The sequence below is a fragment of the Chionomys nivalis genome, chromosome X, assembly GCF_950005125.1.
Source record: "Chionomys nivalis chromosome X, mChiNiv1.1, whole genome shotgun sequence".
Classification (NCBI taxonomy): domain Eukaryota; kingdom Metazoa; phylum Chordata; class Mammalia; order Rodentia; family Cricetidae; genus Chionomys; species Chionomys nivalis.
In genome coordinates, this window is record NC_080112.1 from 55,934,643 (window position 1) to 56,006,731 (window position 72,089).

Consider the following 72,089-nt stretch of genomic DNA (forward strand, 5'->3'; position numbering starts at 1 on the left):
TTTACAGTTTAGTGGATGAGCAGACTGACTTAGAATCAGTATTGCTTTCTAATCGTACAGTTAATTGACTCAGTGGTTCAGTCCTAATGAGACAGCTGAATGAGACAGCATATGCATACCCTGTATTTCAAGTGTAGAAGTTTTTGCAAATTTCTCTTAATTTTTGATTGTAACTAAAGATAACATTATCTCAACCGTTATTTCTATAGCATTAAACATGCAATAAATAATTTTCCTCCTGAGTTGTCTAAACTGAAACATTGTACTGATTCTCTCTCTCTCTCTCTCTCTCTCTCTCTCTCTCTCTCTCTCTCTCTCTCTCTCTGTCTCTCTCTCTCTCTCGTTAAACATGATATATACAATGAACAAAACAAATTTATTTTAAAAAATTATTTAATAGTTCTGCTATATTTAGAGAAGAAATGGAAACTGGCTGAACCTGTAAAAACATAATAGCATTTTATTTTGAAATATTTTGTATTTTTTAATTTTGAACTTGTAATCAAGTTACATATTCAAAACTGAAGTTGGAAAGAAGTGATCACTTGGTTTTAATGAAAACTGAGCAAAAGTATTGAATGGGTACACCCGATCAGACATGATATCCATGAGCTGGAAAGAAAGTTAAAAGGTGTTCAACCTGATCTACCATTAAAAAAATTCAAATCAAATCCACAATAAGGGACCATAGATCAACCATAATTACCGGAATGAAAAAAAAAAACATCTTTCTGAATGTGTAGAGCAACTGAAACACATGTGCATTGTAGGCTATAGTGTGACATGTCCCAACCATTTTAGAAAACTTGGAAGGTTTCCTACAGCGAACTTGTTGTTCTTTGAACTGACTTGGATTTGTTTCCCTGCTCTTACAAGGTACCTCACAATCATCCATAACTTCAGTTCTAGTTCAACTCCCTCTTCTGACCTCCATGGGCATCAGTTATGCATATAATATGTATACATACATACAGGCAACACACATGTGTACACAAATAAATAAATCTAAAATAAATATTATATGTGTTTATAACATTTGTCTTAAAATATCTTCTTATATTTGTTCCAAAATAACATGTGTATGTTTGGAGTTAGTTGGTAAATATATTGTGAAACAGTTATATAATAGAATAGTGCACACCACTGCTTTAATAACCTGTGTGTCTGTATATACATACACATGTATGTATGTATATGCACATATACACATACATTTAGAGAGATATTAGATTAATTGCACAAAATGGTACAGTCACAGATTAAGCATATTTATTTCAATTTTGTGTGTATGGATTATGCATGTGTGAGCAGGTGTCCTTGCCTGTGTGTGCATGTGTGTAGGCTAGAGGTTGACTTCTGCTGCTTTCCTCTACTGTTCACCTTATTTTTGTTTTGAAGACAGTATGGCTCACTGAACCCAGAGTTCACTGATTGTTAGGACTGGGTGTCCAGTGAGCTCTGGAAATACACTTGTTTTGACTCCCCTTAAGCACTGGGGTTAAAAAGACATGCTGTCAGACTTGGCTTTTAATGTAAATGCTGGGATCCAAATTCAGATCCTAATGCTTGTATCACCAAGTCATCTCTCCAAGTCATAATTCAATTTAAGTAAATCAAAAAAAGTATAAAAAACCTGACTTTCAGAAGTAAGGATGGTGCTTCCTATTTCAGTAGGTATAGTCCTGATGTCCTTACCATGGCTGGGATAAAGGTGAACTGGTATTGTTTCAGTATACATATATAACTTTTGCATATAAATTATGACTTTAACACAGTGACATCTTGAAATATTTTGATTTAAGATCTGAGGGCAGTAAGCTCTCTAGTACAGAGAATTTTTCAAAGCAATACTCAGCTTTCCAAAGCCAAAGAACATATTGTAATAGAATGTGACAAATATTGCTTTCTGTTGGAGCATCAAATATAATTCAAGATCCAGTCAGAGTTCAATGAACTGTGAGCAAGATTTCACAGGATTGTGGCAAAGTTGCTTCTAGAAACCCATAAGCACTAACTGAGCAATAAACCTGTGGATTTATGCTTATGGGTTTCTGGAAGCAACTTCATCACATACTAGAATGGTCCCCGTTAGACTGGTTTTGAAAAGCAAACCTTAAAGGGGGAAAGCAGGGGTTTGAAATGAAGCTTACTGAAATTGAGTTATCAGCTATTAAAAGGTCAGAACTTTGGAACTGACAGCGTTAGTAAAGTGAAATTTCCCACTGAAACGTAAAACTGAAGCCCCAACCTTGATGAGACTTTCAGTGGTACCCAAGACCACCCGATGATGTCTGAATTATTGGCAGGGACATTGCAACGCATGAACTATATCCCTTAGAGCTTTTCTCCTTTAGTATTCTCAGGGAGAAATGATGGCTTGTCTACTCCATATGTATGATGCTCAGCCAACCAGACCGAAAGCAAAAGGGAGGCTGTCAGGCTCACTGGGAAGCCGGAGCATATGTTGTTCTCATTTTCACTGTTTCCAGCATTGTGCTTCCCAGTGAATAAGCAGTCGGGGCAGAAATGTTGACAGAAACATGATTAAGTGGTCGAGAGTTTGCCAAGATTGGCAAAACAACACCACACTACGTCCAATATGGTAGTCACTGGCCACATGTGCCTATTTAAATGCAAATTACAATTTAAAAATTCATAGCCACTGTAGTATTATTTACATATTGGAGACCATATTAGATGGGTTACAGAATATTTTCATTCTGCAGAAATCTGTTTGATAACACAGCACTAGACTAGGGAGTCAAAATGTACATTGTAAATTTAATCCAGCCTATGTTTATAGATGATGCTCTATCACACCTGAGCTCATAGGTGTACATATCTCTTACTCATTTTGTATTGCAGTGAGTTTTGAGCAGTAGCAATGAAGACTACCTTTCAGCAAATCCTAAAATGGATATTGACACAAAATATTCCCTTACCTCTGCTTTAGATATTATTTATCTTTTACTTTTCTACACTTATTTTTTTATTTATTTATTTTTGAGACAGGGTCTCACTATGTAACCCTGACTGGCTTGGAACTTACTACCTAAATGAGGCTGAACTCAAAGAGATCCAACTGCCTCCGCCTCCTGAATCCTGATGTGAACCACCATGAGAAGCTATTATTTTTTATTTTTAAAGGCTCATGTGTGCGCAATGTGAGCATGCGTGCAAATGTCTACATAAGCCACAAGAGGGCACCAGAGACCGTGACCTCAAGCTACAGGTGTTTATGAAATGCCTAGAATTATGAAATGCCTGGGAATTAAACTCAATCTAATGAAAGAGTAGTACACACTTCCAGTAGCACTGAGCCATCATTTCCCCAGTCCCAGGAATTATTTTCCATCCTTCCTTCCTTTCTTCCTCCCTTTCTTCCTTCCTATCTGTCTCCTTCCCATCCTCCCTCCCTCCCTCCCTCCCTCCCTCCCCCTCTCTCCTTCATTTTTTTTTTTGGTTGTTTGTTTCTTTGGTTTTGAAATAGAGTCTCATTATGTAGCCCTGATTGTCCTGAAGCTTGCTATGTTGACCATGCTTACTCCTAGAGATCCACTTGCCTCTGTCTCCCAAGTGCTGGAATTGAAGACATGTGCCATCACACCCAGTTTTAGGCATTCTTGCCCATGACAATTCAGAATTTTTCCATGGAAATATCTAAGGACTTCATGGAAATATGATGGCATTAAATTACCTCACAAAAGATAAGGTACTACACAGACTATCCCTTCAGTCCCTACAGAATAACTGGAGTGTGAGGTGAGCCCATCATGGTAGCACACTGCTGTAAACCCAGCAGCAGGAGGATACAGCAGGAGGGTACAGCAGCAGGAGGGTACAGCCAGGAGCACTGAGGGTATGAGGCTAGCCTGAGGATGCAGTGAGATTCTTGAAAATATGAAAGAAATATAAATTAAGGTTTTAAAAATCTTTTTCTTTTATGATGAGGAAGTGACTGAGGGAATAAATTCAGTTTCATGGTTGTTTACCTACCTTATACTGAAGATCATATACATTGTGTAAGAAAAAAGAAATAATGCAGAAGCCTGGCTTGGGCAGGCTTCAGTGGAAGGTGAAGGGAATTCTTTATCTGGTGTTTTGAGGAGTATGCTAATGAGAGTGCTTAGGAGTTGGAGTCTCTAAAAGCATAAATATTTACCACTGAACATCCTGGAGACGAGGCCTTCCTTCATGTACTATGCTGGGGTGAACATGGTGCCCCTTCCATCCAGGGCGTGAAAAGAGTCTGAAGCTAAGAAGGACCTTAGTTTGGTTTCCCCAAGAATCAGATGCCAATACAAGGATTTCAGTGGAAATGATTGATCTAGAGAGGCTGAGAGTCATTGAATAGGAATGGAAGGTAACCAAGAAAGGCTGCATTAATAAGCATGTTGTCGTTTTGAGTGTCTGTGGCTGGTTCCCATTACAGATCTCTGAGAAGAGTATATCACTGGAGTTTCCAATTCAAAGGACAAGCAAGCAATGGTCTACCAACTCTTGTGTCCAATGATGGTGGTCTGTCTCACAGAAGTATCAATATCACACCACAACTACACTGCTATCAGTCTCCCATATGAAAATATCTCAGACCTGTCTGGTCAAAGGGTAAATGTATCTCTTTAGTTAGAGAAAGACTCCAGGTTGATATTCTTAGAAGCAAGCAGCAGGAAGAGCCTCTGGGCTGTCGAATGAGTCAGGCTCCCAGAAAGTAGCCAGAGTCATAACAATTCCTTAAAGTTCTGAAGATGCTGTCTGTGAGGCTACCTGTCTGACCTTAAGGTCACAATAGAAAAAAAAAGCTGGAAACTCTTTGCTGGCTACACTAGACAATTTTTGTTAGTAGAAGCTGGGTAAATTTATAGAGATAAGGGATTTATTTAGATTGCTGACCTGGAAATACAAATTTGTAAATGGTGATAGCTTTCTTTCTGGCAGATGTCCAAGACGGTATATGGCATCATGCGACAGCAGCCAGGGAGTTCTTGTGTGTGTTTATATCCTCTGAGATCTCTCTTTTCCCTTAGAATCTCACCATTGCTCAGTCATGGAGACTCTTCTGCTACGAGATCATCTCATCGTAATCAGCTTCCAAAGCCTTTTCCTTTAAATCACAATACTATCTTTGGTTTACCTCTTTTAATACCTCGCAGATGTGGCTAAGTCTAGCATATGAACCTTTGAGGAATACACTCCAACCATATCCTTTTGTCAATCTCTCTGTGCCAACCAAATTCTGGTCATAATGTGGGACATTGATAGATTTTTCATGTTAGGAACTGATCTGAAACCTTTGTTTTTGCTTATTAATTTTTTCAAAATTATTGAATTTAATGTGCTCATTGTTTCAGATATATTTTTCATCACTGTGAGAAAATACCTGATAAAAGCGATTCCAGGAATAGATGGTGTATTGTGGCTTACACACTGTGGGTACAGCTCATCATGCCTGGGAAGTCACGGTGGCAGGGGCACGAGGCAGCGGATCCCATTGGATTTGTAATAAGAAAGCAGCAAGCAATGAATGCTGCCGCTCAACTCATTTTCTCCTTTTCACTCAGCTGTGACTATGGCCTGTGGTTGGTGCTAGTCCCTGTTCAGAGTGAGTCTTCACTGTTCTCCTAAACCTTTCTGAAAACATCTTTAAACATATAAAAGTGTGTTTATACAGCTATTTTAGATCCGGTCATGTTGACAATCAATTATTAGCCATGGCATTTGTAAAATATGTTTCGAAGTGTATAAATGTAGTAGATCATACTATATTCAGTATTTGCAATATCAAAGGGATGTCATAGTACTTTTATTTTTCAAAATGCAAATTCAATCTGTCAGCAACATCAGATTTACTGTTTGTGTTCTAATCCTGTGTATTTTCCTGCAGGACTACTGCCTGCTAACGAATGGCTGGGACCACTCTAATTTCTCAGATGGAGCCTTTCTGAGTCGCATGTTTCTGCTGCTCCCTTTAGAAGACTTGGCTGTGTGCTGTGACTACATGGGTGGGCATGCTTTATAGCTTATATAACTAAGAACCCCAAGTCACCAGTCCCTTCCCCCTTTTCAGAAACTCAATTTTCTCAGGAATTGCTCCTCTTTTCTTCCAGACCAGTATAAAGCAGTCATATTTCGTTCAGGAATTTTTGAGCACAAAACATGGAATTTTTCTTCATACCTCAATCCTACTCTGTTACCAAGAGATCTACCCTAGAAAATGAGTGGCCTCCGTTGGGCCACTAGCAAATATGGCTGGTCTTGAAGAAGTAGCCACCTGGCATACACTTCTAACCATACTCTGTAACAATGGAAACCAATCCTTTCCTTAAAGATCTTAGAGACACATTTATTTTTTTAAAGAAGATTTATAGATTTAAATTTTTTGTCTGCTTATTTAAGTTTTATTTTTTACATCATTTTTCATTCTTTTCTCATCCTTACTGGCTCCCCTCCCTCTACTCCTTCCAGTCCCCACTGCACCATCCCTCTCTCCCAAACTCACCCTTTCATTTCCCTTCAGAGAGGATCTGGTCTCCCAGCAATAACAATCAAAGATGGCATAACAAGATATAGTAAGACTAGGCACAAACCCTCATGTCAGGGTTGCATGAAGCAACCCAGTAGGAGGAAAATGGTCCCAAGGCCAGGTGAAAGAGTAGAGACACCCCTACTCCCACTCTTAGGAGTTCCACAAGAAGAAAAATTTACACAGCTGTAATATGTATGCAGAGGACTTAAGTCAGTCTCAACTAGGCTCCCTAGTTGTCAGTTTAGTCTTTTTGAGCCCTACAACTCTTCCTCCCCTTCGTCTGGGGGCCAGCTCCTGGATCTCCAAGGGGTGGGGACCCAATGGAGTCCTCTAATTTGTGCTCTTTCTCTGTTTAATGTTTGGCTGTGGGTTTATGTATCTTCTCCCATCAGTTGTTGGGGAAAATCAATTGCGATAGTCAACCATCTATGACTATAGCAGAATATAATCAGGAATCATCTTTTTGATATTTCTCCTATCCTAGATCTCTGGACCACATGCCTCCAGTTCCCAGTCACCTAAACAGTGGCAAACATAGGCTCCCTTTCATGGTGTGGACCTCAGATTGGATCAATCATTGGTTAGCTCTTCCCACAAGTTGTGCCACCCCATTGCCCCAGTACATTTTGCAGGCAGGATAGATTGTAGACCGAAGGTCCCACCACTGAAAATTCCCTAGTTATAGAAGATGGCTGGTTCACACTCCATATCATCTGTTACCAGGAGTCCTAGATAGGATCATCCTCATAGAATCCTGGGTGTTTCTATTGCACTAGTTTTCCACATTGTTCCCCAAATGCCCTACAATTCCAGTCTCTCTCTCTCTCCCTGTACTCTCTCCCTCCATCCTCTCGCATGATTTCTCCTTTTCTTATTCTCACCTGCCACCAGTCCAGCAGCAAAATCTATTCTATTTCTCCTTCCCAGGGCTATCCATGTGCCCTACACCACCCCTTCAGCCCCCCTTGTTACTTAGCTTTTCTGTGTCTTTGGGTACCATTATTGTTACTTACTGAAAAGCTAATAATATTCACTACTGAGTACATATCATGTTTGTCTTTCTGGGTCTGGGTTACCTCACTCAGGGTGATTATTTTTCTAGTTCCATCCATTTGCCTGAAAAGTTCATGATGTAATTTTTAAACAGCTAAGTATTGTTCCACTGTGTACATGTGCCACATTTTCTTTATCCATTCTTCAGTTTAGGAACATCTAGGTTATTTCTGGTTTCTGGCTACTATGAATAAAGCTGCTATGAACATAGTTGAACAGTGTCCTTGTGGTACATTGGACCATCCTTTGGGTATATGCCCAAAAGTGGTATAATTGGGTCCTGGTGTAGGTTGATTCCCAATTTTCTTGGAAGCTGCCATATTGATTTCCAAGTAGCTGTACAAGTTTGCACTCCCCCCAGCAATGAAGGAGTATTCCCCTTGCTTTATATCCTTGCTAATATGAGCTGTCACTTGTGTTATTGATCTTAGCCATTCTGACACATGTAAGAAGAAATCTCAAAATAGTTTTGATTTGCATTTACCTGATGTAAAGGATGTTGAACGATTCTTTAAGTATTTTTCAGGCATTCTATTGAGAATCCTCTTTCTAGGTCAGTACTCCATTTTTAATTGGATTATTTAGTTTGTTTATATCTAGTTTCTTGATTTCTTTATTTATTTTGGATATTAGCCCTCTATCTCATGTAGAGTTTTTGAAGATCTTTTTCTATTGTCTAAACTGCCATTTAGCCCTATTGACAGTGTCTTTTGCCTTACAGAAGCTTTTAAGTTTCAGCAAATGCCATTTACTAATTGTCAAGGTGCTATTTGTAACATGCAGGGGCCCTGCATTTTGGGGTTTTTGTCCCACCCAGTACCCCACAACTGATTATCCCCAAAGAAAATCACACATAGGTCTCCATAAATTATAAGCTGACTGGCCCATTAGCTCCAACCTCTCACTTGCTAACTCTCAAATCTTAATTAACCCATTATTCTTATCTATGTTAGCCATGTGGCTCAGTACCTATTTTCAGTGGGGCAGATCACATCCTGCTGCTTTGGTGGTCTGGACAGGAGTGTGAGGAATCAACTTCCTCCTTCCCAGAATTCTCTTGTTCTCATTGCATCATTTCTACTTCCTGTCTGGTTTTCCCACCTATACTTCCTGCCTAGCCAATCAGCGTTTATTTAAAACATGATTGACAGAATACAGACAATTCTCCCATACCAAATCTTAGTGCCTGTGCTATTGCTGTTTTGTTCAGGAAGTTGTCTTCTATGGCAATTCATTCAAAACTATTTTCTACTTTCTCTTTTATCAGGTTTAGGGTATCTGGTTTTATGTTGAGATCTTTGAACGATATGGACTTGAGTTTTGGGTAGGGATTCCCTATCCATTTTTCTACGTGTGGACATCCAGTTAGAACAGGATCATTTTTGGAACATGTTTTCTTTTCCCGTTGTGCCTTTCTAGCTTCTTTGTAAATTTATATCTCAGTCTTTGATTTGATTCCATTGATCAATGTGTCCCTATTTATGCCAAAACCATGTGGTTTTTATTACTATAACCTTGTAGCATAGCTTGAAATAAGGGATGGTATTACATTTTTAATTAAACTAGAATTTTTATTATATCACTTTCCTCCTTTACATTTCGTCTTCCAGTTCTTCCTAGGCCTCCAACCTACAACTCCTCCTAAGCTCCCATACACTGAAGTTGATAGCCTCTATTTCTTTGATTTTTACTGCTACATACATTCATTAATATACACATATGCTTACAATCACATGTAAATATAACCTTTGAGTCCATTTTTGTTATATATATATATATATATATATATATATATATATATATATATCTTAAGGGCTAACCCTTTTGTATTGGGCAACCAATAAGAGGAAACCTGGAAGAGGTGAATTCTCCCTCTCCCACAGTCATTAGTTGCCTGTAGTTTTTTATCTAGGAGTGATACCCCATACAAATTACCCCTTCCCTGTAAACATATTCAGTGATATTGCCATTGTTCCAGTATTCCTGGTATAATGTCTCTTACAATCCTTTTAGTCCTTCCTTGTGATATTTTCTGAGCTATAGATACAGAAACTGCAAATATGGATGTATCCATTGAGTCTGGGCTAGCCTTGATCCATTGATCTGTATAATATCCAGTTGTGATTTTCTATAATGGTCTCCATTTGCTGTAAAAAGAAGCTTTTTGAAGAGAGACAGTAGCTTCATTTATTCTTGAGTACAGGGAAAGGATGTGGAATTGAATAAGGAATTATGCTGGTCTAGCAAAATGGCAGTGTAGTTTCTTTTATAATGTCCATGACTTCACTAGTCCTCGGAAGTTGACTAGGTTTCTAGTCTAGTACCAGGAATGATTTCATATTTCCAACCATAATTCTGTTGATAAAAAGATGAACAGTTCTAGCCCCCAAACATATAAGATAACATTATCTTATACAGTGCTTCATATTTAAATGAGTGATCTTTTTCATATGGTGATATTTCATTTTCAACTTCACATATAAAGCAAATATTATGTTGTAGGGATAAGCCCCACCCATTAGGGGGCGTGTTCGCCTCGGGCTAACGTTTACTGATAAATCTGCCAAGCGTGATCCCAGCAGCCCTTTTCTCTGCTTTCCTGTTCTCCGCGGGAACCTGTGGTCCTGTAAGTCTATTTCCCCATTAAAGCTGTATATATTTTTATAATCTGTCTGCATTCATTTACGTCATTACATTATGGCTGCAGTTTTACAGGCCAGAATGCAAAACTCAGAAATGACAATTGGCTTGAGATCTATTGGCCAGACTGGACTTCAAATTAGCACTGGTCCTGTGGGTCCATCCTGTCTATCATGTTGCTTTCTCCATGTAAAGAAAATTGTATTGTGTATTAGTTAGTGTCCTCCAGAGTGATTAAATATGTAGAAGAGATAATTAATTATAAGAAAGGATTTGTTGAGCTGATTTATATCAGATACTGAAAAGTTCTGTAATCGCTGTCTGTAGGCTGGAGACGCTAGGAAATCAGTAGTTAGTTACCCAGTCCAAGAAACTGAAAACCTCAAAACAAAAAGGGTCTAGGCTGCAGCTCTTGTCGGAGGTTGAAGACTTGAAACCTGCCAGTATAGATACTGTTACAACTGTGCATTCAAGGGTTGAAGTGTCTGGAGTCCAAAGACAGAAGCATGGGTGCACCTGTTCATATGTGTGGTGTGCATGCATGTTTCACTCGTCTGCTTTTTGTTCCATCCAGTCACCCAGCCTATTGGATAGTGCTCCCCACAATCAGGGTGCTTCTTCCCTCCTCAGTCTGCTTAATGTTATGCTAATCCCTTTTGGAAATAGACTCACAGATGTATCCTGCAATTCTCCTTAAACTCACCCTGAGCAAACCCAGGTACTTATGGTTCCTCTGATATTCATTCATGCCTGGTGAATTTAAACAAATGATAAGAAGAATAGCTTCAGAAGATTATGCTTTGAATTTGGCTTTGAACCATAGGCTGTTTAACTGCTGGAGACATATAGAGAAAGTAGGTGTGGAGCAACATGTGCATGGAAAAAGCAGAACACAGAATTTGTTAGGAGACTTTGAAACATACACTTTGCCGAGAACTCAGGCTACAGTATAGAAAGTGCAAAAGGTACCGGGCAGGGGTCATATTGAAAAGGTTTTGTCTATCAAGCTGGGGCTATTGATCTCCTGGATGTTTCTGAAAAGAGAAGGGATATTATTAAGCATGAAGTTATCTTTGAATATCCCTGTGGGCAAATTCACAGTGAAGTACTTTCTAGAGATTGAAAAGATATCATTTGGCCCTCTGGGAAGTAGCAGCAAGGTGTATGTGAGGGGAGGGAAGAGGCATAGGGGAGATTTAGTATAACTAAAAAGAAACCACAAAATCCAGCTGCTACTAATAATTGAATAATTACTCTTTTGATTTGCGTTGTTTTGGTGAGCCCCAGAATAGCAGTTTAGAGTGTTTAATTGGTTTACTTCTACTCAATTTTATTAAGCTGTCCTGGGCTCTTGAGTCGGCAACCTTGGCATTTTTTTTAAAGCTGAGCTTGCTTTCTCTAGAAGGCTTTCCTCTAGTTTATTCAGCTTAACTTCTCATATCTGATGCTGAACACTCAGCAGCTGCTGGGCATGCGGGAAAAAAAGACCGGAAAAAAAAAAGAGTCTCAGTAATTGTATCTGAAGTTTGCTGTTTTGCCTCAGAATATGTGCAGCTCAAAGAAAAGCAGTATGAACAAGTTTCCCTCTGCTGTTGAACAATATGCCCAATAATTAACTTGTTGTGAATGCCTGAGGGTATCATGATCTCCCACAGCATGGCATGATTAAAAAAAAAAAAAAAAGAAGTCAGGATCTCAGAGGAACTAACAAATGACTGTGTTTTATCACTGAGCAGCTGTGTGGTCAAGTGTGTAATAGCCATGATGATTGACAATAATATCCACCCCTTTCCAATATTTACTCCAAATCAGAAATGCCAACTACAATTATCCCTGCCATTGGCTAATGCTTAATATTAAATTTAATAATATGTAGTCAGGATAGAGGGGCTCTAGTCTGACTAATCATTGAAATGATTGTCTACTTAATGACTCCATTGTCAGTGATTGGTCATTCAGGCAAAATGTTGTGTGATGGGTAATTTTTTCCCATGTATTTTTGATGATGCATATTGTAAAAACAATGTTTCCGATGTGAGAATTTCTTATATGGATAGGTTACATCATGTTGAGTGTTTACTGTGCATTTTAACCTTAACTGATATTCAGAGCATAATAAATCACTCTCCCCAAATGAGTGGCTTTAAGCATTTGTAAAGATTGCCTATGATGTTCTTTAGATTTGAGCTAGGTGGCTTGACCTTGACTACCTCAGGTTTCTGAGGTTAGCAGGCTCTTATTTTATGACTGTTTTTTTCTAGACAGGGTTTCTCTGTGTAGTTTTGGAGCCTGTCCTGGTATCTGTAGACCAGGCTGGACTCAAACTCACAGAGATCTGCCTGTCTCCCAAGTGCTGGGATTAAAGGTGTGTGCTACCACCACCTGGTTTACTTTTATGATTCTTAATGTGAAATCATTTGAATTGCATGTGAGAATTACAGTGTCAGAGAATGACTTACCCACTTTGTGTGACCCACTGTGAGTTCTTCACTTTTAAACATTTTACCCGTTATTGTCATATACACTGAGCAATCTGTCATTATACTTCTTTCTTTCTTTTCCTGAACTTTGTGCACATTTAAATGCCAACACCTTTACTTAATTATCATAATCTCTATAATAATCTGCAAATAAATGTAGAAAAATTATATGAGATAAGGAAGACGTGGATAATTAGAAGTGCATGAATTGTATCAGGCATTTACTATGTGTAGCATTATTTTTGTATGTATGCATCTGTGTACCTGTAATTTTATTTAAACTTAACAATAAACCTTAAGAAGCAGCTATTTCCCTAATCTGCATATGAGAAACAAAGTCTCAGAATACGAAAACAGCATGGATGGGTGAAAGCTAAGATTTGAATCCAGACTCCATGCTGAAAATCTGTTCCTGTCAAGTCCATATTAATTTCACTTTTGGAGAAACAATATTAAAATTAGTAAGGAAAAACTTGTGTGGTGCCATGCTACTTTAATCCCAGCACTCAGGAAGTAGAGGCAGGTGTATCTCTGGAGTGCAATGCCAGCTTTTTCCACATCAGAAATCCAGGACAGACAAAACTACATCAGGAGATCCTGTCATACAAAAATGTAAGGGGCGGAGAGATGGCTCATTGGTTAACAGTGCACACACTGCTCTTGCAGAGGACTCTGGTTCAGTTCTCAGCACCCATGTTTTGTGGCTCACCTATATTTCCAGCTGTAGAAGAATGAATGATGTCTTCTGTACCGAGAGGACACCTGCACTTACATCTGGCCATATCTCCACACATGTACACACATACACACATGTAAATAATGTATGATTAAAATATTAAAACATAGTAATCCCTAGCATAAAGTTTTGCTCCCTCATTGGGAATTACCTCATCTATTAACATTTCAATTGATGCACACAGTGAGAGTCTTAGGGATTGGCTTTGTAATATAACTTGGAAAGCCAAGTTCATAGACATTGAAAAAAATTTTCCAAAGTAATATTGCAGGTAAATGGCAGAGTTAGAAGTAAGGTCACATCTTCCTGATGTTAAATACCATAGTTTTTAAATAATCTTTTTAAAATACTAACTAATTCATTTTTCAAATAGAATGCTGTGTTGTTAGCAATATGACTCAGTAGAGGTCTTGCCTATTATTCACAAGGCTCTTGGTTCTATACCAAGCTTTAACCCTAAGTAGGAAATAATGAAAATATCTTTGGGGATCATGGTGTTAGATATCACTAGTAATTATTTTTTATTCATTTAATAGGATATGTTGAACTAATAAGAAGAATAGATGAAACTGATCCTAGGAGAACCTATATGTAATGATAGTTTTCACACTGATATTCATCCTAGGAAAGTTTCGCATTCCAAAGACATTGCTAACTCTGGTTATCCAACTTTTAAAAAAATATGTCAATTCCCTTGAACTGGACTCTAAAGTCAGTTCTTAACCTCATACAGAGGGTAGTCTAACATCACATCCTACTGCTGGAAAGAGCTATCTTTCTTGGCAAATACATGCCATGGGTCACAGGCCTGACTAGACCACAGAGACCCTGCTTCACATAATCAAATTCCGTCAACTGAAGGTTCAGCCACAGGGAAGGAAATAGATTCTTGAAATCTTTAATTTACTATGAGTAAAAAAATGGTTTGAGGAATATTTAAGAACTTTTATTCTTTTTTTAAAAGCAAATGACAAAAAAATGTTAACGTATTTTAAACGTATTTTCGATGATCTACATAGAACAGACAGAGCATGATAAGGTACTAATTCATGTTTGTGAGCTAAATCATCTACACTGGATAGACAAAATGAGACGGGGGGGTACTGAATAAAGGGGTTTTTAAAACATTTTTAAAAAGCTTTGGTTACAGTTAAACGAAACTATAACAGGAAAAGTAGATTTTTTTATGTTAGTAATTAGTCCCTCTGTCATTTTCTTTAGTTTTGTTTTTTTTGCTTGGCTTTTGTAGTCCAAAGATAACAGAATAGAAAAAGAAACGCTGGGGCAACCTAAAGGTTGCTCTTCTGAATACCAGGGTTTATAGTTAGGTACTGTGGTTTTGCTAGCTTGTGAAACAATGTAACTCTTTGGATGAAACTATTAAAAACTGTGGGACTGGAGAGATTCTTCAGTGGTTAAGAGCACTGGGTCCTCTTGAAGAGAACCCTGGTTGGTTTGTTTGTTTGTTTGTTTGTTTATTTATTTATTTATTTATTAAGGATTTCTGCCTCCTCCCCACCACCGCCTCCCATTTCCCTCCCCCTCCCCCAATCAACTCCCCCTCCCTCATCAGCCCGAAGAGCAGTCAGGGTTCCCTGCCCTGTGGGAAGTCCAAGGACCACCCACTTCCATCCAGTTCTAGTAAGGTAAGCATCCAAACAGCCTAGGCTCCCACAAAGCCAGCACGTGCAGTAGGATGAAAACCCAGTGCCATTGTTCCTGACTTCTCAGCAGCCCTCAACACTATCCTGAGTGAGGTAAGCCAGACCCAAAAAGAGGAACATGGGATATACTCACTCATAATTGGTTTCTAGCCATAAATAAAGGACATTGAGCCTATAATTTGTGATCCTAGAGAAGCTAAATAAGAAGGTGAACCCAAAGAAAAACATATAGTTATCTTCCTGGATATTAACCTTCATCAGGCGATGAAAGGAGACAGAGACAGAGACCCACATTGGAGCACCGGACTGAAATCCCAAGGTCCAAATGAGAAGCAGAAGGAGAGAGAGCACGAGCAAGAAGCTCAGGACCGCGAGGGGTGCACCCACACACTGAGACAATGGGGATCTTCTATTGGGAACCCACCAAGGCCAGCTGGACTGGGTCTGAAAAAGCATGGGATAAAACCGGACTCGCTGAACATAGAGAACCCTGTTTTAATTCCTAGCACACAAAGCAGCTCACACCTGTCTGTGGCTCCAGTTCCAGGAGACCTGAAGATGTCTTCCTGCCCTTTAATGGCACCAAGAATGCAAGTGATGTAGCACCATTCCGCATAGCCAAACACCTCATAAACTCATGCTTATAAGATAATATTTGAACTAAAAGAATAAAGAATCACACAGAAACTCAGGTTCTGTGGCAGCCAAAATTTTCATACTTTTAAGGGAAAGAGGATAAAAAATACAAACTATGTATGACAATGCAACAATGAAGCCATTCATATATGGTGCTGGCTAGTTTTATGTCAACTTAACACAAGCTAGAATAAGTATGGAAGAGAGAACCTCAATAGAGTAAAGGCCACTACCACACAGGTCTGTTGGTAAGCCTGTGATAAATTTTTTTGATTGATGCTTAGGGAGATAGTAGGAAGTGCCACACCTGAGCTGGTGATCATTAGCATCCACCTATAACTCCAGATAATTCAATGCTCTCCTCTGAATTCCACAGCATCTGCACATCTACATAGTAATAAATGTATGCAGAACTGGTCCTAAAAGAATCCCTGCACAAATCTTCCTAATTTTATATTTTGTAGTCTTGGAAACAAAATTAACATACAAACTTTTTTTTTATACAATTGAAAGTGAAAGTTCCATTGCATATTATGGATTTGCTGTCTTAGACTGGTCAAATTCTGAAAGAGGAAAAGTCTTCAATTGGGTCAGAAATTTCATCAAAGAGATCAGAACTCTGGAATATCTCTCCCAATTGTGTGGAGAAAAAGAACATTCTATGGATCAGTATTAAAACCATTTTCTTCAGGCAGATCTCTGTGAGTTCGAGACCAGCCTAGTCTACAAGAGCTAGTTCCAGGACAGGCTCCAAAACCACAGAGAAACCCTGTCTCGAAAAAAAAATCCAAAATAAATAAATAAATAAATAAATAAATAAATAAATAAAAATAAAATAAAAAAAAACCATTTTCTTTGTAAACATCATCTTGAATAATCAGGCTAGGACCTAAATGATTTCAAATTCACCACTTCAAAAATTGGTACTAAAACCACAAATTTTATGCCAAAGTGAATCAGGAGAATTACTGGAAAGGCTGGCATGAAAATCCAGTGATTTGATGTCTGCTTTCAAACTGTTACTAATTAATCCTTACAGTGTAAAGTGTATGTTCTTATCATCTTTGCAATTTGTTCTCCCATAGAAGGAAGAGCAATCTAGTGGAAAGAACATTGGTTTCTTGGGCCAGTTCTATAATTATGTATCTAGAGAGTCGAAACTTGATATGATAACTTACAGCTGTGCCAAACTACCTGGGCCAGAAGTACATTTCAAAGATTTCCTTTTCCTGGCTTAGAATTGACCCCAAGAGAAAGTTACATGAGATTTAGAAGGGGAAAGTGAGCAGCCGACTTCTGCTAAGAAGGTCAGTGCCGGAAGAACTTTTTGTACAGTTATAGTACACATCCATTGCTTTCCTTATACTGGCTCCCTATGTTGGCATGAGGCACTCATTGTCCTGGCTCTCACTAGATCTTATTCTTTAGTTCCTCAGCAGGATTTACTTTTGGGCCAGACCTCTGTGCAGTTTTATAGAAAAATGATGTTAAAGTATTGGTACAATCATAATCATTATTTTTGAACTGGTAGAATGATTATTCATTGCATACATGGTTAAGTTATCTTCAACACAGTAATAATACTTACTGAGTACCTTCCATATGAATGATCCTGTGTTATAGTTACATATATTAGTCTCACTTAATTCTAACAATAACGTCTCATATTCCAGAACTTAATCTCTAATGCTATGTACAGGTAATATGCTAAAATGCATAATACCTGTCTTCAAGGAATTTAGCATGTAGTGTAAAACAGGTCTAGTATTAATGAATGCAGTTACATAATGTTATCATATTTTAGTGCATAGAAGAACACAAAAATCAGACACTGTATTGGAGGTGAACTATGAAAGAAAAGTTGGATCTACTTAGGAAAAATATACTAAGGATTACTTTGCAGGCAGATAAACACACACTGGGCAGAGACATGGGTGAATGATGCAGCAGACCACATTTGTTGGTGTGTAGAAATTGAATGGCCATAAAGAAATATCTGAGGATGTGGATAAACAAGGAAAATGAAATGCCAGAGAGGGAAGAAGTATTTAAATTACTTTGTTCTGGTCTTAGAATTATGAACATTGAGGCTGAAGAGATGATTCAGTTGTTAAGAAACCACTTGCTACTCCTGCAGAGGACCCAACTTTCATATCCAGCACCCATGTCAGGCAGTTCACAACCACTTATAACTAGCAGCCCACAGCTCCTACTACAGAATGGCCCCCAACGTGTGGACAACTATATTCACAGAAAGCCTGAGAAAACTTGGGAAAGAATAGAGTACAGCATGGCTTCTTGGTAGCAGCAATTTCTTGGGTCTGCTCTGCTTGCTAGAGAGGCTTCCTGACTCAGCTTTAGCTGCAAAACCCTGCAGCTCCTTAAGAGGTCCTGCCACAAAACACTTAACTGGTGTTGATAAAAAGCTGACTGAATGCTTGTTTGTTTTTGGCCAAAGCAGGAAAAAAAAGTTGTGCTGTTTTAAAATGCTGGCTTTCTGGGCCGTCCTGCCAGGGCAAACTCTGAATCAGGCAGGCAGTCTGAACAAGTTCGTCTGTGAGCAGAATGCTGCAGCTTACTTGCTGGCAGGGACTTTGAAATGCCACAGAGTTGTGGCAATAAAAATGACTCCAGTAATACCTCAGCCATGAGGCTGGAAAGCTAAGGAATGGGCTGGATCCAGCCACCAAAGCCATGGCTTTAGTCCTACCAATATTGCTTGGTAAATTAAAGACTCATGTGGTCACAAAAAGAGAGATATTCAGTAAAAGAAAGATTCAGAGTTGAAGAAAATATTTAAATTATTTACAGTGTGTTTAAAAATATATGCAGGCTAAAAGTTAAAGTTCTTAAAAGTGAAAAAAGAAAAAAGAAAGAGAGTAGTTGGGTGTGGTAATACACACCTTTAATCCCAAAACTTGGGAGGCAGAGGAAGATTGACCTCGGAGTTGAACTCTGTGACTTCAAGGTGTGGTAGCACACGCCTTTAATCCCAATACCTGGGAGGCAGAGACAAAAGGGTCTCTGAGAGTTCAAGGACAGTCTGGTCTACAGAGTTATTCCAGGACAAAGATATACAGAAAATCTGTCTCAAAAAATTAAAAGTAAAAATAAACGAAATAGAGTTAAAATAAAGCCGCACAAAGATGGAAAATACACAGAGAATCTTGATATTGTATGCTATTATGCTTTCTTTGAATTGTTTGAATGCTGAGGAAGAAACATCAGCTGCTAAAAGATACTTGTTTATAAATGCTGCTGAACTAATCCAACATAGATACTTGGAAAATACCTTGACTTCAGAATTTGGATCTAAGGATATGATACTTTGGAAAAGAGTTTCTTCTTTTATTTTCACAGAGGATGAAACCCTGTGGATTGTTTCTATCCCAATATGGTATGATAGACCACGGCCTCCTGAAAGGTTGCTGTGAACACCCTCAAAAAGTTGCTTTTCTCAACTGCAAACTGAGATGAAACTAGCAGAGAGGTTATCCCATAAAAGACCTAATTAACAACGCCCCCATTCAGCAGGAAGCAGTTTGGAGAGAAATAACTACGCCCATATTCCCAAATATTGTTTATAAATGTTCTTTTACATTTGAAGGGGAATACGATATAGGTATGAATAATTTGCATTGATATGGATTTTGCTTTAGTGATTTAAATTTAAGGTCAATTTTGTCATATGTATATGTATTTCTGATATTGATTAAGGTATTGTGATTGTGTAACTCATGTAAAAATGTTATGTATATAAGTTGTTAATGAATAGTTATCTATAATAGTCAAGTTTGTAGTCATGTTAAATTTTCTAGATGTACATAGATATATTTTAGATAGACATTCTTCATATCTTTCAAAGACTATGGAATATGCTATTTAATGTTTTAATAACTTAGGACTTTTCATGACAATGAGACACGTCTGCTCCTGGCAGCACCAATCTACTTCAAGAAGAAGATGGGCATCGAAGAGGATCCTTATGGAGTTTGATAGCCATTTGGGCAAGAAACTGCTCTTGCCTGAACTATTTTATAAAATGGACACAGAGAACCCACAGAAAGAGGACTGCTGAACTTGCCTAAAGGTGAGATGATCTTTCGGGGTTCCTGATTCATGAAGGAGTCTGAGAGACATTCTTCAGGACACAGCAGATAGTGACTGACTGCCTTTGAAATTTCCTGCTTCATGGAAATGTCTTTGGATACTATGGACCTGTAGGCCGAAGATGGATGCCCCAACGGTACAGAGGAACTTTGGGTGACTGTCCAGGCAGCGAGATGTCTCTGTGATTTCTAGAGTTTTGTAATTTGCTTACTTCTCATTTACTTAGGTAATATTATATCCTTCTGGAGTCTTTGATGGAGTTGAAGAATAGATAGATAGTTATAGTTTTCCTTAGTTATGATAAAGATAAAATAGATGTAAATATTGTAACTGTAATTCTTACTTGATAACTGTTTTGTTATATGTAATTTTGCTATGTCAAAGTTAAAGCCTTCCTTTTTTTTATTTAAACAGAAAAAGGGGAAATGATGGAGGAAGGTCATTGGTTAAATAATAAAGAAACTGCTTGGTCCTCATAGGTTAGAACATAGGTGGGTGGAGTAAACAGAACAGAATGCTGGGAGAAAGAGGAAGTGAGCTCAGATGCAGGGAAGATCCTCTCAGAGACAGATGCCATGCAGCTCATCACCAGGGCAGATGCGATGAAGCTCCGACCCAGGATGGATGTAGGCTAGAATCTTCCCGGTAAGTGCACCTTGGGGTGCTACACATATTATTAGAAATGGGCTAGTCCAGGTGCGAGAGTTAGCCGAGAAGAGGCTAGATATAATGGGCCAAGCAGTGTTTAAAAGAATATAGTTTGTGTGTTGTTATTTCAGGGCATAAGCTAGCCAGGTGACCAGTAGCTGGAGTGGCAGGAACACAGCCCGCACCTCCTACAACAGAATGGCCCCCAACGTGTGGACAACTATATCCACAGAAAGCCTAAGAAAGCTTGGGAAAGAATAGAGTACAGCATGGCTTCTTGGTAGCAGCAGTTTCTTGGGTCTGCTCTGCTTGCTAGAGGCAAGCAAGCGCTCTCATCTAAGAGAGGCTTCCTGACTCAGCTTTAGCTGCAAAATCCTGCAGCTCTTTTAAGAGGTCCTGCCACGGAACACTTAAATGGTGTTGATGAAAAGCTGAACGCATGCTTTTCAGTTTTCAGACGTAGCAGGAAAAAAAAGCTGTGCCATTTAAAAATGCCGGCTTTCTGGGCTGTCCTGCCAGGGCAAACTCTGTTTGAGGCAGGAGGGCCAACTACAAAGAGAGGACTTGAGTGTTGTCTGTTGCAGTTTGCTTGCCGGCAGGGACCTTGAAATGCCTAGAGTTGTAGTGATAAATGTGGCTACAGTCGGTACCTCCGCCAGGAGGTTGGAAAGCTAAGGAATGGGCTGGATTCAGCCGCCAAAGCCACGGCTTTAGTCCTACTGAGATTGCTTGGTAAATTAAAGACTCATGTGGTCAGAAAAGGAGAGAGAGATACAGTAAAGAGAGATTCAAAAACAATAACAAAAAGACCTTTAAATGATTTACAGTATGTTACAAATATATGTAGGCTAAAAGTTAAAGATCTTAAAGTAAAAAAAAAACAAACAAAAATAAGGAAGAAAGAGAGTAGTTGGGTGTGGTAGTACACACCTTTAATCCCTACACTTGGAAGGCAGAGGGAGTTTTACATCTGTGACTTCAAGGTATGGTAGCACACACCTTTAATCCCAATGCCTGGAAGGCAGAGACATAAGGATCTCTGAGAGTTCAAGGACAGTCTGGTCTACAGAGTTATTCCAGGACAAATATATACAGAGAATATAAAATAAAAGTAAAAATAAATGAAATAGAGGTTAAAAATAAAGCTGCACAAAGATGGAAAATACACAGAGAATCTTGATACTGTATGCTATTATGCTCTCTTTGAATTGTTTTAATGGTGAGGAAGGAGCAACATCTGCTAAAAGATATTTGTTTATAAATGCTGCTGAACTAATCCAAGACAGATATTTTGAAAATACCTTGACTTCAGAATTTGGATCTAAGGATATGATACTTTGGAAAAGAGTTTCTGCTTTTGTTTTCACAGAGGATGAGACACTGTGGATTGCTTTTATTCCAATATGGTATGATGGACCACGCCCTCCTGAAGGGTTGTTGTGAACACTTTCAAAAAAATCACTCAACTGCCGACTGACATGAATCTAGCACACAGGTTATACCTGATTAACAGTGCCCCATTCAGCAGGAAGCAGTTTGGAGAGAAATAACTGCGCCCATATTCCCAAATACTGTTTATAAATGTTCTTTTACATTTAAAGGGAGAGATGAACTAGATGTGAATAATTTGCATTGATATGAATCTTGGTTTACTGATATTAATTTTAAGGTCAATTTTATTATATGTATATGTATTTCTGACCTTGACTAAGGTATTGTGATTTTGTAGTTCATGTAAAAAATGTAATGTATATAGGTTGTTAATGGATGATTATCAATAATAGTCAAGCTTGTAGTCATGTTAGTTAGATTTTCTAGATGTACATAGATATATTTTAGATAGACTTTCTTCATATCTTTCAAAGATTATAAAATATGGCATTTAAGTGTTTTAATAACTTCTGGTTTTTCTGACAATGAAACACGTCTGCTCCTGGCAGTACCAATCTACTTCAAGAAGAAGATGGGCATCAAAGAGGATCCTTATGGAGTTTGATAGCCATTTGGGCAAGAAACTGTTCTTGCCTGGACTATTGCATAAACTGGACACAGAGAACCCTCAGAAAGAGGACTACTGAACTTGCCTAAAGGTGAGATGATCTTTCAGGGTTCCTGATTCATGAAGGAGTCTGCGAGACATTCTGCAGGACACAACAGATAGTGACTGAACTGACTTTGAAATTTCCTGCTTCATGGAAATGTCTTCTGGAAACTATGGGCCTGTAGACCGAAGATGGATGCCCCAACGGTACAGAGGAACTTTGGGTGACTGTCCAGGCGGTGAGATGTCTCTGTGATTTCTAGAGTTTTGTAAGTTGCTTACTTCTCATTTACTTAGGTAATATTATATCCTTCTGGAGTCTTTGATGGAGTTGAAGAATAGATAGATAGTTATAGTTTTCCTTAGTTATGATAAAGATAAAATAGATGTAAATATTGTAACTGTAATTCTTACTTGATAACTGTTTTGTTATATGTAATTTTGCTATGTTAAAGTTAAAGCCTTCCTTTTTTGTTTAAACAGAAAAAGGGAAAATGATGGAGGAAGGTCATTGGTTAAATAATAAAGAAACTGCTTGTCCCTCATAGGTTAGAACATAGGTGGGTGGAGTAAACAGAACAGAATGCTGGGAGGAAGAGGAAGTGAGCTCAGATGCCATTTCCTCTCCTCTCTGGGACAGACGCGATACCGCTCCTCTCCAGAGCAGAGGCAATGAAGCAAGCCACCAGGTCGGACATACTGAATTTTTCACGGTAAGACTGATGCTACACAGATTATTAGAGTTGGGTTGATCGGGATATGAGAATTAGCCTGTAAGGGCTAGAGTTAATGGGCCAAGCAGTGTTTAAATGAATACAATTTGTGTGTTGTTATTTCTGGTGTAAAGCTAGCCGTGCAGGAGCCAGGCAGGATGAAAAGCAGGCCCGCAGCTCCACACAACATTCAAGGGAATTTGACAATCTCTTTTGACCTCCCCATTCATTCACATACACTAACATATACATACATACAGACACTTGATAAAAATAAGTCTTACAGAATTATGAATCTTGTCATATTTCTATGTAGATCCATTAAAATGTTTCAGGGGAAATTGACTTGTTCAGGTGAAATTTTATAAGCCTCACAGTCAGTAGTCATAGCATAGTGAATATATTAGAGTTAGAATAGAGTAGATAGAGTAAAAGTACCATACTGGGATCAATGAATAAGGAAATGAAAGTGTATAATATTCCAAACCAAGACATGCTACTTGGAGAAGTAAATAAGAGAAGGCTTATTCCTTGTAATAGTTTGACCTTAACCCTGATGCAGCATGAATAAACCTTCCTTGCTTACTCTGAATCATAACTTGTAAAGCATCTATTTAAGAAAACCTACAAAACAAAAACCAAAAAAGAAACCTTGCCACTGTCAAAGCTGGTATAGTTCAAATGTGTGTTCCTTCCAAAATTCAGTTGTTAAAACTTAATTCCCAATTTGATGTTAATGAGGGAAGAGGTAGGAGATAGTTACATCATAGAGCTCCTCCTGACATGAATAGAAATAACATCCTTATAAAGGAGGCTATATAGCATTAATTTCTCATTTGCCTCTGTCTTCTATAAGGTGAAGAAACAATATTCTTCCTTTTCAAATGATTACATAAGTATTGCCATGGAGACAGAAAGCATCCCTTCCTTTACAAGTGGACATGCAATTTCCGTGATAGTGGAGTTTTCAACCTCTAGAACTGTAAGAAAATAATTTCTATTGTTTTATAAATTATTCAATCTCGGGCAATTGGCTATGGCTACAGAAATCTACCAACTAGAGTAATAATGACCTTGAACTTGGAGAGCTGCTATATGCATATGTATTTTTATTTAAAAATTCCCTTAGGACATTAAAGAGCTTACCTACCAAAGATTCAGACCTTAGAATAAAAAGGAAAAATGGGTTTGAGTAGGAAGACATAGCTTTGATTCCTGACTCAACTGTTCATTCGGTAGTAACATTAGTCAAAATATTTAACTGTGATGATTCTCAAGTGTCTAATCTATAAGAAGCTTACCAAATCAGAACCTGAATTATTATTAAAAGAATAAAATGAGGTACAAAATATATAAAATACTGGTCTTCTTTTCTTTCACACAATTGGTCCCTAATGAATATTAGTCCTCTTGTCTCTTATGTTCCTTTTACTCCTTAAAACTGCTGTGCTATTCATGTGTCAAATGATTCTCTCCTTCACTGTGGGGAAATACCTAAGTGAAAGAAGAGGAAAAACTCAAAAAGGACATGAAGAGATAACTTGGTGCTTAAGAACCCTTGCTGCTTGTGTGGAAAACCTGGTTTCCGGTCCTAGCACCTACATGGTGTGGTTCATAACCATCTACAACTCCAGTGCCAGGGCATCGGGTACCCTCTCCTGTCATCTGCAGGCACACATATAGTTCACCTGTATACAGGTAGGCAAGAAACTCACACATATAAGATAATGATTCTGCTGGCCTGGAACCAGGGCTGGACCACAGACTCAGAGGCCAGAGCAGCAGCAGCGAATATGGGGGTAGAGAGGCGAAGAGGAGTCAAAACCTGGTGAAGGCTTGGTTATTGCTGCTAGTATAGCTTCAACAGCAGGAATATGTAGGGTTTCCAGAATTAGGAATTGGGAAATGAGAGAAGGGAGAGGTCCATCTTATTCTAAATCTACCACCCCACTTGGCTAAATGAATCTCTTTTAAAAACTTAAAAGGAAGAAAGATTATTTGGCTTGCAATCTTGGTATTTCAGTCCACGGTTTCTTGACCTGATGATTTTAGGCTAGTGTTGAAGCGGACATCATGGTGGGGAGCATATGATAGAGGGGCTTCCTAAGCAGCCTGGCAGCTATGAAGTTGAGAGAAAGGGACAGTGCACAAAGTGGACTCACAACACTCACTTGCTCACAGTGATCTACTTGTCTTCATCATGGGTCCAACCTTCTAGTACTCAACCATCCACCAAAAGACCTTTAAATTAAGAACCCATGCGTGGACTTATCCAGTGATGTGTCAGAGCCATCATTATCTCGTAAATCTTGAACAGTGCTGCACTGAGGATTAAGCCTTCAACACAAGAGCTTTTGGAGGGTGTGATATTCAATTTCCAAAGAATAACAGGTCCCATATAACATATGTGATTACCCTGTATGTTAGCCTCAATGTATTTTTCATAAGTGCATATATATAAGTATATTATTACTTATTTCAGTTATAATAAGAATATGTGATTGTTCTGATATTCATGGAAAATAAGAATATAATTCCTATCTAACTTGAATAAAAATCCCACATGAGGAGTTATATCAATGCTGAATAGAAGCCAGAGAATAAAGACAGATTTTTAGCTAGGAATAATTTTGAATTTCAAAGTTAAAATCTCAGGATAATATGTGGAACATTCCATCTATATTTTAATTATAGGAATCATATTTAATCTTCTTTTCCTTGATATATTCTTATAATTTTAAAATCAGGAACTGTTTTTCAAAGTTATATTACAGCTCACTCTGCCCTTGATATAACAAATCCAAAATGCTTTTGGCCACACTTGTGGTCTCCAAGCTCCTCAGGACTAAAATTGACAGCTGAACTCTGCTCAAGGGAGCAATGCAGAGATTAATGCTACTTTGAATTTTTCCCACTCACAGCATTTCTATTAGACTCATAATAATTGACCCTTGTGTGTGGATCCTCCACTTGGGAATCACTACAGAATTAGTACCTCATAAAATGGCACCTGCTCAATTGTCCCTTCTCAAGTATGATAAAAAATACCTAAATTCATAAATGTGATAGAAAATGCTGCCATAATGATGATAATGATCTCCTTGGGTTCAGGGTTTTTTATCTGCTTCCCTATGAGTGTTTTTTCACATCATTCTTTTATTTCCTTAACTAAAAATATTTCAAAAGTTTGATGTAAAGCCATAAAATGAAGCCATTTGGTACCAAGTCAATCCTCCCTCTTAGCCCACTCTAGAGTGACTAGGTATTTTAATTAGTTTAAATCTAGTTTGTCCATGAGTAATTTTAATGAGTGCTTTTTGGCAATGCTGTTCTATACTGCTTTAAAATTGCATATGTTTATTCTAAGTTTTTCTTTCATCCCTTATGCAATTTGGTTGATTTTCAAATGAGAACAAGAGTGTCTTGGGGCCATTTTACTAAGTTACTCAATGAGTTTGGGTTGCTGAGGGAAAGTGCTGTAGCAAAAGGAATTGTTTACATTCAAAATATAATTGCTCATATAACAAATACTAGCAGTGGCACCGTGGGTCTAGCTTTTTTATATGGGTATTTTAACTTCATAATTTTTTTTCTGACAACGCTAAGAGAAAAATAGGTCAAGAGACATGTAGGTCATAGGACCTAGACAAGAATGCTTATAAGAGTCATATTTCTAATATCCACATGCTGAAAAACACCTAACTCTTCACCAACTACAGACTTGATAAATATATCACAGTATAATCAGATAATGGAATATTATAAAACCATAGCAAGTAGAAGTACTCACATATGCAAGGGCAGATCATGAATGGAGAGGTTCAACATCTAAAACCCAAAAGAGAAGTGTATTGATTTTTTTCACTCTCACAAGATTCAAATTCTGGAATACTAGTAGATGCTGTACAAAGTCAACATAGTAGCTAAACCTGAGCTGCAAAGGGGAAACACAAGGTTGATAATAGTATATACCTTTCATCTGTGTATGTGTGTGTATGCTCTATGGATGCAACGTGTGTGTGCAAGTGTGTGTGTGTGTGTGTGTGTGTGTACAGATGCATAGTGCAGGTGTACATGTGTGGAGGCCAGACATCTAGATTATGTATCTTTATCTGTCATTCTCCCCCCTTTTTTAGAGACAGGATCTCTCACTGAACCAGGTACTCACTGCCTGGCTGGCCAGTGAGTTCCAAGAGATCTGCCTGTCTGTGTCCTCAATCTCAACCCCTGGGGCTGAAGTTAGACTCACAGGACTATTTCCAGCTTTTATGTGAACGCTCGGGATCTGAACTGATATCATCAAGCTTATACACACACTAATTGCCTGATCCATTTTCACAGTCTCAATAATATGTATCTTTATATTAATATTTGCGATATATACATATATGTATATGTTCATTTCATGAACATTCATTGTCTATCTGTGTGCTTCACTGAATCCATATATATTTTCAGTAAATTTAAAATTGACAATGCAGAAGTTTTTTTTTTTTTATCCATTGGTTCAATTATTTCTTAGTCATGTTGAATATGAGAAACATATGGAATTTCTGGCTGAGAATAATGACTGACGAACATGAAAAGAGCTTTGGCTTGCATTTAGGTACCAGAAAACTCATCAGAAAGAGTATAAAAGTGAGTCTAGTCATAAAATTGAAAATACCACTGGCTCAATAAGCCAACAATTATATGTGAATTGCCAATTTTCTATTACCCAAAATAGGTACCTCCTATTGCTCGATGGCACAAATACGCATGTTAGGAAGGAATAAACTGTTGTCAGTTGGACAGGGACCTTTGAAAACATTACTTCAAAAACTGGTCTGCCATCTGGATAGGAGGTTTACAACCTCAACGCTGCATGAATGTCTATTAAAAGGACACATGAGTGAGAGACAATGAGGAAGAATAAATATGAACATTCTGTACTTACCTAGCCAAAACATGAGCCTCTCCAACAAGTCCAGACACCAGAATCCTTGTCAGCCCAATCGTGGAAAAGACCTAATGGAAACATATCCTGGAATGCAGCAAAGGAATATTGCTTGCTGCCCAAAGGATGTTGCTATTTCATATGAAAAGGAAAAAAAATCAGCCTGTTCTTAGCTAACCTGTTAAAGGGTTTTTCTTTATGGATTTAAAAATAAAACCTGAAGAATTCTTCTTGATTTTAAAATTGAATTTGAAAGATTCATTTGAAAGTTATGATTGTATCTACCAGTATGTGAAAGAAAAAAAGAGAAAATGTCATGATCTGAACAAGATATCCAATAATTATTTAAACATATGCTCCCCTCAGGGAATTCCACAATGGAGTGATACAAGTACAGTGCTCTGTAAGTAAGCCATACCTTTTTCTTACAGCATACTGGCTTTCCCATCACTCTTCTTGGTTCGGGAAATGTCATTTCAATATCTAACACTGCCTAAGTTTATCACAGGTATTGTTGACGCTTCTCTTGTAAACTCCCAGAGGTCATTTCCCAGGCAGCATTTCTTAGCAAATTCTTTTGTTTTCCCTATAAATAGTGCTCTTTTTTGGGAGTGTATGTTATTTTACCTTAAATGTCTACTAATCTTGTGATCAGCAAAGTGAAGGATCTTGTGGAAAGAACAGTAGCAAATAATACTTGGCATTCCTTTTTACATCACTTAATTTAAATGTTTAAAGAAGAGTGTAAAATGAAACTTCCCAATGTTACCATTTAATTTTTAAATATATAGGTATTCTTTGAGAATTTCTGATAAATATATATTATATTTTGATAATATTCACAACTCCTCTCATACATTCTCACCCTTTCTTCCTCCCACTTTCATGTTCACATTTTAAAAAACCCATTGATTCCAGTTAGTGCTGTTTATGTGGGTGTTGGTATATGGCCATAAACTATAGGCAACCTACCAGAAGCCACATCCCTGAAAAAAAAAAACTGTTGCTCCTTCCATCAGCCATCCACTGGTAATACCTCAGCTAGGGGAGAGGCTTCCAAAGTTTCTCCCCATCCATGCTGCTTTTTTAAAAATGCAATGCCACTTTTTCTGAAATGAAATTATTAGTGTCGTTGGCAAACTGTCCTAGTTTTCTTTCTATTACTATGATAAACATCTGTCCAAAAGCAAATTAATAAGGAAAGTTTCTTTGGCTTATACATTCTGATCACAGTCCATCACTGAAGGAATTCAAGACAGAAAAACAGGGCAAGGAGTTGGAGGCAGGAACAGAAGCAAAAGTCATGGAGAAACATGACTTACTAGCTTGCTCCACGTAGCTTTTTCACCTTGTTTTCTTAAAGCATCCAGGCCAACTTGACCAGAGATGGCACTGTCTATGGTGGGCTGGATCTTCTGACATCAAATTATTAATAAAGAAAATGTGCCACAGACATGCCCACAGACCAATCTGATGAAAACAATTTCTCAAGGAATTTCTGTCTTCTCAGAAGGTTGACAAACACTAACCAGCTCAGCAATCACTCCAGGATAAGATGCAAATAATTTATCCTAGACTTTCTTAGAAAAGTATATGGATGGTACCTGAATAATATTTGATATGCTCTTTATTTTGGAAACTTTCATATATTGTGAGGTTTTTATTGTTATGTCTTACTTCTATAAAAAGAGAACATTTTGGGAGTGGGATTAATTTCACTAAGGGATTTTCCTTCTTTTTAATTAAAATTTATATACAATATATTTGATGATATTCTTTCCTTTCTTCCAACTCTTCTCAGATCCTCTCAATCTCCCTATATACTCGACCTCATTTTTACTCTAAAACAAAACAAAAACAAACATCAAAACAAAAAACACAAAAATACCAAAACAAAAAGTGTAACACACACACAGAAAGACACACAAACCATGGAGACTCTTTTGTGTTACCCAGCTACTCTGCGGGATAGGGCCTTGCCTGTAATGAGCTGATATACATAGTGAGATTTCATTGGAGAAAACTGATTTTCCTTTACCAGCAGGCAGCAGTTGCACATAGTTTCTTGGTTAGAGGTGGGACATTGTATCCACTTCCTCTTCCCCATGTTATGATTTTTGTCTCCTTTGAACTTGTACAAGTCGTAATGCATACTGTCATAGTCTCTGTGAGTTGATGTTTGTATCAGCTCTGTTGTGTCTGAATGATACTGTGTCCTTGGAGTCATCCATCACCTCCAGTTCTCAACTCTCCTTTTCTGCAGAGATATGTCAACTGTGAGGGACTTGATAAAGACATTACATTTAGAACTGAGTACTCCAGAGGTGCTCACTCTGCACACCATTCAATTGTGATTCTGTGTTAATCACCATGAACTGTAAGAACAGGCTTCTTTGAGGAGTGTACAGTGACTCACTATGCACATAAAAATAATATTAGGACTCCTTTAGTAGAATAAAAGTACTAGGTTTTCCTCCAGAGCCCATGACATATCTAGTCTCAGGTTCTTGGCCACTTTATAAATGACAGATAAGGGTTCCACGATCACTTATTAAGAATTGAACATAGTATCATTATTATATAAATTTATTTATCATCCTCTAATTCTTTTGAGGATCTTTATGCCAGGCAATATTCAATTAAAATGAAACAGAAAGGAACAGCTTACATTCAAATGGAGGAAAATATATTTATAAGATAATCATGTCCAGAGATAAAGGTGTTATAACAAAGATATGCATAGAATTTAAAGGGAGATTGTGAGACGTTATCTCCATTGGTAGTAAATCCATTCAGGGAGAATCAGTGAGATAATATGGTTTAAATATCATTAAGATGACTTATTTGTTTCATATATTTAGGTCATATGTTTATTATTTTGTTACATATCTCCCTGATTATTTTGTGTGATATACTTACAGATAGAGCATATGTTTAATTCATGTTATATTTTCCAAATCCTAGAATGTCAATTAACATGCATTGGTTTATGGAAAAATGTCTTGAATAACTTAGGTGAATAAATGGAACACAAGCATATTTCTCTAGATCATATTAAAATAGTTAAAGATAGCTTAGAGGATTAGCCAGTAAAATTCACTAGGTTTTTTATTGTTTAAGAATACATTGTACAGATTATTATCCCCACCATGACCATCAGACATTTCAAGCTACAAATCCCCCACCCCCAAACTCGCCATCAACCCCCCTCCCAGCCCCACAACCTCAATGGAACTCTAAAACACAGCCGGTTACTACACAGAGAGGACCATGAGGTGAGTGACCAGCCTCCCAGCTAGATACCCCACTGTCTAGGCCTTCCATAGAGGGGTAAAACCCTGGGCACCTCTCCCACCTGCCTGAGCTTCTCTAGCCAGCCAGAAGGAGAGTTCCCTGCAGGTAGGCTGCTCCATTACACCCATCCAGACCATTGAACCCTGCAAGTTGCAAGTTCCACCCTGGCCACAAACCATTTTATCCTCCTGAAACCTCAGTGGAACTCTGAAACATAGTGGGCTACCACACAGAGAGGACCAAGAGGTAAGCTGCTCCAAAACCCTGATGAGAGACAGTGACAGTACAGAGGAGACCAAGGACAGTTTGCTGCAAGGGACAGACAGTCACTGCAAGGATTGGACCAAAATGTAAAGATACTGCGGCATCGACTGAAGGAAGAGATGGGTAGGCACCAATGCAAGAATTCACCCAACAACCTAAAAAGCAACATAGTAACACCAGAAGCTAGTGGACATATAACAAGAAGACTTGATCATCCAAACCCAGAAGAAGCAGAAGAAAACAATTTTAACTGTAACTTTATGAAGATGATAGAGACTTTTAAATAGGATATTAAAAAAAACCTTAATGAAATGGAGGAAAAGACAAACAAAAAATTGGAAGAAATTAATAAATCTCTGAAAGAAACCAAAGGAAAAAACAATCAAACAGGTGAAGCAAACAGTTTAAGACTTGAAGCCTGAAATAGAGACAATAAAGAAAACACAAACCAAGAAAATTCTGGATATGGAAAATCCGGGTAAATGAATGGGAACCACAGAGGCAAGCATAACCAACAGAATGGAAGAGATAATCTCAGGGGTTGAAGATACTATAGAGGAAATAAATTCATTGTTTAAAGTAAACATTAAATTAAAAAAAAATCTTAACATAAAACATCCAGGAAATCTGGGACATCATGAAAAGATCAAACCTAAGAATAATAGGAATAGAAGAAGGAGAAGAACTCCAGCTCAAAGGCACAGAAAATATATTCAACAAAATCATTGCTGGTGGGAATGCAAGCTGGTACAGTCCCTTTGGATGTCAGTGTGGTGATTTCTCAGAAAATTAGGAAACAACCTTACTCAAGACCCAGTAATACCACTTTTGGGTATATATCCAAAGGATGCTCAACCGTGCCACAAGGACATGTGCTCAGCTATGTTCATAGCAGCATTGTTTGTCATAGCCAGAACCTGGAAACAACCTAAATGCCCTTCAACTGAAGAATGGATAAGGAAAATATGGTATATTTACACAATGGAGTAATACACAACAGAAAAAAATAATGACATCTTGAATTTTGCAGACAAATGGATGGAGCTAGAAAACATCATTTTGAGTGAGGTAACCCAGCCCAGAAAGACAATTATCATAAATACTCACTCATAAGTGGTTTTTAAACATAGCGCAAAGAAAACCAGCACACAAATCACAATTCCAGAGAACCTAGACAACAATGAGGACCCTAAGAGAGACATACATAGATCTAATCTACATGGGTAGCAGAAAAAGACAAGATCTCCTGAGTAAATTGGGAGCATGGGGACCTTGGGGGAGAGTTAAAGGGGGAGGGGAGAGGCAGGAAGTGGAGCAGAGAAAAATGTAGAGCTCAATAAAAATCAATAATAAAAAAGCAAGCATGATTACTAACCACCTAAAATTTGCCCTTATACACACAGATAAATGTAGTTCTCACCCATCATTAAGGGAACTTCTCTTGCCACAGATGGAGACCATTCCAAAAATTATACCAATCAAAATGCAGAGTTGTGGAGCCCAGCCACAGAATACATCTACAAAGCACTCCCTGACCCAAGGCTCGGGGAACATTGTGGATTAGGGGATAGAAAATTGTAAGACCCAGAGAATCAGGGAGTTTGCTGTGATAGTGTGTCTTCTAGTAGTGTCAGAAGTGACACCCATAAAGTCTCACCAGTATGATTGCCTAAACAGGAACCAAACAAGAATGACACTAATAAACATGCCAAAGTGAATGGGAACAAGGCCATGAAGCTCGACCTTACAGATAGAACTATAGACAACTGAGGAGTGCTTATATTGGGAGAAATGGTGTTCCCAACACACCAATTGGTTATTCAATTATCAAATTGACAGTTCTCAAAACATGAATACAAGTAACATTATGCAGGTTCAGTGGGTTATATATGCAATAGCATTTAATGGAAAAAGAGGCCATGAATTTGAAAGAGAGCATGGAGGATGCATGGGTGGCTTCATAGAGAAGAAAGGGAAGAGATAAATTATTATTATTATTGTTATTACAAATTTTCACTTCCTCCCCTCTTTCCATTTCCCCCCCCTCCCCAAAGTCCTCTCCCCCTCCCTCTCCAGTCCAAGGAGCTGTCAGGGTTCCCTGCCCTGTGGGAAGTCCAAGGTCCTCCCCACTCCATCCAGGTCTAGGAAGGTGAGCTTCCAAACAGGCTAGACTCCCACAAAGTCATTACATGCAGTAGGATCAAAACCCAGTGCCATTGTCCTTGGCTTCTCTTCAGCCCTCATTGTCCGCCATGTTCAGAGAGTCTGGTTTTATCCCATGCTTTTTCAGTCCCAGTCCAGCTGGCCTTGGTGAACTCCCAATAGATCAGCCCCACTGTCTCAGTGGGTGGGAGCACCCCTCACGGCCCTGACTTCGTTGCTCATGTTCTCTCTCCTTCTGCTCCTCATTGGGACCTTGGGAGATCAGTCTAGTGCTGCAATGTGGGTCTCTGTCTCTATCTCCCTCTATTGCCAGATGAAGGTTCTATGGTGATATGCAAGATATTCATCAGTGTGGCTATAGTACAGGGCCAGTTCAGGAGCCCTCTCCTCTGCTGCTCAAGGAACAAGCTGGGGACATCTCCTTGAACACCTGGGAACCCCTCTAGAGTCCAGTGGAAGAGATAAATTTTATAATTACATTATAGACTCAAACATGCTATTTAAAAAGTGAAAAAAAAAGAGAGAAAGACTTCACCATGTCAAACTCACTCAACTGAACAAATTTATTTTACCAAGATTATATCTAGTGAAGTGATCTGGTCCTTATTTAGTAGTGAAAGGAGATGGGCAGAAATATGTAAACAATGTCCACTATTTCCCCAGCATTTCTGACATCTTATAGACAGATAGGAGGAAATTTTTCTAAGACCACAAACCTCTTAAAACTACATCACTCAATATGATGACACATGCTTTTAATCTCATAATATGGGAGGCAGAGACAGGTTTTTCACTGTGATTTCTTGATCCATTGGCTCTGTATAGTGAGTTATGATCAAGCAGGAAGACCCTGGCTAAAACAAAACAAAGCCTACTTAACTCCATTTATGTTATTGGTAACATGTATAGAAATGGAGAGGAGGATCAGGGCTGTGGTGGCACATGCCCTTAATCCCAGCACTCAGGGGCAGGGGCAGAGGCAGGTGGAACTCTGTGAGTTCAAAGCCAATCTGGCAGCCTGGTCTACAGAGCTAGTTCCAGGACAGGTTCCAAAGCTACAGAGAAACCATGTCTTGAAAAATCAGAGAAAGACACACACACACACACACACACACACACAGAGAGAGAGAGAGAGAGAGAGAGAGAGAGAGAGAGAGAGAGAGAGAGAGAGAGGAGGAGGAGGAGGAGGAGGAGGAGGAGGAGGAGGAGGAGGAGGAGGAGGAGGAGGAGGAAATCTTGCTTTATAAAATTTAGGGTTTCAAAGGCAAATATATTTTCTCTTGAGTTAGTCTTCGACTGATAACATTCTCTACTTCATCTGCCATATTTTAACGGGCATATTTTGTAAGTATCATGTAAGGACAAATTAGTATGGCTAGTTTGTGAGGCTCATGGGGTTAGGATCAGTATATTAGAGTCATATTTACTTCACTGAAGTCATCATTTCTTTCTCATGTCTCATTTATATATGTAGGAGGTTCAGGTTTGGGAAAGCACTGTGGAAAAACTAGTTAATAATGAAGCAAGGTTTTACACTAGGTGTTTCATCTCTAAGTCTGTCTTCTGAGATGTCGTTCATTATGTTAGATGTCCCTCCCCCCTGCTTCTTGCTTCTCTAATTGCTTCACAAACACTTTTGTGGTTTTAAGAAAAATCGATTATAACAGTTCTCCAGTGTTTCTGTTTTCTGCTTTATCTGGAGAGAAGCTGATTAGTTAAGATTTGAGAAAAGCAAGTTCAACATTCATCTTCTAACTTTAATATAGTTATTCACATTGCTAAAGAAAAGTAGATGAAAAGCAATTTTAGGAAACATAAAATTATTTTTGCTACAATACGTTATTTTTTTAAATTAAGTCATGGAGACCCAAGCATACAGTAAATATATCCATGATAATGATTACTGAAGATAATTAGTTTTCATGTATAATGAAATTTTATGAAATTTGACAACTCAGTGATCATTCCTTAACATCAGTTCTCTAATCAGATAAGAAAATACATGCTACATAAGATATTGACTGCCACAGGTGATTAAATTCAGTAAACTCACTGACTATAATAGAAAGCCACAGCAAATTAAAGTAGTCACGTTTAATTCTTTTCTTTAAAAATTACTCTAAAAATAGAAACACTATCTCAGTAAATAGTTTATACCTGCTGGACTCTGATCAGGAACTTCATGATGCAGGAAGTCATTTCATCTTTGTTTCTTTGAGAACAGCCAAATCATAATTTCAAACAGTATGTTTTTTGCCAGTTGAAAAACTGAAGAACGTTTTTTGCTCTGACTATAGATTGTTTTTGTTCTATTATGAGATCCAGTCTGCTGCTGTTTGCTCATTATTTGTGTGTGATTGGTACTTCTATACAGTTGCTATGTGTGCACACATTTTGAGAAAGGCGCAATTCTTAGATATCAACTTGACAATGAAAGCCTATCATGATGGCCTCTTTTCTTTTTTCTCATCAATATCTGCAGGATATAATGGAAAAGAACAATTATGTTCTGAAAGGTATTTGTTTATAGCCTCATCATGACACATTTTATGAAAATAAGCATGATACAGGTTATACAAATACTATTTACCATATGTCCTAATTATAGTTTTAAAAGAAACATTTATTTAGTTCAGTGGATATGAATTAAATTTATGAAGGCTTTTGATTCAGTCTTTATATAAACAACAAGAAGAATATATTAACATAATTTTTAATAGTTTATGAAAAATAAAATTTTTTTATTTTTTAATTTTCGAGACAGGGTTTCTCCGTAGCTTTTTTGGTTCCTGTCCTGGAACTAGCTCTTGTAGACCAGGCTGGCCTCGAACTCACAGAGATCCACCTGCCTCTGCCTCCCGAGTGCTGGGATTAAAGGCGTGCGCCACCACCGCCCAGAATAAAAGTAATTTTTGATTACTATTTCAGAATACTTTATTTTGTGGGTTTTATTCTTATGAATTGTAAAATTCTGTGAAACTAGTTACCAGGTCAAGAAGACTAATATGCTCTTCTGCTTGCTCCCCTGACTTGGCCACCATTGCCATTTTTCTCTGGCATCTGACACTTTTACCGGCAGAAGCTGCCCTCCTGTTTCTTTTCCATCACAAACCCTTGTTCTTCTCCAAAACAACTGTTCTGGCTTCCACTATTTTGGTTCAGTTTTGTCAACTGTAGCATTTATATTAATGTAATTGTACAATGTGTTCCCTTAGTATTATTTCACACATCATCAGGAACAGGAGATGCATAGGGTTTCATGAATTAATGCAGTACTAGTTTTTATTGTGTGCATGAATTTGTCATTGTATATTTATCCACTTTTCTACTCTCAACAGGCATATTATGCATATGGCTACTATGAAATTTCTTCTGCATTCCTTTTGGTGAAAATGTGGATGTGCCTTTCTGCTGAATGTTTGCCTTGGAGTAGAATCTCGGCCCAAAGAATATACATTAATAATTCAACCATTACTTGTGAGGAAACTGAATCTTAAAGAAATTAAGCAAATAGCCCAAGATCACACAACTAGTAAGTAATGGAAAGAAGAGTACAATGAAATTTTAATTTTAAAATAGTCTCCTGAATATTTTGGACCTTACCCATAGAAAAATATAATAGTAAACTTTTTTTGGTTGTAGTAGGTTGCTTCCTACATAACATTTTCTAAAATGTAGTCCAGTTTTTGCCTTTTACTTTTAAATGTAGCAAGTAATGAATCATTATGACAATTAATCAATACAAAAGACACAGATAAATGTTTGGGTAGTGTTTAATTTTTTAGGACAAATACTTTCTACAGCTTCATTTACACTACAATGAGGAATTTCTGTGTGAAGACACAGATCTTGGAAGATATTTCAATCTCTGTAGCTACAGCGATCTATTCTCATACATATGCACATACTATGAAGTAACATGTGCCAATTAGCACTGTCAATTTCTAAGCAATATATACTAATAGTAACTAAATAAACTATTTTCTTATTTTAATACAAAAGCTACCAAATTGTCTGAGTGATTAAATTGACAGTGAAGCACTGAAATTTGACCAGTTTAGTCATATAACATTTTAACGGATTTTCCTTGAAATACTTGTTTGCTGCCTGCTATATGACTGGCACCATATCAAATTCAAACATACCAAAGCTCAATCATTTTATTTAATCAATCAAAAAACTTTATTGAGGGAGTCATTTGCGAAGGCTATTATGCTAAAACAATGGAAGGTGTACTAGCTAGAAGTAGCAGATTTGAATAATAAAAGCTCAGAGTAATAGGCTGGAGTGTTGTGAAATAGGTAGACAGACTCCAAAACAACTGGGTTAATCAAAAGAAGGCTAAACAAGCTTTATGAATAGCCTGACACATGCCCAGTTAACAAGTGGGAAAAAAATGATGACCAGAAGTTGGCTCCCTGTAAGAATGCTTTCTATCTCTGATTTCCCTAGTCTGCAACAATTTTCTTTGCTCTCATTTCCCATAGCCCTTGGATTCTGTGCCACATAACTCAAGGTAGTTTTGCACTGCTTGCTAATTATGTTGAGGTTCCTGATTCCTTAAATAGATCATTATCTCCTTGAGGACAGAAAACATACCATAGTTTTTTCAAAAAAGTATTTTTCGGTATCTTGCACTGTGCTGTGACTCATTTACTGACTATCAGAGTTATGAGTTGGTCTTTAAAAATGTAGCTTCCTTCCCATGGAAATAAGCCTGCTTGAGTTTCACTCTCCCAAGGCTATCACAATGAAGAAGCTGTGTTGTAAATATGGGGACACATAAAAGATTTTCATTCCAGCCATCTTCAAACTGTGTTATAGTTAGTGACCAAAGTGGCTTTGGGGTCCATTTTACAAGGATGGGTAGTGAGCCTCACTTAGATGCAATAAGTTATCTCATATGCTTGACTTTAATATATTTTTCACTAATATATATTTTAACTAAAAGGGAGCTGAGCTATAATATGCAAACAGCGGGGATTTTCTGATAGTGTTATCAATTAAGCACACAACTTCTAAATGATTAAAAAAAGAAAAACACAAGCCATCTATTGTAAATAATATATAAAACTGAACTATAATGACCCTGTGGAGGATTGAATCTGCAGATTTAGTGTGTACCAGCATTTTATTTCATTGATACTTATTTTTTTAAGATAGGGTATCTTATAAAACATAGAAGTCATTGGCTAGACAAGCAGGTTGGTAAGACCCTGAGATATTACTGTTTCTCTTTCCCAGTACTGCGAGTACAAGTGTATGTTGTCATTTGTAGCACGAATTCTAATTGGTCTTATTAATAAAAACCCAGAGTCAGATAATAGGGGGTGAAAGTTGGGAGATCAGCCTAGTAGTGCCGTCAGTCACCAGAGAGAACTCCACCAAATCCTCAGACTGAAGGGGTGATCCTGTCTCTACTAATCGTCAGACTCCATGCTCAAACTGCATCTCCAGACTGCATCCTCAGACTACCTCTGACTTCCCATCTCCTTATATTCCTCTCTCTGCCCAGCCATATCCCTTCCTGTCTCATCTCCCTAGTACTGGGTTTAAAGGCATGTGACTCCCAAGTGCTGGGATTATAGGTGTGAGCCACCACTGCCAGGCTCTCTTTTTCTTTCAGACTGGATCAATCTCCTATAGCCCAGGGTGGCCTTGAACTCAAGGAGATCAGTCTGTCTCTGCCTCCTGAGTGCTGGGATTAAAGGTGTGTGCCACCACTGCCTGGCCTCTATGACTAACTACTGGCTTAGCTCTGCACTCTGATCTTTAGACAAACTTTATTTGTTAGATTACAAACAAACTATCACTACAGTCATTACCAGTTTATACAGTAACTAGAGATCTGAACTGAGGTCCTCACATTTTGTAGTAACATTTACCAACTGAGTTACCACTCCAGCCCAGACAAAAGTTTTAATCAGCACAGGCAACTCTAGAATGTATTACAAATAGTCAATCTTTTAAAATAAGTAAGTCACCAGGCCATATCCACAATGTGATTTTACAATATGGCATTCAGAAAACGTCACCTTCAGCAGCATCAACATTGGTTCAGTTCCTCACATCATTAGCCACCTTTGAGCTGTTATACCAAGCCATGTTCTAGCTTCATTATTTAATGAAACAGAAAATAAGAAAATGGACTGGATTTTTTAGTTTCTGTCTAATGTATCTGAAACAGAACATGTAAAAAATCAGTTGCATTTAGGGTTCATGAATATTGTATAGAATATTTTCATGTATTTTATGGTTCTTAAGAACGATCAATTTTATATATTTTGTTGACAATGTAATTTTAATTCCTTAGTTTCATAGACCTAACAGACTAGAAGTTGTTTTGTCAGCCTAGTATCTTTAAAGTTATTGTTTTCAGAGCTTTATATATTTCTCAGATAGGAAAGCTTAGATAGATTGAACTTCAATTTCCTGACTTGACAGTAAGTAGTTAGGGAAAGTAAAGGGAAACTAAAAAATCCATTTTATTATTTTCTATTTCATAACAGAAAGTATCCTTTATAAAAGAGTTCTTCATGAAGTTTCTGTACCTCTAGTTGTATACATTGATCCAAAAATGCAACACTGGCGTAATAATGAAATCTTGTCTTTTATTGAATAGTGAAGCACATCTCTATTATCATAATTATTACCATTTATTCAGAAACATATATGCCAAATTTTTCATAAGGTAAACTGTCTTTGGCAAGCATTGATGGAGTTGTGTAGCTATTATTATGAAATAATATATCCTTCAGACACACACACAAAGATGTCATATATCAATAAGTTTGTAAAGAGAAGCTGTCTGCTTCCTTTAGGATAAGCAAAGGGCAACATTTGCCAAATCAGTGTGAACATCAAGCTAAAAAATAAATGTTTGTTTTAAATAGAGATGTCCAATATTTTTAGAATCACCTTTGACTTACACCAAATTATTCATCAGATAAAGTATCCAACCCATCCTTGAGTTGGTGTAGTGCTTCCATTGAATATGTCTTACCCTTCCAAACAGACTTCAGAAATGTGTTTTTTCCCTGTTTTTGTCAGTCTCTCTCAGATTGAGAGGTTTTAACACCTTCAATTTTCAGTAATTAACTAACTCCTACTACAAGACAGAACATCATTACAAAGAATTAAAGATTACATTTAAAAAAAAGCAAATGAAGCCAGTTGGTGATGAAATATGCTTTTAATCATTGAATCCCAGTACTCAGGAGGCAGAGGCAGGTGGATATCTGTGAATCTGAGGCCAGCCTGCTGTAAAAAGTGAATTCCAGAACAACAAGAGATGTTACACAAAGAAGCCCTCTCTTGAAAAAGTAAAACAAAAAAGAAGAAAGAAGTAAAGAAAGGAAGAAAGACAGAAAGAAAGAAAGAAAGAAAGAAAGAAAGAAAGAAAGAAAGAAACAATGAAAACACATAGTTCCCAATATTAGTGAGGAAAAAATGCTGGTTTTAGTTCATGGAGATATTTAAAGCTATTATTTGGAGAAGAAACTTTTCATTACAAAGGTACCATGAACATCAAGCAAATCCTGCAAAGGTTATGCTTTTTCAGTTGACGTACTTAGCAAAGAATTTTTTTCAGGTCCTTAATACTTTTCCAACATTAAACTCTCACATATGCACCAAATTCAGTCACAGGGAGCAGGAGATACTTAAGCTGACACGTCTGTCTGTTTATCTATAATTTTGCATATCTGTCTGAATTCATCCCTTTCAAAATGTTTCCAATAGAAGGAAGATATCCACTTAGAAAGTTTTAACAACCCCAAAGGGAAGACATAAGAAACACAAAGGACAGCACAATCAGTAAATTTATAGGTGAGAGGAGGAGAGTTCTTATCAGTTGTCTCTGCATGAGGCAAGTTTATAAACTAATTTTATGGAGAAGTGAGTTTTGAATTTTATTGATTTATTTTCTTATATTTTTATTAGTTCATTGAGAACTTCATACAACTTGTTTTGATCATATTTGTCCCTTCTTCCAACTCCTCACAGATCTACCATTCTTTACCCTCCATCTTTGTGATCCTAGTTTTTATAACTTAAATTAACCCATATTTTAAAATATATGTTCTTTTAAGTGGTTCAGTTACCTTTGCTCTGTATTTCCCATCCTGTTTCCCCTTCCTGTGACTGGTGACCCTGCCTTTCTTTTTCCCCAAGACCTCTCAGTCCCTAGCTAGAAGTCCTGCCTAACTTTTCTGCCTAACTATTGGCAATTCAAGTCTTTATTAAACCAATTGTAGTAACATATCTTCAAACAGTGTAAAAGAATATTCTTTAACACATGTCTAAGGGACGTTTCCTTGATTAATGATTGAGGTGGAGAGCCACAAGCCACTGTGGGAAGTACTACTTCCGGATAGGTGGTCCAGAATGATGATAAACTGTGATCAGGACATGTAAGTCCAAATAAACCCTTACTTCCTCAAGTTGCTTTTGGTCATAATGTTTGCCGCAGCAATAGAAAGCAGATTAAAACACTCACTAAACATAATCTGTGTTGCCCTTATAAAATGAAGTTGCCCTATAATAGGGTAATTAGAGCTCTATAAACACCATAGGCTAACAAATAAGAAGATCAGAAATAAGTTATCTCTTTTGCAGTGTTTGGACCTAGAGATCCCATAACCTCTCTCCTCCCGCCAAATGCTATGGGCTATGCTATTGCCCTTGATTACCCTCCAGAACTTAATAGTAAGATTATTTCTGAAGATATCACATACTTGAGTCAGTGAGCCTGGAGAAATATCAGAGAGAAGAAATTCAATTGAAAGACTATCCAGATTTTACATATAGTCTGTCCATAGCATTGGATGGGCTACAGATGTGCAAGGCATGTCCAAATGCCCCAACAAAGGTAGTAAAAACATATTTCATCTTCTTCATATGAATGATAGTTTGAAATTTTAGTTCATCCAAGATAACTGCCTACTAAAATTAATACACAATCACCTCAGAATAAGAAGTTTATACATATTAATATCACTATTGTTATCATCACTATCACTTGATTCAGGCAGGTATTCTCTGCATTATTCATTAAGACATGCACAAATATTTGGTACTTATCATTAGTCTGGCATTCTTTTTAACATTTTGTTATCAAAGACACTTTTTACATCTTCATGGGGAAGTGTAACATGATTGCATTCAAATCATATCTGGTCAAATGCCTGATAGATTCCTAGATGAATTCAGGGAATCTATCCAGATAAAAAAGGTGATTTCAGTCTAAGCAATTGAATATGTCTCTCAAAAACAATCTGTGGGCTTCTATGACAGCAAATATTGGTATTTTAGTAATTCCTACTTATCACCCTCCTTAAAGCTACAAGACATTTTTTCTGCTTTTTGTGTGCTCCACTTGTATCATTCTTTGTTGGTAGCAATAGAAGCACTTTGCCATGTCCCCCAAAATAGCAAGGTAAGTAATCCAGAAATATCTGTGCTGGTGAAATATAGAGAATTGAACACACACATACACACACAAGTGTGAACTCTTGTAAAAAATGTGTTTTAAGACAGAAATCAAACATCACTTATGCAGAGACCTATGAAGAACATCAACCTAATGACTGATTATGCATTGCAAATTCCACTTGCAATGTTGAATCAAAGGTTTTCTCAGTTTTAAAATTCCTATGAAAGCTCAAATGAGCCCAAATAGTCATACAAATCCTGAGCAAATGGAACGATGCTGGAGGTATCCCTATACCTGATTTCAAATTATGCTTCAGAACCATAGTAGGAAAGCAAGCATTGTACTGGCATAATATTATTTTTTTAAATGATGAATTAGAATGGAAAACTTTGAAATAAACTTATAGTTTATGGTCACCTGGCTTTTTAAAATATGCTCCAGATACACAATAGAGAAAATACAACCTTTTCAACAAATAGTGCTGGAAAAACTGAATATCTACAGGTAGACTAATGAAACTAACACTCTCTGCCATTATATACAAAATTCAACTACAAGTTCACCATAGACATTACTGTAAGACCTAAGTCTGAAACTTTTCAAACAAAGGATTGAGAATTTTTTCAAAATATGGACATAAGCAAGGACTTTTGGAAAATGAACCCCAAAATTGATGGATGGGATTTCATTAAAGTATGAAGCTTTTGCACAGCAAGGAAACTATCAGTAGTGTGAAGAGACAGCTTACAAAATGGGAGAAAACTTTTATGAGCTATACATCAGGCAAGAAATTAACATCAAAATCGTGTTTAATAAATAATTCATTTATTTTTATTTTATGTGCATTGGTGTCTTGCCTGCATGTATGTCTGTGTGAGTGTGTCAGATCCCCTGGAACTGGAGATACAAACAGTTGTGAATTGCAATGTGGGTGCTGGGAGTTGAACCCAGCTACCCTGGAAGAGCATTTAGTGCTCTTACCTGCTAAGCCATCTCTTCAGCCCAACATCTAGACCCTTAAAATAACAAAATGTTAAAATTTTTATTTACTAAATACATTAATGATTTAAATAGGTACCTTTCAAATGAAGAACTGTAAATGCCTGAAAAGGCATTCAATATCTTTATCCATCAAGGGAATGCATCGTAAAGTTGCTTTAGACTTCATCTCATCCTAATCTCAACTGCTATCAATAAACCAAACAGCAACACATGCTGGAGAAAGTATAATGAAACAGTTACCCTTATACTGTTGACTGCAGTTTCTGTCCTACCAGGTTCTGCAGCCATTCAGTTCCAAAGAATCACACAGAGGTCTACATTAATCATAAACTGATTGGCCTAAGTAGTTCAGTGTAACATGAACGGACTGGCTTGTTTGTTGTTGGGGTTTTTGTCCTACTCAGTACCCCACAACTGTTTAACCCCATAGAAAATCACACTTAGGTCTCCATAGATTATAAGCTGATTGGCCCATTAGCTCTAGCCTCTCACTGGCTAACTCTCGCATCTTGATTAACCCAATTTTCTGATCTATGTTAGCCATGTGGCTCAGTACCTTTTTTCAGTGGGGCAGATCACATCCTGCTGTTTCAGTGATCTGGGCAGGAGTGGGAGTAATAAACTTCCTTTTCCCCAGAATTCTCCTGTTCTCATTACATCATTTCTACTTCCTCTCTGGTTTTCCCTCCTATATTTCCGCCTGGCCAATCAGCTTTTATTTATAACATGATTGACAGAATACAGACAATTCTCCCACACCAGTTCAGGGTTCTTATTAACTCTTATAACTTATATTAGCATATAATTCTTGTCTTTGTTAACCATGTGGCTTGGCACTTTTTTTCAGCAAGGCAGTCACATCTTACTTGTTTTGTGTCTGGCCTCCTCCGTGTCTGGTTGACGACTGCAGACTGAATCTTTCCTCTTCCCAGAATTCTCGTTGCCTTGCCTATACTTCCTGCCTAGTTATGGGCCAATCAGCGTTTTATGAAAATACAATTGACAGGGTATAGACCATTGTCCCACAGCATTATACACTGCTGGTAAGAATACAAACGTGTACAGTCAAATGGGATCAGGATGGAAGCACCTTAGAAAACAGCAAATAACAGTAATAAAATCCTGCTATATCACTTCTGGCTACATACCTGTAGTCTAAGTCAGAATACCATAGAGACACTTCCACATCATTGTTTATTGCACTATTGACAATACCCAAGGTATGGAAATAGCCTCGATACTCATCAAAAGATAAACAGAGGACTTGTGGCTCAGGTAGATGAAAGGCAACTACAGGGTAGCCTGGTTACTCATGGCCCAACTTGCCTGAAGCACCCACAGACCCACCTGATGCCATGCAACTCAAACATCTGTAAAACACCCAAGGGGCAGTCCAAGCTGCCTAAAGCATCCATAGGCTGGCCTAGTACTGCAAGTTGGTTGCCATTATGATGAGGAAGAGGGTATGGTAGGTAAAGGGAAGAAAAAGAGAAGCAGGATGGTTTGTGTGTTGTGGTAACAGGCAGTTCTGAAGAACTGAAAGTCTTGAAGAATGGGCTAATTTTGGTGGGCTGCTTACCAATCCAAGACCAGGGTATCCAAGCCAGGGCAACTGCTTAGGGGCATATCTGGGTACATAGGCCTACCACAGCTGGAGTCTATGCTGACATCCATGATCCATGTTGACACCAAGACCACGAGTTTCCCTGTGTCTGGACTGACACCTGTGACCATTTTGGTTCCTGAGGAAGGACTGTGCCACTTCCAGAGCCATGTTGATTTGAGTAGCCTATGCTGCCACTGGGAGACAGAATGAAATCTTGGCCCAGGCTGCTGCTAGGGTCATATCTGTGTCCATGGCCCTACCACAGCTAGGGTCTCTGTTGTTATCCATGACTCCTGATACCGCCAAAGGTCATGAAAATACCTGGGGTCTGGGCCATCACCTGAAGCCAGGTGGGGGTCAGGGTGCAGATATAGTCATATAGATCTTAGTGATCTTTACTGCCAAAAGGTGCCATGGTGACATCCAGGCTAGGGATGCAGCTGAGTCCCATGCCAGGGTTTGTGGACCTACTGCAGCCAGAGTCTGTGTTGATATCTGTAGCTCCTGATACCATCGAAGGCTATGCTGATACTAGGTGTCTGAGCCACCACTTGGGACTATGTTGGTGTCTGAGGGTCTCACTGCTAAGGAAAACATCCCAATCTGACTATGCTGCCACCTGGGGCCATGGTGTCTTTTGGGCCAGGGCTACTGCTGAAGACTATGTCTGAGTTCATGGCCCTATTTCACCCAGGGTCTGTGTTGGTGTCCATGGCTCCTGAAATCATCAAAAGCAATGCTGATGCCAGGGGCATTGGCTTCCACCTGGGACAGTGTTGATGCCTGAGGACCATGGTACCTCTGGGGCAATGCCTACCTGAGTGGCCCATGCTGTGTACCTCGGGCCATAGTGACATCCAAGTCTGGGCTACTATTGAGAACCATGTCTGTGTCCATGATACTCCCTCAGCCAGGTTCTTTTTTGACTCCCATGGCCCATGGTACCATCAAAGGCCACACAGATGTCCTGGATCTGGACTGCGACTTGTGGCCATGATGATATCTGAGGGTTGTGCTACCACTGGGTCCATACTGACATGGGGGGGGCTATACTGCCACATGAGACCATGGTGACAGTCAAGTAGGGGTTCTACCAAAAGCCATGTCTAGTACCATGGCCCAGAATCAGCCAGGGTCTGTGTTGATATCCATGACTCATGTTGCCACCAGGGGTTGAATGGATGCCTGGGGTCTAGACAGCTACAGGTGACCATGCTGGTTTCTGAGGACTTTGCTGCTGCCAGGGCCATACTGATCTGGGTGGCCTGTGATGTCCCCAGAGTCATAATGATGTCTAGATCTGAGCTGCTACACAGGTCATGCCTGGATTTGTTTTAATGCTGCAGCTGGGATCGGTGATGATGTTCATGGCCTATGTTAGCATAGGGGTAATAGGAACCATGCAGGTTGAAATCCAAGGGCCATGCTGAGGAAGCCCTACTACTCACTGACCCTGGGATATCTGACATTGCCCCTTGCTGGACACTGTCACAGGAGAGCTGGTCCTGTTTCCCATGGGAGAGTTGACCCCAGCTCTTGGGAGAGATGGCCCCACCCTTCACAAGTAAGAGAGAGCTGGACCTGATGGCATTGACCTGGGACAACTGGTTCTGTCCTTCACCTGAGGGGGAAGTTCCAGTGGCCCAGATCAACCAGTTCAGCTACCACCAAGACCCATATTCTGGGCCTTGGGCTTGGCCCTCCCTAAAATCTATCCCATTTATTACTGGCTAGAGTGAGTGAAGGAATGGTCCCATTGAGCAACTGCTGGATCTCCGTATCTCGGGGCAACAGAAGGATATTCGAGAGAAGTTTTGGTAAGGGTCCAGTAATGACAGTGTGCCAGCAACCTTGAACCAGACCAATGAGTCATTACAAAGAGCATTTGTGGGTGGGACTAATTAGAGAAAAGAGTATCCTGCGTGACACACTGTAGCTCTCAATGCCACTAGGATGAATGAAGAGATGGAAAGACAGCAGGGCAAGGTGTTTTTTGTTTGCTTGTTTATTTGTTTTGCTTTTAATTAATTTGGGAGCAATGCTGCAGGGGTGAAGGACAGATATAGAGGGACTATAAGATGAGCAGGACAGGGGTATGTGATGTGAAATTCCCAAAGAATAAATAATGAATTATGTTTTTAAAAAGATAAACAGAAATTACAATAATTTGCAGTAAATAGATGCAGCAGAATAATGCAGGGATGGAGGTCTGGGATAAATTCAGGATTATTCAATGCAGTGCCCTCACGATGTAGAAATGAATCAATGGATGCTGCTGTTGATCCAGCTGTTGTCAGCTCTTTGTTTACAAAGGAGATGAGGAAGGTCTAGAGAAGGTCACCAACCTCTGGCTTCTGCAAGCCCTTCACAGTCCAAGAGAAAACGTGGACCATTTCCCATGGGTTCTATCGGGTCATGTCTCTCCAGAGAAGACCACGCCCATTGTGCCAATCTGCCCTATACTATTGAGTATCAGACCAAATTCTCACAACAGAAAATGATCATATTAACTTACATAAATCAGACTTAAAATAGTGAATATGATATTTGCTTTAATATGCAGATAAAGGGCGCATATATATATAATCATATATATATATTGATATAATTTATGTGTGTGTATATATAAAAGAAAAGTAGAATTGATGCTCTGGGAAAAGGAAGAGATTAATACAGGATAGGTGACAAGAGAATAGGAAAGATATTAGGAGTATGTATGTTCAAAGTATATAATGACATACCTGAGTGAAATATATTTATGAAATTTATTTTTATATACAGTGGGTATATCCCAAAGTTTAAGAAAAGTCAGATTGATGGATCAAAAACAGAAGATTTCTGATGTGGGATTCCCCTCTACATGCTGTGAATAACATTGGTGAATAAAAAAATCAACTGCCTTGGCCTGTTGATAGGGCAAAGTAGAGCTAGGCAGGGAAAACTAAACTGAATGCTGGGAGAAAGGAGGTGCAGTCAGGGAGAAGCCATGTAGCCCTGCAGGAGACAGATGCTGGTACTTTACCCAGTAAGCCACAACCTCGTGGGAATACATAGATTAATAGAAATAGGCTAAATTGAAATGTAAGAGCTATCCAATAAGAAACTATAGCTAATGGGCCAAGAAGTGATTTAATAAATACAGTTTCTGTGTGGTTATTTTGGGTCTGAGCTTCTGGGCAGCCGGGAAACAAACAAGTGACCTCCTCCAACAGAATTCTTGGGAAATATATTCTTTTTTTTTTTTTTGTGGGATTCATTGACAGCTGGAATCAGTACTGATGTAATCAGTTGCAGACTTGCAATATAGTATAAATGCCACTAAGCTGCTGAAGGTCATTATAGGCACCTTGTGTACAAGGAATGCTGCAATTCTGGCAACTTTTTGCTGACAGCATGTGGTGAGTGGAACGTAGGATTAGTTCTTTGACTTGAATAGCCAGCAATATTATAGAGGATTGATACTTATACAGCTACATGGGACATTGACTGATGAAACTGCATGTAGAACAAGTCAGTAGAAAATCTGAGATATCTTTATCCAGGCTTTGACCAGTCTAGTTGGAAATCATCCTGCACTTGGTTTAACACTGACTCTAGTTACTATCTCTCAAAATTAGCAGAGCTTCATGGTTTATGGGTTACTCTAAATTCAGGGTCAACAAACTTTTTGTGTAGCAATAGATAGTAAATATTTTAGAATTTGTGAGTTACTATCTTTTTTTTCTTTATTTTATTTTTTTAATTAAAATTTCCGCCTCCTCCCTGTTTCCCATTTCCCTCCCCCTCCTCCCACACATCGCCCCCTCCACCCACTCCTCTCCCCCTCTCCCAACTCCTCTCCTCCTCCCCCCACTCCTCTCCCCCTCCCCCACTCCATTCCCCCTCCCTCTAGGTACTGAAGAGCAGTCCAAATTCCCTGCCCTGCAGGAAGTCCAAGGTCCTCCCACTTTTATCTAGGTCCAGGAAGGTGAGCATCCAAACAGGCTAGGCTCCCACAAAGCCAGTTCATGTATTAGGATTGAAACCTTGTGCCATTGTCCTTGGCTTCTCATCAGCCTTCATTGTCGGCCATGTTCAGAGAGTCCGGTTTCATCCCATGCTTATTCAGTCCCAGTCCAGCTGGCCTTGGTGAGCTTCCAATAGATCAGTTCCACTGTCACAGTGGGTGGGTGCACCCCTCGTGGTCCTGACTTCCTTGCTCATGTTGTCCCTCCTTCTGCTCCTCATTTGGACCTTAAGAGCTCAGTCAGTTGCTCCAAATTGAGTCTCTGTCTCTATCTCGATCCATCGCCAGATGAAGGTTCTAAGGTGATATGCAAGATATTCATTAGTATGGCTATAGGATAGGGTCATTTCAGGTTCCCTCTCCTCAGTTGCCCAAGGTACTAGCTGGGGACATCCCCCTGGACACCTGCAAGCCCCCCTAGAGTCAAGTCTCTTGCCAACCCTAAGATGGCTCCCTTAATTAGGATATATATTTCTCTGCTCCCGTATCCACCCTTCCTATATCCCAACCATCCCACTCCCCCAAGCTCCCCCCATCCTCCCCTTCTCACTTTTCTCTCCCCATTTCCCCTTACTCCCATCCCAACCCACCCCCAAGTTCCCAATTTTTGCCTGGCAATCTTGTCTACTTCCAATATCCAGGAGGATGATTATTTGTTTTTCTTTGGGTTCACCTTCTTATTTAGATTCTCTAAGATCACAAATTGTAGGCTCAATGCCCTTTATTTATGGCTAGAAACCAATTATGAGTGAGTATATCCCATGTTCATCGTTTTGGGTCTGGGATACCTCACTCAGGATAGTGTTTTCTATTTCTATCCATTTGCATGCAAAATTCACGATGTCATTGTTTTTTACCACTGAGTAGTACTCTAATGTGTATATATTCCACACTTTCTTCATCCATTCTTCCATTGAAGGGCATCTAGGTTGTTTCCAGGTTCTGGCTATTACAAACAATGCTGCTATGAACACAGTTGAACTAATGCTTTTGCCATATGATAGGGCATGTCTTGGGTATATTCCCAAGAGTGGTATTACTGGATCTTGGGGTAGGTTGATCCCAAATTTCCTGAGAAATCGCCACACTGATTTCCAAAGTGGTTGCACAAGTTTGCATTCCCACCAGTAATGGATGAGTGTGCCCTTTCCTACACAACCTTTCCAGCAAAGGCTATCATTGGTGTTTTTTATTTTAGCCATTCTGACAGGTGTAAGATGGTATCTCAAAGTTGTTTTAATTTGCATTTCCCTTATCACTAAGGAGGTTGAGCATGACCTTAAGTGTCTTTTGGCCATTTGTATTTCTTCTGTTGAGAATTCTCTGTTCAGTTCAGTGCCCCATTTTTAATTGGGTTAATTAACATTTAAAATCTAGTTTCTTGAGTTCTTTATATATTTTGGAGATCAGACCTTTGTCTGTTGCAGGGTTGGTGAAGATCTTCTACCAGTCAGTGGGTTGCCTTTCCTTGTTTTTATTTTTAAAATCTTTTAAAAATGTAAAAAGAAAACGTTATTAGTTATAAAACAAACTCTGACTAGATTTAGCCCCAGGCCCTAGTTTGACACCTTCTTTACTAAATCATTGAAAAAACAGGGATGTGGAGATTAAATGTACAATACGCTATGAGTAGAGTTGAACATACAAACATGCTAAGGCCATGAAATTGTTCCATGTTTTCATGCAAAAATAAAATCTTCCTATGTAGAGGCTTCACTGATATGTTTTGACAATTCTTCACAACAGTGAGAAATGGATCTCAACAAATACAGGTTTGTAGACTATTATAATGTAACAGCATATTTAATAAAACATAGCTGAGGAAATTTTCATTTTTTTCTTTTTCAATTGGAAAAAATATACATTTTTCTTTTTTACTTTACATCATAGTATCTGTTTCATTTGAAATGCAAACCTATTCACAACTTGTCATGCTATTACCATTAGCAACATAGACGTTGCTATTTTCAAATCTTACACTAAGTATTACAGTATCAAGATTCTTTCTATACATCCTTACCTACTAGTGTTTGACATCAAGCATACTGTGTGTTTTCTAGATATTTTTACATTAACAGGAAAACTATAAAATACATGCTTGAAAAGTTGTGTCAAGACATAACTATTGTCATAACTCAAAATGAACTAAACACAAAATCTACATTAATCACAATAAAAATAATAAAAATAAAATAAGAGATTTTTCTTGGTGTCTAAATGTGTAATTTGATCAAAGAAAAGGAATGGAATTTTCAGAGGAGAAGATGTCTGTAAAATTGGAGTTTAACTGTGAACTTTTTATTTTATGAATCATTTTTGGCTGTATCTTGACTATATAATGTGGTTGAGCTTTTCTGCCTCTGGGCTTTATTTATTTATTTATTATCACTCTACTGAAGGGCCAATGGATTCTCACCATGCATTTTTAATACTATGGCTGAGGCATTTTCACATTCAGTACTATAATAAACATTTTATTATTGAACTCAGTATGTTCTTTCCTCTAAAGGTACCTGAAGTTATGTGTCACTAGGAATAAGAATATACTCTTTGTGGTTCAGAAAGTTTTATTTACTACAGTACAAGATACCAGCTTTATAAAATAACCTATCATATAAGACATTGACAGCAAAAGTCAATATGCACTCATACATTTGTGTTCTGTAATTTTTGTGCTGTTATTCACAGTTGGGACAGTTGGAATATAATAACTATCATATGGTTTTCTTTAATCAACACATCATTCTATTTATGCTTCAAAGGAAACTATAGGGTTGGTAAATGAAAGAAATAGGATATAGTGAAATGTCAACTGTTCTATTGTCATTTTCCCATAGCTTTGCCCCAATGACAATGTAACAATTGTTTCTTTCTATAGTCAGTGAATACATTTCTTTCTTTCTTTCTTCATTTCTTTCTAAGGCTATACAGGGATAATGATTGCAATGTGTTCTTATTTCTTTCTAACACTTATTCAAAAATATCTGTTCCAGGATTATAAGATCTTACATAGTTTATACTTCTAAGTTGCATTAATACCTATTCTAGGTTTAGGGGTATAGTTTGATGGTAAAGTACTTTGCTTAGTGTGCCTGGAGTTCAACCTTCAGTGTGTATGTGTGTATGTGAGTATGTGCACATGCATAAGCTTAGGATATCATATAGAGATTGTATGTACTTAAAAGACAAATTAAATATACATCGTAGCTGAATATTCAGGAGATCATTCTATTTCCCATCTATCTGATTTCTTTCCAAAAGCAATATGAGTTTGTTCCTGCGTCCATTTAGGTTCCACATCTTCAAACTCTTCAGACTTAAACAGTCATAGGTCATAGAAAATGTTTCTTTCTAGTATTGCAGATCTTTATAACATGTAACTATACCAGTGATTCTCAACCTTCCTAATGCTGCAGTTCTTTAATGCAGTTCCCCATGTTGTGTTGAACACCCAGCATAACATTAATTCATTGCTACTTAATAACTGTAATTTTGCAGCTGTTATGAATACAAATATCTGACATGCAGATATTTGACATGCAACCCTTGTGAAAGGGTCATTCAACTGCCAAAGGATCACAGCCAACAGGTAGAGAACCATTGAACTAAACTAAGAAAATTCTTATTTTCTTTATATACCCAATAAAGAATAAAGAGCAACTTACCGGAAAACATTATCCACCACACTTACCCTAAAACATTTCTTCCTCTTTGTTAGTATAGTTGTTTCATTTACCACTGGATCCTCTATGTATATTCTGCATTTATTAGTCTGACTCATGTATTTTCCTTTCCCAGGGTGCTTTTTCTCCAGCACATATTCCAGTGCTTCAGAGTCTTATTCCATGTTCAATTAATTCATTTAAAATCTACTGACATCAGACAGCGAACATTGCATATTTTTCATCAAGAATTTACCTAGTGACCACCAAAGACATATCATTTTCTTCTGTACTTATTTTATTATGGTATAGTAGGCTACCTAAGGCCATTTTCATGCAAGCATAGAATGTACTTTGAGCACATCCTCCTGATACCTGCTACACTCTCCTTGCTTGCCCACTCTTGTTAGTTCCCCTTTTCTCCATCAACAGTTTCATTTCTACTTTCTTTTCTTTTTTCTTTTTTGGTTTTTCAAGACAGTGTTTCTCTGTGTAGCTTTGGAGCCTGTCCAGGAACTCGCTCTGTAGCCAAGGCTAGCCTCGAACTCACAGAGATCCACCTGCCTCTGCTTCCCGAGTGCTGGGAATAAAGGTGTGCGTCACCACCACCGCCACTGCCCAGCTTCATTCCTACTTCCATAGCATCTGTAAACATATTTTATGCATTGTCGTAATTACTGCTCTATTGTTGTGAAGAGACACCATGACCAAGGCAATGCATATCAAAGAAAGCATTTAACTGGGCACTTGCTTATGGTTTCAGAGGGTTGGTCTATTATCATTATAGTGGAAAGTAGACAGGCATGACACGGGAGTAGTAGTTGAGAGCTTTTTATCTTGATCCACAGGCAGCAGGCAGAGAGAAGTGATGTGGGTTTTTGAAACCTCAAAACCCACCCTAGTGACACCATCTACTGCAACAAGGACACACTCCCAATCCTTCTAATCTTTCTCAAATTATTCACCAATTAAGGAGCAAGCATTCAAACATAGGAGCCTATGAGGGATATTTTCAAACAAATAGATGTATCTATATAAAATCTATTACCTACTAGTGAAAGAAAAGCTCTAGTTCTCTTTCTGACACTAACTTTATCTAATCTCCATTTGTCTTCAATCTCCTGCAAACAAGCATTTTATTTCACAATGGCTAGAATCTCAGATAGATGATTTGAATGGCTAGAGTGGTCTGGAATAGATCAGTTGGGTTCTTGTACCTTAGGTATTATCTCTGATTATCAAATGTGTTTCTTGTTCTCCATAATGCATCTGCGGAAGCAGAATCCGTAGTGTGACTTCATTATTCATATGCCTGATGTCTGCAATTGGGATGAGTGGAATACTGAAGATGACTGAACATCTTTCTACATGGCTAATAGAACGTTGTTGAAAGCATGAAAGTCTCAGGGTGCTCAGACTTATTTCAAGATTGTAACCTTCTTCCAGAGCACTAAATGAAATAGCAAATATATGCTGTCAAAATCATGTATGTTTCTAAAACACGTGGTCTTTTCCTGGGCACATCTCATTAACTAGCTCATACTGGCATTGAACTCTTTGCAAACAGGCACAGTTTGAATCTGCAATCCTGACAGCCTCTGGAGCATTTTGGTATTCACGCCTACTCTACCAGCCTGGGTTGACTATGTTCCTAAAATAAATATGAATCATTACTAAAAAATTAGAGACATTTCAATAGAAAAACAAGTGAGAAAAATGAATAGCTCATAAACCAGGATTATGTATTAAACAGTAATCTTATAAAAGAAAAAAGAAGATACAGATACTCATGGAGGTGAGGAGGGGAGAAAAAGATAAGCTGCTGTTTTCAGTTTTGATTTTCCACTGCTCAGGCACTTTCGGTTTTCATGAAGCCAGGCTGCATCTTGAAAATATGTATTGTTTTTGTGATTCTCCACATAACCCTGATTGTTTCGCTTCTCTGGGCTAACTAAATCTGGCAAGCAGCAGGGCCTGGAAAGAAAGCAAGGAGGAGGCTTCTGTTACTGCCTGGCTTTGTCTTATTTCATATTGTATTACATATACAAAAATAGCTTTGGCTTCTTAGTATGTGTTCATCAATTCAATAGTAAATTTGGGGGTTTATTTCTGAAAGCTGCAGTGTGTTTACTCACAGACTTTCGAAAACATATATCTTACATGCAAGAATTAAACTGCTGGTAGATTCTATCTTAGCTGATTCCAGCTGAGGACTGTGAAAACCACATTCTTCCCAAGCCACTGAAAACATGTTGCAATATTTCATCAGATCGATTTTCTTTCACTGAAAGAAATTCACTGCTCACTGTATTTAATTTCCAAATACAAAATTATGCAATATGCCTAATATCAGCTCTGGATCATCAAATGACAAACAAAACAAAAAAATATCTTTTTACCCCTATTTTACTTTTTTTAAAAAAAGTTATTAATGAAAATAAATGAAACTGAAACATAAGAAATAAAACATGCTGGGGACATCTCCTTGGACACCTGGGAACCCCTCCAGAGTCAAGGCTCTTGCCAACATTAAAATGGCTCCCTTAATTAAAATATCTACTTCCCTGCTCCCTTCTCCATCCCAATCAGCTTGTTCCTTGGGCAGCAGAGGAGAGGGTGCCTGAACTGGCCTTATCCTATAACCGCACTGATGAAGATCTTTCATATCACCATAGAACCTTCATCTGGCGATAGATGGAGATAGAGACAGAGACCCACATTGGAGCACTGGACTGAGCTCCCAAGGTCCATATGAAGAGCAGAAGGAGGAAGAACATGAGCAAGGAAGGCAGGACTGCGAGGGGTGTGTCCACCCACTGTGATGGTGGAGCTGATCTAATGGGAACTCACCAAGGCCAGTTGGACTGGAACTGATGGAGCATGTGATCAAACCAGACTCTCTGAATGTGGCTGATGGTGGAGGCTGACGGAGAAGCCAAGGACAATGGCGCTGGGTTTTGATTCTACTGCATGGACGGGCTTTGTGGGAGCCTAGTCTGTTTGGATGCTTACCTTCCTGGACCTGGGGAAAACAGAGAGGACCTTGGATTTTCTATAGGGTAGGGAATCCTGACTGCTCCTTGGACTGGAGAGGGAGGGGGAGGGGAGAGGGAAGTGCGAGCAGGGAAGGAGGTGGAAATTTTCAATAAAAAATAAATTTATAAAAAAAGAAATAAAACATGCTTTTTTTTCAAAGAAAAATTGTGCTTTGCATCTTAGTTATACTAAATTACTAAATACAAAAAAAGAACACTTAGTTGCCCATCATGGTCTATTTCATCTAATGTGTTTCTTGGTTTAGCCCCAAAAGGAAAGACTTTTCAATGTAAAAGTTAGACTGGTAAAAGTACCAGCCTTTTGATTAGAGAGTCCAAACTGTAATGACAAACTACTAGAGATGACTATTTCTATATAAAAATATATTTCCAAACCAATGTTTGGTGAATACACACACAGACACAGAGTACACACACACACATTTCTTAACAGTAAAGTTATAATGCTTCCACAAATGGCCTTAATAACAATTATTTCATTTGGATTTGTTATTTTAAACAGCTGTTTAATTAATTATTTTAACTAGTTATACCACCTTAAATAATTGAGACACAAAGTTCTCCCCAATGTTGTCAAATGTTTTTGGCCTCTGAATAAGACTGCAGATTCAAGAGCATGAGCTTTGAGCAACTGAGTTTAAATTCCAAGTCAGTCATGTTGGGTGATGAAGTTATTTTTCCTTTGCATACCAGTTTTCTCACATATAAGCTGAAGGAAAGGATAATTCTTATGTATACACATTTTTCTGATAGTCTCATATACAGTGTGTGCTCAGTAAGTATTATTATATATTTCAATATTTTAATTTGTTACTATGAAGAATTGATTCATTGTGATAGTGAGACCTATCTAACACAGTGAGGCTAAAACAGTAATTTAATGAAACATGAATTTCTAGGGTAGAAAAGGGTTGCAGAATATCAGAGCTTTGGAGGTTTAACCTACTTGAAAGCTAGCGTGCTGGCTAGTTTTCTATCAACTTGACACCAGGTAAAGTTATCTGAGAAAGGGAAAACTTGATTATGAAAATGCTTCCAGAAGATCAGCTATTTGCAAGCCTATAGGGCATTCTTTTAATTAGTGATTGATAGAGGAGGGCCCAGCCCATTGGGGGTGGTGCTACCTCTGGGCCAGTGGCCCTGGGTACTATCAGTAAGCTGAACAAACCATGAGGCACAAGCCAGCAAGCAGCATTCATCCATGGCTTTTCCATCAGCTCCTGCCTCCAGGTTCATGCCCTGTTGGAGTTCCTTTCCTGTCTCTCTTTAATGATGAATAGTCATGAGGTACTGTAAACCTTATAATCCATTTCCTCCCCAAATTGCTTTGATCTTTGTGTTTTATCACAGCAATAGTAACTCTAACTAGGACAGCTAGCACAGTAATTGCTAGTTTGTTTTCATGGACATTGATGTTAACAAGTTTCTGAATCAGATGAAAATGACTTTGTTACTTATACAAAGCAAGTTTTATGAACATTATGTCTGCAATAAAGGTCTTTGCCATTTTAAGACTCCTGTAAACAAGATTGTGTATTCGAGATGGATGTGCCACATATAGTGGGTTTGTGACAGAAAAATTAAAACTTATACTTAGCTATTATCTTTCCTAAGCTGGCCTCAAAGTGTTGAATTCAAGAAATCATGATCCATACCTCAGTCTCCTATAGAGTTAGGAGTATAGGTAAGACATTGCTGCACTTGTCTTTCTCTTCATTCTTCTTAACCATGAATGAATAACTCTTCTCCCCTAGCAGGTATTGCCATTTTTATTGTTCAAGGTCTTTTGACATATAAATTTGTTTTAAAACAGATTCCAGAACAAAATATATTAGTGTCTCTACTGAGAATATGTACAGAATGTGAAAGAAACTAAAAATATCTCTGAAATAAGAGAATTATAATTTGAGAAGGAATACAGTAAAGAGGAGGAGATAAAATGGAATGGTGAAGAGCAAGTTCTTTCCTTATCTTTTTGTTAAAAATGAACATATTCATGAAAACAATTTCCATGCCAACACAGTCAGCCATGTATACTCTTCTTTCAGTGTTTTCTTTGATATTGCTTTGTTCAATCTGATATTGTACCCAGGGATGTAGCTCCATGGTAGTATGGTTGCCTATCATGAATGAGGCTTTGGTTCATATCCAGCACAAAAACAAACAGAAAAATCTTTAGTCTGTAAATCATTATGTGATTTACATACCATTGCATGTATTTTTGTTCATTTTAATTGGTATGCAATGTAGCATTATGTGACATCACTGCAATTTAGTTACTTGACAAACTATCAATATATACATATATATATGTATATATATGTGTATATATATATATATATATATATATATATATATATATATATATATATATATATATTCTGCCACTGGCTTATTACAAATCTTTCCACTATGAAGCCTTTAATACATCCATTTCAGTAAATTAATTAATATGCATTTTTTCTATTGGGTATTGCTGTGGTATGAATATCTTGCTCTCATCCTCCAGTTGTTATTCTTCCTCTCAGGCCTGAGGAAGTTTACTTGTACCTCTACCATGTGGGAAGACAAGAAGTTACATTTGTGAACAAGAAAACAAGATCTTGTTAGATACCAAATATGCTAACACCTTAACCGTGGCCTTCTAAACCTCTAGAAATGGAGGAAGAAATGTCTGTTATTTATAAGTCACTTTGTTTGTGGTGTTTTGTCATAGCTGTCTAAAAGAGTGTCAAAAATATGAAGAGAACTTCTGGGCTTAAAAAATAATTTTCAAATGGCTAAAATGTGCTAATACCAAATTCTGATTTAAAATGACAATTTCTCTAGACTGTATTATTAATCTCCAAAGAATACATCCGCATCAGTTTTTTTTTTGATTTTTTTTTTCTTGCTGATTTTTTTTATTAATTAATTAATTTAATTATTAAAGATTTCTGCCTCTTCCCCGCCACCACCTCCCATTCCCTCCCCCTCCCCCAATCAAGTCTTCCTTCCTCCTCAGCCCAAAGAGTAAGCAGGTTTCTCTGCCCTGTGGGAGGTCCAAGGACCACCCACCTCCATCCAGGTCTATTAAGGTGAGCATCCAAACTATCTGGGCTCCCACAAAGCCATTACATGGAATAGGATCAAGAACCCATTGCCATTGTTCTTCAGTTCTCAGTAGTCCTCATTGTCCATTATGTTCAGCGAGACCGGTTTTGTCCCATGCTTTTTCAGTCCCCGGCCAGCTGGCCTTGGTGAGTTGAGTTCCCGATAGATCATCCCCATTGCCTCAGTGTGTGGGTGCACCCCTCGCGGTCCTGAGTTCCTTGCTCGTGCTCACTCTCCTTCTGCTCCTCCTTTGGATCGTGAGACTTCAGTCCAGTGCTCCATTGTTGGTCTCTGTCTCTGTCTTCTTTCATCGCCTGATGAAGGTTAATATTCAGGGGGATGCTTATATGTTTTTCTTTGGGTTCACCTTCTTATTTAGCTTCTCTAGAGTCACTAATTATAGTCTCAATGTCCTTTATTTATGGCTAGAAACCAAATATGAGTGAGTACATCCCATGTTCCTCTTTTTGGGTCTGGCTTACCTCACTCAGGATAGTGTTTTCAATTTCCGTCCATTTGTATGCAAAATTCAAGAAGTCATTGTTTTTTACTGCTGAGTAGTACTCTAATATGTATATATTCCATACTTTCTTCATCCATTCTTCCATTGAAGGACATCTAGGTTGTTTCCAGGTTTCTTCACAGATCTGGAGAAGACAATAATCAACTTTATATGGAAAAACAAAAAACCCAGGATAGCCAAAACAATCTTATACAATAAAGGATTGTCTGGAGGCATTACCATCCCTGACTTCAAACTCTATTACAGAGCTACAGTACTGAAAACGGCTTGGTACTGGCATAAAAACAGAGAAGTTGACCAATGGAATAGAATAGAAGACCCTGACTTTAACCCACAAACCTATGAACACCTGATTTTCGATAAAGGAGCTAAAAGTATACAATGGAAAAAAGAGAGCATCTTCAACAAATTGTGCTGGCAAAACTGGAAGTCAATCTATAGAAGAATGAAAATAGATCCATATATATCACCATGCACAAAACTCAAGTCCAAATGGATTAAAGACCTCAATATCAGTCCAAACACACTGAATCTGATAGAAGAGAAAGTGGGAAGTACTCTACAACACATGGGCACAGGAGAACACTTCCTACGTACAACCCCAGCAGCACAAACACTAAGGACATCATTGAATAAATGGGACCTCCTGAGACTGAGAAGCTTCTGTAAAGCAAAGGACACTGTCACTAAGACAGAAAGGCAACCCACTGACTGGGAGAAGATCTTCACCAACCCCGCAACTGACAAAGGTCTGATATCCAAAATATACAAAGAACTCAAGAAATTAGACCGTAAAAGGTTAATCAATCCAATTATAAAATGGGGCACTGAGCTGAACAGAGACTTTTCAACAGAAGAAGTTCAAATGGCCAAAAGTCACTTAAGATCATGCTCAACTTCCTTAGCAATCAGGGAAATGCAAATCAAGACAACATTAAGATACCATCTTACACCGGTCAGAATGGATAAAATCAAAAACACCAATGATAGCCTCTGCTGGAGAGGTTGTGGAGAAAGAGGCACTCTCATCCATTGCTGGTGGGAATGCAAACTTGTGCAACCACTTTGGAAAGCAGTGTGGCGGTTTCTCAGGAAAGTCGGGTTCAACCTACCTCTTGACCCAGCAATACCACTATTGGGAATATACCCAAGAGATGCCCAAACATACAACAAAAGTATATGCTCAACTATGTTCATAGCAGCATTGTTTGTAATTGCCATCCGCATCAGTTTTAAGCAACATGGCACTCTGTGGTTGTGATTAAAATAGCATAGTGTTTAGAGCCATCTAAATTAGACAGTTTTATCTGCCTGTATATGAGGTTTATATTAAAGACATATTCACATTAAGACACCAGCACTTTCATAAAGCTTTTACTGGGAAACAAAGAGGGCAGGTCAGATCTGAGGTTTTTGTAATATACAAAGAAGCAGACAAAACAGAAATGAAGAAAATACCTGTGACAGGAAGTTCCCATCATGCTGGAAGAGGAGCATTAGGAAAAGTCAGTATGAATCTTTTGTATACATTTGGAATATGCAGTTGATTTTGTAAGCAAATAAAATTGTGTGAAAAGAGTTAGTTGACTGTTTAGATTCATGAAAGCAAGGAAACACAGCAAGTTAAAGCATTAATCCATAAAAGCAATACCCCCCCAAATAAAATTCTATTTGGCAGACTGCAGAGAAATCAGGAAGATTTAGAAGTTTAGAAATCAGGAAGAGTTAGAACCAAATCTAGCACTGCACAGAGACATGAAAAGCAAATGAGAAAGCCATAAAAAGTAGAAACCAGGCCAGGTCTCTAAGGAGAATGCTTCAAAAAAATCCCAAGCTACACACATTACTTTATAGGACAAATTCAGGAAACTGGAATCTGAAGCAGTAAAGTCATGCCATTTGCAAAAGATGCTGAAAAGTTTTAAGATGATATTTCATAAGTATACTAGTAGTGAACCCAATCTGGTCTCCCTCTAGAAAAAGATTAGGGGAGAAAAGTGGTAAGTGACTAATTAATACCCAGAGCAAATGGATCACATTGATGGAATTGAGTGGAGAATCTAAAAAACTATTCATTTGTTAGTTTCTTTCCTAAGTTTTAATATTTGCTCAATACCACATCATACTTTGTTCCATATTTGGAAAAAAGACATGAAGGAAAAATCTCACTAGAAGCAGTGGTAGTCACTTTGGAATGTTAGGTGAGTGTTCTTTGCAGCAGAAACTTGTAAATGAGTTGGTGCAGAAGAGGACATAGTCAAGTCATGTGACCAGTCATCTAGTATCATACAAAAGACTATTGAATTAGAAAGTGAGATTTTTTTCAGTGCAGACTCAGTGGGAACTCTTAAAGAATCACACACTTATTTATATATAATTGTAGATACAAGTTTCTGTCCCACCTGGTCCTGCAGCCATTCAGTCCCAAAGAAACACACAGATGCTTTTATTCATTATAAACTTTTTGATCTATTAGTTCAGGTTTATTATCAATTAGCTCTTACAGCTTAACTTAACCCATAATTCTTATCTGAGTTTAGACATTTGGCTTGGTACCTTTCCTCAGTGTTGCATTTTTATCTTGCTTCTTCTACATCTGGGTGGCAACTGCAGACGGGGCCTTTTCTCTTCCCAGATTTCTCCTAGTCTGGCCACCCCACCTGTACTTCCTGCCTGGCTAATGGCCAATCAGCATTTTATTAAACCAATACAAGTGACAAATCTGTATAGGGTAAAAGAGCATTATCCCACAGCATATATATTCTTGTTTAAAATTTAACATAATTTGTGTTTTCTATGACATTTGCATAAGAGTGAATTATACTTACTTTTATAGCAGACTCATCATTACACGAGGAATCGTTAGACACAGAAAATGTTAGCTAGGAACTAGCAATCAGAGTTCCAATAAGACCATCAAGAGATTCTGATTTGAGACTCACAGCTCTAAAGCATTCATAAAGAATTAAAAAGAATAAGCGCAAAACCAATTATCTGGTCAGTAACACCTACCTTTTACTAGAGGTATCTTTCTTCTTATTTGGAGTACCACCTAATAAAGTTTTCCCAGACTTTACAAACACACATACTCAATATTTTTGCATGTGAATAGAGCACAGGTAGATGTTAGTAGGGAGTTATTTTGCCCTTGATATAGCTAGTTGGTTCTACCATTGCTGCAATTCTTGATATATCAACTCCTAAATGCTTAGGTTCTCTAAGAAGACAAAAGTTTTTTTCTACTGGAAATTTCAGAAGTCCAATTTGTTCCTAAAATAAAGAAGATAGAAAATCAAAGCAAATATTCTCCAATTAAAATTGACAGGAGCCTCTTTAGGCTGATGGAGATGAAGATCCAGAGGAAAGGCGATGGGAGCTAACAGATCAATGAGTCCTGAGAAGGACTCCAAGCTCCTACCTCTTGCTGCTGCCTTCTGTCAACTCACTGACTCAAATGGAGTAGTGCAAAGAAACACCTGGATAAGCCCAAGAATCTATGATCTAGATTGTCTGTGGGAGCAAAAAGTTATGTCTATTTTGTGTTTACCCATTGTGCTTGAAACAGTCCTGTAGCATTCCCATACTACAGTGTGGCATCATGGTGATAGAAAGACCCATATACTTTAGTGGGATACAGAAGCTGATTGCTGCAGACTCTATAGTGCTAGAAATCCTCAGAATAGGCCTTGTGTGTGCCAGAGTGGAAGACACAAAACAGGTTCTGAACAGAGGCAAAGGCATGTTAATCATGCATGAGGCAGGATGAGCAGACACAACTCACCTGGGATGAATAGCTTCAGAAGAGGGAGTAGGGAGATAAAAACATAGATTGTAACAGTGTTTATGTACCCTAATATGAAGTCTCAACATAAAAATCATGTTTAATTATTAAATAAAGAAGATGATTCATTACTGAATTTGAGCTCTAGAATTAGTAGCCATGACCTATAAAAGTAAGCAAAATGTGTTAAATATATAAGTGAGAAAATAAGATGTATAATACAGTAATAATAAGAGCTAACCACACTGATAGAGTTTTGGCTCATCGAAATCACTTACCAAACAATTATTACATGTTTGTTTTTTCTTATCACTGTTTGTAAAGGAAATCTCCCTTTCATCTCAGTTTTTTCATATAAAGATATTGGTTTGAAATATTGAGCAACTTATACAACTTTAGTTAATTCACATTTTTCACATTCTGTCTCATATTTGTTTGGGGTAATTAATTGTTATTCATAGAAGCTTTTTTATATTCCTAGCCTATATTCAAAGTCACCATAAGCTCACAAGTAAAGAGAGACACTTTTACTGACTCATACTGTCACTACATGCTCAACACCTGATAAAATGATCATAAAGAATTTGGGAGAAATCTTTAGTGAGATGGAAAAAACAAGAAAAATCATAACTAACAAAGTTCTGAAAGTGAAAATACAGGTTGATGAAAGTAATCTAGTATAGTAAGTCTCAGAACACCGAAAGCTAATGATATTAACTTAAAACATCAAATTGTTAACCACAGGTAACTCTAATTTCAGAATGAAGGGAGTTATTAAGATTAAGTCAATGTAGAGAGGCAGATCCTAGCATATTCTTCCCTCTCCAAGAGAAGTACACAATGTTTTATTTCACAGAAAGTAAAACAAAAATATTCTTAGACCTAGGAAATATAAGGTATTGGTAAAGATGGCAATAATGATTAACTGTATCAATTTATTTTAAAATTATTTATGGTGGGGGAGGGGGGAAATGGGAGGAGGGGAGGAGGTGAAAATTTGTAATAATAATAATAAAGTTCAAAGCAAAAAAATTATTTATGGAATTCTGTCTATAACTGCATTATTTTGGAAAAAGGTATTTCTGTCCTCTTAAAGGTTAAATATTGGTGGGAAGAAACAGGAAAGAGGCCTTTTGGACTGCAGCAGAATGGGTGATGGTTGAAGAAAAAATAAGGCTAGGTCACAATGTATCAGAAGATATGGCTTGATGGACGGCAGATTTGCATTCTAAGATATTCAGCCTCCAAAATAGTGAAGATATCTCTGATTTCCCCTTACACTTTCTCCAAAATTCCAGGAAATCATATTGTCTCTACAACAAATATACATTGAGTCTAACCATTTCTCACCATGCTCATCACTACCACTGTAACAGCACCTGTCTTTGGGAATACTGGACAAGTCCTTACCTGGAATTGCTCCCACTGCTCTTATCCAATAGGGTTTGTTTTCATATTTAGTATAATCAGAGAGATGCTTTAAAATCATGTCACTGCTTTCTTACAAAGCAATGCAAAAGAATCACTGAAAAGGCCAAAGTCCTGTATGGCCTGTCTACTCGAGTACACATTTCTATTAATTTTTAGCATGTTTGCAATCATTTTCCCACATCTTTACTCTTTTGCTCCCTATCTTACTTTCTTTTATGCCTTCCAAACATTCACCGACTCTGTCGTCTCTTGTGCCTGTCACTCACTCTTCATGAAATTCTTTTCCGTCACAACCCTGTATCAAGTGGCTCATCTCTTTCAAGCCTGTGCTCAGATGAGATCAACCTAATATTAACATGCACTTCAAGTATTTTTAGTCTGTACAACTTTTCTCCTTTTTTTGTTTTGATCACTTATTCACACATATGAAATAGCCTACTGTAGGAAGTTAAGGCTTATCAGGCTGAGAGGAGCTAACCTGTAGTCTACCTGGTGGTGTCAGAGGTCTTGATCCTGCCTAGTCAATGAGTGACAACTATGTGATGTCAGTGGATCAGAACACATGGGTGCTGAGAGGGTTTATAAGTTTTTCCATTGTTAAATAAACGAGTTTACTGTACACCTTCTATTGAAGCTGACAATGTGGTAATAGGCTCACATTTTTGGTCCTCCTCAACATTCTGCCTGACTCCTATTGTCTGAGTAGTTGACACTGGGTCTTCTCACCCCCTTCCCTGAGGAAGACGTTAGGGTCGGCTACAGCCTATCTTATATTAAATTTACAACTATTTATCTCTGTTAGAATATAAGTCCACTAAGAAACTTATTTTGAGGTGGTTGTGATGTCTAATCTTGGTTGTCATATTGACTACATCTGGAATCTACTAAAACTCAAGCAGCTGAGAATGCCTTGGAGGATTTTCTTAACTGAATTATTTGATATGGGACGATCGGTTCTTTCTGATCCATGCTTTCTGGTGGCAGCCTACATGAAATGCAAAAGAAGAAATCATTTGCTCTTTTCTTTTTTGTCCTCACGTCACTGGTAACTTCATCTATCCTACTGCTGAGGCATTCCTTAGCTGTTATTAGAACCCACTTCTTTGATATTCTAATGTAGACCACCAACTCTCTAGGAATCATCCAGGTCTCCAGTACTAGACTCAACTGTTGAGGCATACAGTCCTATGGACTGAACAATGACCTGATTGTTAGCCTTTTTACTGGGAGACAGCCTGAACCACCCAGACCACAGTCCAGAAGTCATCCCCAAAAAACCTTGTGTGTGTGTGTGTATGTGTGTGTGTTCATTCATTCTATCGATTTTGTTCCTTTAGAGAACTGTTACTAATACACTGATTTTATTCAACACACACATAATACATTGTCTGACAAGTGGAAGAAAGAGGTAATGTTTGTTGGATAAGTAAAGAAGTATAAGATAACAATTACCAACTATTACAAAATCAGAAAACTCTTACTTCTAAATAGTATAGTATTCTCTGTCTCTGAGATAGAGAATATGTGTGTATGTGTTTTTGTATACACACTTGAAAAAAGCACATGTATATGTATGGGTGTGAATACAGAGGCCAGAAACAACTTTTATTGTTGTTTCTCAGCTACCATCCATATTTTTCTCTTTTTCTTTTTTCAGACAGGATGTCTCTCTGGCCTAGATGGAGCTCTCCAGTAGGCTGGCTGGCTGGCCATTAAATCCTAGTGATGCAACTGTCTCTAACTCATTGTTCAATCTTCAGAATATAGACCAGTATCTGCTACATAGTAATTATTCCTTTCTATAAGGACTACGAATGACACATTAAAGTTTTCAAAGCAAATGAATAATATAACTATTAATTTTTATATAAAGAATTTTATGAATGTCTATAAGCTTACACATTATTGTTTTTGTCTCTTTATTAATAACATATGTCTAATTTTCCCCTGTGTTAGTTATCTTTTGTTTAGTGATGATGAAAAGTATTCCTTCCCACTTGTAATGCTGCAGGAATTTATTTTGTAACCTCACTTGCAAATTCTTTCCAAAGTAAGTCCCTTGTCTTTAACTTCGCTTCTCTTATATGTTTCCTAAAGTTGTAGTTTCAATATGGTTCTATCTATGCTCACTTTAATGGTACAAGTCTTTCCTATGCAGGTGTTCTGAGATCCAGATATAATTTTATTTATTTATTAAAGATTTCTGCCTCCTCCCCGCCACCGCCTCCCATTTCCCTCCCCCTCCCCCAGTCAAGAACCCCTCCCTCGTCAGCCCTAAGAGCAATCAGGGTTCCCTGTCCTGTGGGAAGTCCAAGGACCACCCACCTCCATCCAGGTCTAGTAAGGTGAGCATCTAAACTGCCTAGGCTCTCACCAAGCCAGTACGTGCAGTAGGATCAAAAACCCATTGCCATTGTTCTTGAGTTCTCAGTAGTCCTCAATGTCCGTTATGTTCAGCAAGTCCGGTTTAATCCCATGCTTTTTCAGACCCATGCCAGCTGGCCTTGGTGAGTTCCCCATAGAACATCCCCATTGTCTCAGTGTGTGGGTGCACCCCTCGCGGTCCTGAGTTTCTTGTTCGTGCTCTCTCTCCTTCTGCTCCTGATTTGGACCTTGAGATTTCAGTCCACAGCCTCTTCAGCAAAGGCTATCATTGGTGTTTCTTATTTTAGCCATTATGCCAGGTGTAAGATGGTATCTTAAAGTTGTCTTGATTTGCATTTCACTGATCGCTAAGGAAGTTGAGCATGACCTTAAGTGTCTTTTAGCCATTTGAACTTCTGTTGAGAATTCTCTGTTCAGCTCAGTGCCCCATTTTATAATTGGGTTGATTAACCTTTTACGGTCTAGTTTGTTGAGTTCTTTATATATTTTGGAGATCAGACCTTTGTCAGTTGCGGGGTTGGTGAAGATCTTCTCCCAATCAGTGGGTTGCTTTTTTGTCTTAGTGACAGTGTCCTTTGCTTTACAGAAGCTTCTCAGTCTCAGGAGGTCCCATTTATTCAATGATGGCTTAATGTCTGTGCTGCTGGGGTTATATGTAGGAAGTGGTCTCTTGTGCCCATGTGTAGTAGAGTACTTCCCACTTTCTCTTCTATCAGGTTCAGTGTGTTTGGAGTGATATTGAGGTCTTTAATCCATTTGGACTTGAGTTTTGTGCATGGTGATAGATATGGAACTATTTTCATTCTTCTACAGATTGACATTCAGTTTTGCCAGCACAATTTGTTGAAGATGCTCTCTTTTTTCCATTGTATACTTTTAGCTCCTTTATCGAAAATCAGGTGTTCATAAGTTTGTGGGTTCAAGTCCGGGTCTTCTATTCGATCCCATTGGTCGATTTCTCTGTTTTTATGCCAGCACCAATCTGTTTTCAATACTGTAGTTCTGTAATAGAGTTTGAAGTCAGGGATGGTAATGCCTCCAGACGATCCTTTATTGTAGAAGATTGTTTTGACTATTTTGGGTTTTTTGTTTTTCCATATAAAGTTGATTATTGTCTTCTCCAGATCTGTGAAGAATTTTGATAGGATTTTGATGGGGATTGCATTGAATCTATAGATTGTTTTTGGTAGAATTGCCATATTTACTATGTTGATCCTCCCAATCCAAGAGCAAGGGAGATCCTTCCATTTTCTGGTGTCCTCTTCCATTTCTTTCTTCAAAGACTTAAAGTTCTTGTCAAATATATCTTGCACTTCCTTGGTCTGAGTTACCCCAAATTATTTTATGCTATTTGTGGCAATCATGAAAGGTGATGCTTCTCTGATTTCCCTCTCTGCTTCCTTATCCTTAGTGTATAGGAAGGCAACTGATTTTTTGGAGTTGATCTTGTATCCTGCCACATTACTAAAGGTGTTTATCAGTTGTAGGAGTTCTTTGGTAGAGTTTTTGGGGACGCTTATGTATACTATCATATCATCTGCAAATAATGAAAGTTTAACATTTTTCCTTTCCAATATGAATCCCCTTGATCCCCTTATGTTGTCTTATTGCTATTGCTAGAACTTCAAGCACTATATTGAAGAGGTATGGAGAAAGTGGACATCCTTGTCATGTTCCTGATTTTAGTGGGATGGCTTTGAGTTTTTCTCCTTTTAATTTAATGTTAGCTGGCGGCTTGCTGTAAATAGCTTTTATTATATTTAGGTCTGACCATTGTATCCCTAATTGCTCCAAGACCTTTATCATAAAAGGGTATTGAATTTTGTCGAATGCTTTTTCAGCATCTAATGAAATGACCATATGGGTTTTTTCTTTCAGTGTATTTATATGGTGGATTACATTGATAGATTTGCGTATGTTGAACCAGCCCTGCATCTCTGGGATGAAGCCTACTTGATCATAATGGATAATTTTTCTAATGTGTTCTTGGATTCGGTTTGCCAGTATTTTATTGAGAATTTTTGCGTCGATGTTCATGAGTGAGATAGGCCTGTAATTCTCTTTCTTGGTTGGGTCTTTGTGTGGTTTTGGTATCAGAGTTACTGTAGCTTCATAAAAGGATTTTGGCAATGACTCTTCTGTTTCTATATTGTGAAATACATTAAGGAGTATAGGTATTAGGTCTTCTTGGAAGTTCTGGTAGAATTTTGCATTGAAACCATCTGGGCTTTTTTTGGAAGGGAGATTATCGATAACAGTTTCTAATTCTTCATGACTAACAGGTCTATTTAGATCGTTCACCTGGTGTTGGTTTAGCATTGGTATATGGTACTTATCTAAAAAAATGTCCATTTCTTTTGCATTTTCCAGTTTTGTGGCATACAGGCTTTTGTAGTAAGATCTAATGATTCTCTGAATTTCCTCTGTGTCTGTGGTTATGTCCCCCTTTTCATTTCTATTCTTATTTATTTGTGTGTTCTCTCTCTGTCTTTTAATTAGTTTGGATAAGGGTTTGTTGATCTTGTTGATTTTCTCCAAGAACCAAGTTTTTGTTTCATTGATTCTTTGGACTGTTTTTTGTGTTTCTATTTTGTTGATTTCCGCCCACAGTTTGATTATTTCCAGTCTTCTACTCCTACTGGGCGCATCTGCTTCTTTTTTTTCTAGAGCTTTCAGGTGTACTGTTAAGTCCCCAATGTATGTTTTCTTTGTTTTCTTTAAGTGGGCACTTAGTGCTATGAACTTTCCTCTTAGCACTGCTTTCATCGTGTCCCATAGGTTTGAGCATGTTGTCTCTTTATTTTCATTAAATTCAAGGAAGACTTTAATTTCTTTCTTAATTTCTTCCTTGACCCAGGTGTGGTTCAGTAGTTGACTGTTCAGTTTCCGTGAATTTGTTGGCTTTCTGGGGGTACCATTTTTGTTGCCTTCTAACTTTAATCCGTGGTGATCTGATAAGACACAGGTGGATGCTGATTTTTTTTGTATCTGTGGAGGTTTCCTTTATTTCCGAGTATGTGGTCAATTTTTGAGAAGGTTCCATGAGCTGCAGAGAAGAAGGTATATTCTTTCCTATTTGGGTGGAGTGTTCTATAGATGTCTGTTAAGTCCATTTGCTTCATTACCTCCAACAATTCTCTTAATTCTCTATTAGATTTCTGTCTGAATGACCTGTCCATTGGTGAGAGAGGTGTGTTGAAGTCTCCTACTACTAGTGTGTGTGGTTTGATATCTGCCTTGAGTTCTAGTAATATTTCTTTTACATAAGTGGGTGCTTTTATTAGGGGCGTAGATATTCAGGATTGAGACTTCATCCTGATGAATTATTCCTGTTATGAGTATAAAGTGTCCATCTCGATCTCTTCTGAGTGATTTTAGTTTGAAGTCAGTTTTGTTAGAAATTAGTATGGCCACACCTGCTTTTTTCTTAGGACCATTTGCTTGAAAAACCTTTTCCCATCCCTTTACTCTAAGTAGATGCCTGTCGTTGTGGTTGAGATGTGTTTCTTGCAAACAGCAGAATGTTGGATCTTGTTTTCATATCTAATCTCTTAGCCTGTGCCTTTTTATAGGTGAATTGAGACCATTAATATTAAGTGACATTAATGACCAGTGGTTGTTTACTCCAGTTATTCTTATTGTTTTTGGTAGTAGAGTTTGTGTGTCTCCCTTCTTTGAGTTGTGCTGGTGAAGGGTCACTAGATGCCTGAGTAATTGTAGGCAATGTTGGCAATGTTGGATTCCTTGTGTTGTGATTTTCCTTCTCTTACTATCTGTAGGGATGGATTTGTGGCTACGTATTGTTTAAATTTGTTCTTATCCTGGAATGTCTTCTCCATTGATAGTGAACGATAGCTTGGCTGGGTATAGTAGCTTGGGTTTGCATCCATGGTCTCTTAGTTTCTGCAGTACCTCTATCCAGGACCTTCTGGCTTTCATGGTTTCCATAGAGAAGTCAGGTGTAAGTCTGATCAGTTTACCTTTATAAGTTACTTGCCCTTTTTCCTTTGCAGCTCTTAATATTCTTTCTTTAATCTGTATATTTTTTGTTTTGATTATTATATGGCGAGGGGATGTTTTTTGTTGATCCAGTCTGTTTGGTGTTCTGTATGCTTCTTGAATATTCAAAGGAATATCTTTCTTTATGTTGGGAAAGTTTTCTTCCATAATTTTGTTGAAGATATTTTCTGGGCCTTTGAGCTGTGAC